The following is a 58,675-nucleotide window of genomic DNA, read 5'->3' on the forward strand; positions in this document are numbered from 1 at the left end:
TACCACATCCCTGTGCCTCTTTCCCATCCCCAAGGCTGAGGCTGCAGACACCCCCAACACAAGGAGCAAAGCCCATCAGGTAGTGAGCAGGCATCTGGCCTCTAGCTGCAGATGTGGCACAGCCTGGGGACAGTCCTGTGTGCAGGGGAGTGATGTACCAGGTGGGACATGAGGACATATGGGATGGGAAGGGGATGCCGCGGGAAGATGATGCTGCACTGCTGATGGCTCTGAGCTGGTAGCACCAAAACCCCCATCACTGTGGGATGTGGGAAGTGGAGGGCAGCAGTGCAGCCCTGCCCTGTAACATCAGCCATCACTTTGGAGAACATTTTTGGTGGGCAGGCACAAAAACACCCTCATAGGCATGGGCTCAGTGCTTCACAGCTGGAAGGGTTTGGGGGTTCTGGGGGCTGCTGAATGGAGGGAAGTGACAGAGCCCATCCCCATGGCATCATGGCACCTTTGTGTTTGTGGCTGATGCACCCTCATGGCCTGGTTCATGCTGTTGCTATCACTTTCAGGAACCCTTTGGCTGTGTGGCAGGCATCAAAACCCCATCACCATGGGCTTGGTGCCAAGGGGGGCACAGGCCTGGGAATGGCAGCAGACAAGGGCACAGCACACCTGTGGGCAGGGTGCCATGGGGTGCCCTGTGCTGCAATAGCTCCAGAGGCACAATTACACCATGAGTAACGGGGCTCTTCAGGTGCCACAAAGCCTTGGAGGGCCATGGGGACCTTGACTCCAGGCTGTTCCTGCCCTTATATGGTGAACATAGGCTGGGACAGGAGGGGACAAAGGTCCCCTGGGTGGTGGCACCCAGCACTTTGCCTTGGTGCGCTCACCTGTGCCAGCTCTGCGGGGAAGGTGAGGGGCTGGGGTGGAGGCCTCAGGGTGGGCCTGGGGGGCAGCACATCCCATAGCTAGTGCTGTTCCTGGCACTGCAGTGGCCTAGGGATGGGGCTTGGGCACCCACCTCTGCTCCAGCCTGGGGCTGCACTGGGGAGATGCGGGCGGTGAGGGGTGGGATGTGGGGGCTGTCAGGGACAGTGCGGCGGGACCAGGTTGGGGTTTGCAGGGCTGGGGGAGCAGGGGCCGCTCTCCTGGGCACCGTTGGCTCTCCCTGCCAGAGCACAGGCATGGGAGACATGGCTGCAGGCAACCTTGGCGGCACCGGGGCTGAGCCCTGGCGTTCTCAGCACCTCTGTGGGGCTGGGACATGCCCTTCCTGGTGGGCATGGATCTGGCACTGGTTTGGGAGCTGGGGAACTGGAGCAGGCAGTGTGTGCTTGCACATACGTGTGTGTGTAAGTGGCCATGCGATGCTGTGCCATCGTGTGTGGAGCCATGCTGGGACAGGGCTGAGCAGGGCCAGTCCCTGCTGGCCCTGGGGAAGAGCGGAACATCACCTGCAGTGGTGTCACTCAGTGGGGGAGCCCTGCACAGCCCTGCCCAGGCACAGGGCACCAGGGTGCTCAGGGGACCCCGCTCCTGCCTGCTTCAGCCCCTGTCATGCAGCACAACAGCCCCCATCCACTTCAGTGCCAAGTGGACAAGAGACCTGCTTGTCACCAGGGCGCTGGAGGGGTCCCTTACTCCATGCAGCTCTGGATGGTGGTTTATGGCCCAGCTGCTGCAGAAGGGGCAGGGCAGCAGGTGGCATGGCAGGCTGGCTCCCTCCCAGCTCTTAATGACACTGCCTGTCATTAACGAGGGTGTTGCCAATGCCCCAGCAGGTCCCCTTGCCTGCAGCACCATGGTGGAGCTCAGCAGCAAAGTCAGCAGGACGCTCAACAAGACCACACCAGGCATCCAGATATGGCGAATTGAGGTAGGGATGGGGACACAGCCTGGGCACCCATTGCTGGGTGTTTGGGGGGGGGGGGGGGTGAGGAAGGAAAGATCCCCCTTTTGTGTGCTCAGTGCCTCAGTCTGGGGTCTCAGTGCCAGGTTAAACCCACCCAGGTCTGGGGCTGGGTGCAGCAGGGTGTGCAGGGCTGGGGTGGGGGGTCCGCAACTGGGTTGACATCTCCTTTCCTTCTGCAGAACATGGAGATGGTGCCAGTGCCCACCAAAAGCTATGGCAGCTTCTACGAGGGGGATTGCTATGTCCTGCTGTCGGTAGGGCAGCCTGGGGGCCTGCGGGGGACTGGGGGGGATGCTGGGGTGCAGGGAGGGGTGTTCCTGGCCAGGGGGGCCTGGAGATATGGGGGCTTTTCTAGCGGGGACTGGTGTCCTGCAGACACGCAAGAGTGGGAGCAGCTTCAGCTACGACATCCACTACTGGCTGGGCAAGGAGTCGAGCCAGGATGAGCAGGGTGCGGCCGCCATCTACACCATCCAGATGGACGATCACCTGGGCACAGTGGCCGTGCAGCACCGGGAGGTCCAGGGCCACGAGAGCGAGACCTTCCGAGCCTACTTCAAACAGGGACTTATGTACGTTGGTCACCTGTTCCCACAGTGGGTGATGGTGGGAAGGGGTCCTCTGCATGCCCCCCGTGGGGACATCCCCAGTGGGGATGGGAACATCCCTGTCCCAGTGGGGTGGGGGGGCAGGAGAAGGATCTGGAACTGATCTTGCTTCATTCATCACACTTGTGGGTGTGGGGGGGTCCCCGAACACCTCCCTGTGCACAGAGGTGGGAGGGGAACCCCACTGGATGAAGAAGGGGGGCCCAGGGCTGACGCCGTGTCCATCCCCTCCAGCTATAAGAAGGGTGGTGTGGCCTCGGGAATGAAGCATGTGGAGACAAACACCTACAACATCCAGCGCCTGCTGCATGTGAAGGGCAAGAAGAACGTGGTGGCAGGAGAGGTGAGTTACAGTATGGAGGGGTCCTCAGCCATGAGGAGACACTGTTTGTGGTCAGGATCAGTCCAGGGCCTGCCCAGACACACCAGGGGACAGAATGGGTATGTGTCCACACCACCTTGCCTCAGGAGCATCCTCACCCCCAAAAAGCCACTCTTGAGTTAGGAATGGGAACTACAGGCTGGGGGCATCAGCACTGAGCATGTGGGGGCTTTGGAGCCAGGGTGACCCTGCTCCTTAATATCCCCCCCCCCAAATCCCTTCCCACGGCAGGTGGAAATGAGCTGGGAAAGCTTCAACCGGGGGGATGTGTTCCTGCTGGACCTGGGACAGCTCATCATCCAGTGGAACGGTCCCGAGAGCAACCGGAATGAGCGGCTGAAGGTGCGGATGGGGGTCCCAGGGCTCTTCCTCGGAGCACGGAGGAGGAAGCCACCCCCTCTCCCCAGTCTGGGCTGATGCTTCCTCCCTTGGGAGCAGGCAATGACCCTGGCCAAGGACATCCGTGACCGGGAGCGCGGGGGCCGTGCCAAGGTGGGAATAGTGGATGGGGAAGACGAAGGCTCCTCGCCGGGGCTCATGCAGGTGCTCACGCACGTTCTGGGTGAGAAGAGGGACATCAAGGCGGCCATTCCTGATGACAAAGTGGACCAGAAGCTCAAGTCGTCCCTCAAGCTCTACCAGTGAGTTGCTGAGTGTTGGTCACCCATGAGGGCATCTCGCAGGGTACCAGAGGGACCCAGCACCCATCTCTGCTGTGCCACACAACTCCTGTGCCCATGAACACCCAGCAAGAGGGGTCAGATCCTTTGGATGTTGTTGGAGCAAGGGGAACCCCTGGTGCCAACAGGGATGGTATCTGATTGGGAGATGCTCATGCATGCGTGAACTTTGGATGTGATGGCAATGTCCCTTGGGTGGCCTCATCACATCTGACAACCCATTGTCCCTCCTCATGGCAATGAGTAAGCTACAGGCAGGGCAAGCTGCAAGCCAGGTTGCCACCATGGCAGGGCAGGAAGGTTCCTGGGTACCACCTCTGCCATGATCGGGGTGGGGAGGGGATGGGGATGGGGACACTGCCACCTGACCCTGCCACCATCAAGTGGGGATGGGGAGGGGGTTTTCCAGCCCTGTTTCTAACCCCTCCTCCTCTCTTTTCCCCTGCCAGTGTCTCCAATGCCAGTGGGAACCTGGTGATACAGGAGGTGGCGGTTCGACCCCTGACCCAAGACATGCTGCTGCATGAGGTGTGTCACCAGTTCCATGCTTAGGGGTGCCCAACAGCTTCAACCCTTCAAAAGCCAGTTTGGTGGGATTTGCCCAAAACTCTGAATTTCTGCTGTTGTGTCCCCTCCAAGGACTGCTACATCCTTGATCAAGGAGGTCTCAAGATCTTTGTGTGGAAGGGAAAGAATGCCAACAAGGAGGAGAAGCAGCAGGCGATGAGCAGGGCGCTGGTGGGTGCTGTGTCAGGGTTTGGTTATAGGATAGCCTGGGTGCTCCCCAGGGTGCTGGGCACCTCATGTTCACACAGCGTCTGAATCTCCCCAGGGCTTCATCAAAGCCAAGAACTACCCAGACAGCACCAGTGTGGAGACGGAAAACGATGGATCTGAGTCCGCCATCTTCAGGCAGCTCTTCCAGAAGTGGACTGTCCCCAACCAGACCAGTGGGTTGGGGAAGACTTTCACAGCAGGCAAAGTAGGTGAGTGCTCCCTTTTGAAACTGTAAGACTTCGTGGATTGGGATGGGGAGGGGAGGCTGTGGGGACCCCATGGCTGGTGGGGTATAGCTCATCCCTCTCCCCTTCCCCACAGCCAAGGTGGAGCAGGTGAAGTTTGATGCCACCACGCTGCACGCCAAGCCCCAGATGGCTGCCCAGCAGAAGATGGTGGATGATGGAACTGGGGAGGTGGAGGTAGGGTGGCTGGGGCAGGATGTGGGACCCTCTCAGAGCACTCCCTGATGGCTACACTGGGGGATGCTGTGGGGCCCACAGGCTGCAGGGCAGGGCAATGCATCCTTGTCTCTTTCCCACCAGGTCTGGCGTGTGGAGAACCAGGAGCTGGTGCCCGTGGAGAAGAGGTGGTTGGGCCATTTCTATGGTGGGGACTGCTACCTGATTCTCTACACTTATTTCGTGGGGCCCAAGGTAAACCGCATCATCTACATCTGGCAGGTAAGAGCTGCAGGTCACTGATTCATGGGTGAGGGACAGGGGCACCTCCCCAGACTGGGGATGCTCTGCCCTACACATGGTTTCATGGGATCAGCGCAAAAGCTCCCTGTTTCCAAGAGGAAAAAGGGTGCTGCGGTGGGCGCTGAGCCCCGCTCTGCCCTGTGCAGGGCCGCCACGCCAGCACAGATGAGCTGGCCGCCTCTGCCTACCAAGCCGTCATCCTGGACCAGAAGTACAACAACGAGCCCGTGCAGGTCCGCGTCACCATGGGCAAGGAGCCGGCCCACCTGATGGCCATCTTCAAGGGCAAGATGGTGGTGTACGCGGTGAGCAGGGGTGCCGGGGCAGGGAGCAGGGAGCCACTGGCGCTGGTGGTGACCTCCCCTTCCTGCCCCGTCCCCCCAGGGTGGCACCTCACGGTCGGGCAGCACGGAGCCCACACCTTCCACCCGCCTCTTCCATGTGCACGGCACCAACGAGTACAACACCAAGGCCTTTGAGGTGCCCGTCCGTGCCTCCTCCCTCAACTCCAATGATGTCTTTGTGCTCAAGACCCCCGGCTGCTGCTACCTCTGGTATGGGAAGGTGGGTACAGCTGGGCACTGCGGGGGTGCTGGCACCCCCATGGGACCTGTCTCTACCTCTTCTCCCTGTGCTGGGGCTGGTGATGGAGCAGCTGTGCTTGCTTGGCAGGGCTGCAGCGGAGACGAGCGTGAGATGGGCAAGACAGTGGCTGACATCATCTCCAAGACAGAGAAGCTGGTGACCGCAGAGGGACAGGAGCCACCTGAGTTCTGGCTGGCCCTGGGGGGCAAGTCCCAGTATGCCAACAGCAAGAGGTACGAGCTGTATGCCCGGGGGACCCTTGTCCCTACTCACCCTTGGGGATGAGATGGGCCACCAGTTCCCAAGTGGGGTGAGCCCCTTTCCTACCACCACTACCACACTGCCCCCCACCAGGCTGCAGGAAGAGAACCCCTCCATGCCCCCCCGCCTCTTTGAGTGCTCCAACAAGACAGGCACCTTCTTGGCAACGGAGATTGTAGACTTCACCCAGGATGACCTGGAGGAGAATGATGTTTATGTCCTGGACACCTGGGATCAGGTGAGCTTGGGGGTATGGGGTGGGGAACACCTTTGACCCCAGTGCCCCCAGGGTGGGTGTAGGACCTGCAGCAGCTGGAGGTGGTTGGATGGGAGGCTGGAACCCACCATGTCCCTGGCCAGCCCTTGCTGGTAATGGAAATTGCTTTCTATCCCCTAGCTCCAGGGTTAGCTGAGACACACTCCTGGTGCCCTTCCCTGCAGACAGACCCCATGTACCCCCAGCCATGGGTTGGGCATGGCCCCAGAGGGCCCCATCTCACGTCAGTGGCAGACACGGTGCCCTCATTCCAGGTTTTCTTCTGGATTGGGAAAGGTGCCAACGAGTCAGAGAAGGAGGCAGCGGCGGTGATGGTGCAGGAGTACCTGCGGAGCCACCCCAGTGGGCGCGACCTTGACACCCCCATCATTGTGGTGAAGCAGGGCTACGAGCCCCCCACCTTCACCGGCTGGTTCCTGGCCTGGGACCCTCTCTGCTGGGCTGTGAGTCATGGAGGGGGGCTGGAAAGACCGGGGGGGTGGGGGGGGAAGGACTTTGCAGATGTGCCCAGATGTGGATCTGGCTGCAGCTGGCACTGGCAGGGTGCATGCAGCAGCTTGCCTGATCCTTGCCCAGGGACTGAGCACTTTTGTCACCTTCCAGGATAAGAAATCCTACGAGGAGCTGAAAGCCGAGCTGGGGGATGAGAGCAGCCTCGGGCAGCTCACCTCAGTAAGTGGCACAGGGAGAAGGGTGGGAAGGGGCACGGAACGCTCCCATGTCCCCGTGCCGGGTGGCACAAAGAGCTGCAAGGGCACATCCTTGGGTGAGAGGACACTAAACCAAGCCGGTGCCTCTGGCCTGGGGCCACCCTGACGCGTCCCTTTCCCCCCGACCCAGGAGCTCACATCCAGGCAAGAGGTCTTCACTGCCACCACCCCCCTGCTCCCCGAAAAGCTGCAGATCTTCCCCCTGGATGTGCTAGTGAGCACCGCGGCTGAGGACCTGCCACGGGGTGTGGATCCCAGCAGGAAGGAGGTGAGATGAGGCTGGGGCTGCTGGTGGGGAGGGGAATGGGGGGGGGAGGCCCAGCCTCAGCTCAGCCTCCTCTCTCCTCCCCCAGTGCCACCTCTCTGACCAGGACTTCCAGGCTGTTTTCGGCATGAGCCGCTCCGCCTTCGGCAGCCTGCCCTTGTGGAAACAACAGGCGCTCAAGAAGGACAAAGGACTCTTCTAGGGCAGAGCCTGGGCACAGGGACAACCCCGGCTTGTTTGTATTAAATAAAATGGATTTGGCAAGCAGAGCTGTGTGTACCCCTGGGCTCAGCCCAGTGGCAGGGCTTACTGGGCAAAGCGGTGGCACTCAGGGGCACACAGGTCTTAACCAAGAACCGAGGCAGCACAGGGACTCCTGCTCCCTGGGTCCTTCCTTTGCCTCCCTGCTCTTGGATGAGGCCCACAAACTGCCCACAACCCAGCTCCCCATGCCGGGAGTCAGGGCTGCCCCATGCCACCCTACTGCACCTCGGGGCTAAAGGTCTGGTACAGAGCGGGAGCCGCTCCCTGCACTGTCACGTGAACCTCAGTAAATAAGTGCTGGACCAAAGGTAAGGGCAGCAAGTGAGAGGCTGATGGGATGCAGTGTGTGGGGACAGACACCAGGGAGCACCCGTGTGTCCTTGCCCTGGGAGGGAAGAAGGGCATCTCCCTCCTTCTTAGGCTCCACAGGAAGCCATAGAGGAACGGGTAGGTCTTACCCCAGGGACACATCTCTGGTCCACGGGAAGGTACCGAGCACACACATGGTGTTCTGGGACATGTGAGCAAAGTCCCAATGCCAAACAGGGAGCAGAGGTACCCACTGCCTGTGGTGTCCAAGAGGTAGCATGGAAAAAAGATCTCAAACCAAGAGAGGGTTAATAAAGACGTGTTTATTTCACAAAAAAATCTATCTACACATCATTTAAAAAGGGGAGGGGGGGCAACCCAAGAGCAAAAACTGTAAAGAATAGAGAGGAACAGATCTGCTAAAACACAGAGAAAAATGCTGCTCCACATCAACAGTGTAAAGAATCAGAAAGTCGGGGTGCAGGCAGGAACCGGCAGCAGCCACCCCAGGGCAGGCAAGGCTGGAGTCAGCTGCCAGGGGTCCCACACCCCCTTTTTCTCTCTTTGGCAGGTGCTTACACAGGGATAATAGCTCCATAAAAAAAACAAATCAGATGAGTTATACCCAGCCCTGCCCACCCTCCCTGGGGCACAGCGATCCCCACATGCTGAGTGACTGCAGCAGGAAGTGCTGGGCTGGCCCTCAGCCCTTCCTGGGGATGCAGGACAGGAAGGATGATGCACAGGTGATGGTTATCTGTGCTACAGCGAGCAGGAGGCGATGCTATGGCCTCAGCATTGGAGAGGCCCACCCGCCTCCTGCTCCATGCACTGGTGTCAGGCTGCTGTTCCGACTGGGAAGCCAGTCCTTGCTTTGCAAAAGCTCTTTGTGCAGCACCGCTGGCCAGAGCTCCCCTGGGACCCCCCTCCATGAGCTCCAGTTCATTGACAAGAATGGAGCAGGGGAGTAAATCAGTAACAAATCACCAGAGGCAAACAACGAAGGGGAAAGAGAAATGGCGAGATGGGAGTTCCTTGCGTTCATATGCTGAATCACACTTGGACTGAACTAGGCTGATTCAGGAGCCGGTAAATGTTTAACCACAACCCTGTACATGTGGGGAAGAGGCAGCAAGTGTTAAGAGACAGCAACTGAACTTCTCCACCTACTTAAACCCCAGAATGGGTGTCCCACATAGGAGGGATGTTGACCTTATTGAACCTGCTGCTGCAAGAGCACAAGGGGTGGGAACATCTCAGCTGCTGGGCAGAGCATCCCTTGACGATCACACACCTGCCTGCCTCCCCACTGCTCTTGCACACAAAGCTAGCTTCTGCAAAGGAGGGTCTCCGTGGACCCTCCTGCCAGGGTGAAGGTGCAACTGAGCCACTGCAGGCCAAACAAAAAAGCTAAATTAAGTTACTAGGTGTCTGCAAATTCTTAATGGCTAGAATAATAAGTAAGAACTTTGCACGAAACAAGGAACACAGGTTTCAAGCATCAACTTTCGCACCCTGACCCAACCAAAACCTGGTTTTAAACAAAAGTTACTGCACTGAAAATTCAGGCAACATTTGCTTTTATTACAAATTAATGGGAGTGCAGCGCCTTGCAAAAATAACCTTGTCACCCAAAAAAAGCAGAGCTGGCTTCTGCCACTATAGGAATACTTGTTATTTACAGCACTAGCATAGGATGCACTTGGGGAAAACAGGTTTGCCCTCTGGCTGGAGCAGTCCGTCACATTCGCAGGGGCGATCAGTTCAAAGGACAACTCCCACATCTCTGCCTCTTCCCACAGCCAACCCTAATTAGTATCCACAATAGAAAAGTATAATGCTTTATAATAAATTAACATACACACCCACCTGGGCTGCATCTTGCAAGATAAACACTCTGTCATGTTTACAACCAAATGTTGGCTCCTAGCTTAGACACCAGAAAGATGTCACCTTGACCAGGTCCCTGGGCTCATCCAACATGGGGATCGCAAGGTCAGTCACAGTCTTCTCAACACACTGGGGTCCCCAGAAGCCCTTGGTTTAGGGAGGACTACTGATGGCTGTAGGTCCCTGCTGCGCACAGGCGTGAGAAGAGGCCACGAAGGTAGCACTCACCTGCCAGGAAGTGTGGAAGTGCCTATGAAAGATGCCTGATGTCTCCTAAATTGATGGTTTTGTCTGCTTTGCTTCAGCTGATTTATTCCTGAGAAACTCCTAAAGATAGTTTAAAAAACCCAGAAATTATCTCACCAGCAAAAAAAAAAAAAAAAGTTTGGTTTTGTTTCCTTTTTTTTAAAAAAAAAAAACCAACAGAAATCTTACACCTCTAAAACTCATGCTGCAAAAATATCAGAACTAGAGGCCAAACCAAGAGCAACTACTCTGCTTAACAGCAATGTCTCTGAAATGAGTAAATGACAGCAAAAGGAAACATCTGCCCCTGTTAAATCAGTGCCAAGGTGCTGAAAAACTGAAGTCACTTGGCTTTCCCCCTTCCCTGCTGAAACAAGCTGTCAAAGGAGCTTCATGTCTTGAAATCCAATAAAACACAACACTTCTTCCTAACCATGTTCTGTTAACGCTGAACATGGGCTTTCTGAAAGCTTTCCACCTCCTTTAGTTTCAGTTTGAGTGCTCTGTGCTCCTCAGAAAGGAGAACAGAGGCATAGCTGCAGTAAAACCCCCCTCTTACCTTCTCTTCTTGGGATACAAGAATACCAAGGCAAGACCATGGTTCAATCAAGAGCAATTCAAGTGCCAAGTGCTACCCTGCAGACCCCTTCCCCATCACTCCTGTTTCACAATGCCCCAGGCCTGGGCAGAAAAGGTAAGGCTAGAACATAGAACAGTCTTTCACTCTGAGAAGATGCAAAGTGGCCATTGCTCACCTCCTGCTACTGTTCTCAGTCTGCTCCACATATTCACCTACCCCCAGAGTTACACTGGAGCAGCCCCAAATAATGTCATTTCAGTGCTAAATACTGCACACCCAAAGAAGAGGCTTCTCTCCAACACAAAACAACCACCTCATGAAGAAAATCAAATAGCAGAACTTGTAAAACAAAAGAAATCACATCTATAATCTCACATCTAAAGGAGGATGACAGTGAATGGTGTAAAAAAAACCAAACCCAACAGAGCTGCTAGCAGGTATGCAAGACATTCCACAGCACCAACAGTTTGTTTCCTGGAAGCACAGGTAAACAGTGGAGCACTTCCAAACCCACGGATGTCAAAACCCATCAGCTTGAGTGATTCCAAAGAAGAGTGGTGAGAGCGTACCCAGTGATCTGGGTTTCCAGTGAATATTACTAACACAACACACGCCAGGTTACCAAATCTATTGCTTAAATTGCTCTCGGATTGAAAAAAACCCAATAAAAACAAAACCAGAAAAGCCAAGTGATATGTAAATCTTCACCACTCACTTCTCACGAGTGAATGGGCTTTTAAAGTCGAGTCTCTTTTTGCACTATTTGTTTTAAACCAGTTTATGAGCAGCTGTAGTCTTGTGGCTTGATGCAACTCTTTAAGGCTCCATGCTGACAAAATTATCTGAGGAACAATAAAAACTTCACCACAGGAGGATCGCTCTGGGATGTCGAGGTTTAAACGTGTCGTTCAGGCCCAGGACTTGCACAGATGGTTCAGCAAACCCAGCGTCCCATATTTCTACCTTTTGTCTCTTGTTTTGTCCCTGAGCTGTTTGTTAACTCCTGTGTGGCTGGCACAAGTTCAGAACCTTCCCTTGTTCCTCAGGAGGAACAAGGTGTTTACTCTTCACAGAGGCTGACGAACTGATCTTCCTACTTCCATGCTAAGTGGCTGTGCATTTTTCTCTGTTTCTAGTAACTCATCAAAGATATCCCTAGAACAGAGGGGAAAGACCAGTAGTGAAACTTAAGTACAACAACAGACTGCTACACAAGACAGCCCTGAGGAAATCAGCCACTGGATTTAATCCACAGCCTCAAGCTCATGGATCCTGGCAGAGAAAGGTGCTTTATTTGGCACCTCAAAGCCAGGCTCCTTGAATCCCACAGCACTTCTTTTTAACTTTTTAATTTATTACAGTGAATAAGGTCAGTGGTAAGCCTCAGAGAACAGTAACAATAGTCAAAATAACTCCTGGCTGGTAAAAGGTTCAGAAGCAACACAGGACACAGCCTGCAGATGAAGTAATATCCTTTATTAAAGCAAGCAGTAAAGACAGATGAAGGGGACAAACTCAGGCACAGAACCCCTTCTTCAGTTTCATGTGCCTGAAAAGATACCACTTCTACCTACAAACCTCATCTTACCTGTGTCCTGAGATGACACTGGCTGCAACCACACAACCACCAGGAACAGAGACAGGGCTTTTACAAATATCACAATGCTTAAGGCAAAAACACAAGCTACATTATGATTCCTGATGTAGCGGATGTATAGCTGAGACACTGAATCCCCTTCTTAAAATAAGATTTAATGCATCTTGTTAAAACCCTATGTATTAGTGACATAAAATTCCATGTCTCTGTACTCAGAGCACTTGAACTTTGTCATTCTTGCATATAATTCTGACTACGATTTCTTACTGACAAATACATGGAGGCACTTTTTATCCCAGCAGGATGAGGAGGAAGAAGAGAAGCCCACTCCCTCTTCTTCCAGCACCAGAATTCCCCAAGACACCTACTTGTGCATGTAGAAGAAGATGTAGCCACTTCGGTCTCTGTCACACTGAACGGTGGCCTCTAGCGTTCTAGACACTTCCAGGTCATTGTAGGTGAACCAGGACTGCTTCTTGATATCATAGACATCACTGATATAATGACCTTTAAAACAGAGAATGCACTTTTCTTTTCATGCTGCAGTTCAACCAGTAAGCTGGTTAGCTGGATACTCTGGTCCTGCAATCTACATCAGATTTAAATGCTAAAGACCCTCAAGATCCTGGTCCCTCCATCCTTCCTGGGCAATAAGCTGGTAACAAACACGAGCAATTCCACAAACCCTGTAAGCAGTACACCATACACATGCTGCAGTGAGGGATCACGACATGCTCAACCTGCTCCCCACCAGCAAACCATGAGAGAAGACTTGCTTTGCTGCCAGAATTCTTCTTTGCAAGTAATCCTGGTATGGTAATGCTGTATTATAGAATTTTTAAGCTAGGTAGCAGATGAAGAATAAAATACAGTATCTTTTACCTGAAGATGATGTGCTTCCGATGTGGCTGACAATGCTTATGAGACGATAGGAGTGAGGAAGCTCTCCTGTCTAAAAAAATCAAGTTCAATTAAAGCTTTTGGGCATTCACTCTTGTCCTACACAGCTTATGGGCAAGATGATTTTTATCTGCGATACCAGCTTTGGCTATTGCATCCAAAGCTACAACTCAAAGATTACGGAAACAGATACCCTGGTTCAGACCAAACAAGGAGTCTCTCCAGAAGTGGGAAGAAGACTCCCATCTTATTTGATCTTTCAACAAGCCAATGAACATGCAAGGGAGGCACTGTGACCCCAGAACAGATGCTGACAAGAGGTCTACACTACAAAGTTCCCTAAACAACCGCTTCCTGAGCGACTTCCACTGATGTCAGAATTCATTCATCAAATAAACACAGAAAGGCAAAAAGGGAACACTTCCAATATATAAAAGAAATACCCTTGATAATGGCACACAGATTTATCAGCTAATACAAGAACATCTTTAAGGTCCCTTCCAACCCAAACCATTCTATGATTCTGTGTAGCCCAGATTCTCTCATCCTGCACCTGTAACGTCAGCAGACAACACCCCTTCTGCATGCAGGAAACATGCTTGCTCTGTTCACTGCCAATAAAACTAAATGACAGTAATTGTCTTTTGGCAATATTTAATGCTCTCTGATCAGGAAACATTACTGATACGATTCACTGACAATACTCTTAAAATATTAACTCTTGGTTTAAGGGTAAGGAGATCAATAAAGAGCTGCAAGAAAATAAAAACTGCTCAAAGAAACTTCAATTACTTGACCTTTTCCATGCTACACAGTACTCCTTCTACCGAGGCAAGCAGGCAAGTTTCACAACATTGCTGCGTGGAGTCTGAGCATGCCAGCGGCCAGCAGCACAGCCTGGGTTACACTTAGGTTTCACCTAATGGGAGTAAGATCTTGCACAGCTTCTCAGTTCTGGTGGTGCAGGATCTAGAAGCCCATGGCGTTGCAACTAACCTACCATGCTGGCTGAAGTCCTCTCTGTAAGTAAGAATTTCAGACCCATTGCTTTACATGCACTGAGACATTTCTGGTATAAAATTACTGTTTCCTTTTCATCATTATCCACATCTTAGAGAAACTCGGAGGGTCTCTGCAGCTGTTTTGTTTTGGTTTCTTAGAATTAAAAGAACATCACAGGAGGGACCCTTTCTAGACTCTACACCTGCACTGTAAAACTACCTCCAACACTAAACTGATAGGAAAGAAAGGGTGTATGTCTCAGTTAGCTTTTGAAATCATAGATCACACCTCAGCATTTCTTTTCAGCTCTTCTGCTTCAGCTTCTGAATACTCCATGTCAAGAACATCTTCATTCCCGGAGTCTTCATCAGAACCAACGCTGTCCAGGAGAGAGCTGTTGAACTCTAGATAGCATGGAACAATGATATTGCATGAGAAGATACAGCACACACAGGAATTTGCAACAGGTTGGGGTATATCTAATCACATAAACAAAATGCTAATGCTCCAAACTTCCTTTCCAAGGGAAGTAGGGGATACTGGAATTTCCAAATAAAAACCTTTCTTTCCCATCCCCAATTTGTCAGAGCAATAGTTAAGAAAAGTATCTTGGACTACAGAATTAATTTTAGCATCCTCTCCCTCATACTTTTACAAAAGGGCACTATGGCAATGACAGCTGGGTGATAAAACAGCACCTAACCACACAGCTCACTCCAGAGCACCAGTGGTCTGCAGCCAGAACTGGTATCAAAAGCAGTACAGTCTGGTCAGTGCACTCTAAGTTTCTGCAACAAGCAGCTATGAATTACAGTTTTAACTATAAGTTGCAATAACAAAGTGCATTTTCCAATTAAAACTGGCATCAAAATGCTACTGCTGGCAGCAGGCATCTCTTCATTGTTTTTCAATGGTAAGAAGGCTGCTCACTGCAGGAACTTCCAGTTTGCTTGGCTGAGCAAAATGCAGGCAGCTTTCTGTAAAGAGCCGGAAGGCACCAGTGCTCCTGTACATGCTGTTCCAAACTTCCTGGGATTCTGCAGCTACCCCAATAATTTAAGATTTGGTACAGTACTCATTAGAAGTAGCTACACTTTCAGCAGCTAAATGAAAGCTGAAGAGTCCTTGGTGGATGAGAAGTTGAGATTGACAGGATATTGCTCAGGGTTTGGGATTTTTTCCCCTTTAAGGAGACTGTCATGCTGGTTATGATGGAGATGTTTTGCCAAAGAGATTCTCACACTGCTTTCCCTGTTAAGTCATCAGATGCTGGATCAGTATAATCTTCTCAGGAAGTTTACAGATGAATCCCTCTAGCTGAGAATATTTTACTGCTGGTTTCCACACTTCTTGGGGCTGTTGGCTCTGTAAGACAGGCTGCAGCCAAGAAACGCAGCCACTTAGGTAGGTCTCTACATGCAGCACTTGCCACAGCTATTGCTAAACGCCACTTCATCAGTGGTCCCTGGATAAGTAGTGGTTCTTTGATTGGACCACCACTGGGAGCCTTCCTAAGACAAATACTAGGAGATACAACTCTGAGATTGTAAAAGCAAAAACTTAAACTACTGCTGCTGTTGCCTTACAAATGAGACAGTAGCAAGTAGAGAAGCATAAGGCAACTCTCCTGTTTAAGTTAAGCAACTGCAAATCAGGAGGAGGAAGGATTTCTAGCCTTGAATTGTTCCTTGACACGAATCAAGGCAGACCTGAGAGGGACTGGGCACTCAGTCTGCCAGAGCTCATCATGGGACAGCACTCAGGACTGGGGGATGCTAAGGCAGCATTCAGCTTACTTTGCTTCTCCTCAGAAGAAGACACAGGTTGATCCAGTAATAACCAAATGTCTTTAAAGGTGCCTGAACAACTACAAGAACCTTAACACAAGACTTCATTACCCCTTCCTCTCCCTCTTTGGAAGGGAATTTTTTCTGTTGCTTTGCTCTGCCAGATTGTATGAAATCACTTGCATGCCAGCCTCACACAAATGTTAAACAGTGCCTGAGGCTCACCACACTGCCTGGATTTGGAGAAGGCAGATAGTGTATTTTGGGTTTCTATTTTCATCCCAACAGCTATACCTTGCAGTGAGGTCTGTCCCCCTCCCAGCCTGCTTCAGATACAGCACTCACTCATTTTCCTGGGCAAGGGCAGTACATTTGCTAATTAGCACTGCAATATCAATGCAAGTAAGAAATAATCCTTATGCTCCGACTAGAGCCATTAGCATGCTGGTTTTTGCTGGGAATGAAAAATTTCAAGATCCATTTTGCTCTCTCTAGATCAATATTAAACATAGAATACATTTATTGTATTACATTAGATATATTTAATATATTACCTATATGTAATCTATATAGATTATATATATTATAGATCTAATTAAAAACTCAAGAAACTGAAATCAGTCATTTTTCATATTAAGTTTTTCCTGGCATTTGCTTTCACAACCAAGAGCAAGAAAAGCTAACCTGAGCAAAGCCAAACACAACAAAGCACACACCGAAAGAACATGAAATCCCAGCTGTCTTACAGACACTGAGGAGCTGCACTCATACACACACATCTATTTTCCCTCAAAAGCAACATCATGGAAGAAGTTAAATAAGCTTCACCTTGTAGACTTAATTCCGTGGCTCGTTTCAGGTCATCATCCTCTTTTTGTTCTCGTGCCTCCTAATGGGAAGAGAACAAAACTCAGCTCATTGAGACACTTCACTATTTAAAATTCTTGTGGTGCTCTTTTTCCATTGAAACTGTGCTGTTCTGGTTTCTACAACAAACCTGACACTGTAAATTAAAGGTTCTGTGTGAAGGAATGTTTGCAACCAGCAAGAGTCCAATGTTCTCGTGCAACAGAACCTGGGACAAACCTTCATTAAGGCTTGTCAAAGCTCCTGAGGTTTGGTATGCAGCAGAGCGAGTCTCCAGTAACACCAAACGCTTTCCCTGGATCATTAATTTGAAAAGCATCTGAATGAATTTGCAACCCTTTGCTAAGAAAAGCTGTCACCTACACACAAAGCTCCTCACACTTCCACAAAATTTAGACCACTTCTGGCCAAAGCCGGCTGAGGACAGAATCGTTAAATCTTGACAGATTTCATTATTTTGAAGCCATTCGAAAGCAGAGCCAGTGGTTGTGTGCAACAGGTGTAATTTACAAAGGCAGGATGCAAAAATCCCCACCACTAAACAACCAGGTATTAAAAATATCACCATGAACAAGTAGCAGAGAAACCTCAAGTCAACAAACCCTTCTAATCTTCAGATAGCATCACATCCCTGTTCCTCCCACCTCTCTTGGAAAGCTCAGAGCTGCAACAAGCCAGTCAATAATATTTAATGAGCTGGCTCCTTAATTCAGGGTTTGAATGCTTTCAGTGCACCTGAACACAGAACCCTAACTATGTATTTCAAATGAAGATAACCACAGCGACCACATTTCCATGCCTGAATCATTAGAATAGCAGATTTTCACTTCAGAACTGTAGCAGAACAACACTCAAAGGGCAGTTTTACGTTATTAGCATGAGGCCTTTTATCTTACTATTTCTAAAGCATTTGGGAATCTTTGTTAAACTACTCAGCATTGCTGAATCAAAGCTACATCTGGCATGGAACACACCTCATAATGAGTAATGGGAGAGAAAAATCCAAGAGCCATGGAAACATTAGATCTCATAAGGAAAACCATGACAGCTTTAGTATTAATAGAGAGCAAATAAGGGCACCTATTTAAAGAAAGACCTGGCTGAGCACTTGTTTCACTCTCAGCAGCTTGGTTTAAACTTGTGGAAATCAGTTACAGGTCTTGAAATTCAAGTGGAATACATATGGTTAGTACACAACTCGAGATCCCAATTCTTTTCAAGTCTAACTTAAAGGACTTTTTTTAGATGAAATTACTTGAGATCCTTTTTCCAGTTTACTAACAGAGAAAAATCATATAAATGCTCAGTTCCTATATTCTTCCCTGTTTGCTAGTACTAGAAATGAGGCACTGGGACAGACAGATCTTTAACTTGACCCAGGACAGTTGTTCTCAGCATTTGGTTTGAAACCTGCCTCTTTCACTGAGTCTTGACATGACAGGTTGCAAGAAGCAACTGCCAGGGAAGCTAAAGGTGGGCTTGGTTCTCATTGACAGGCAGGAAGAGCTTAGTTCAGTTTATCATCATTTTTATATAATGTTACAAGCATCAGGGTATAAACGTGCATGGGAAGCTTTGAGAAATCTGCAGGTCTGTGATGGGATAAGTGGTTTCCAAAGCACACACAAAACATGCCCAGATGTATCCAGTGCCATCACTCTACTGACACTGGAGCTAGAAGAAAACCAAACCTTTTTTCATTTGATTTTCTCCAATGAAGCAGCCAAACCCCTCTGAGGTTACTGCCCAAACACCAGCTTTCCCTTCAGCCATCATGTTTCCAGTGATGGGCAAGATAAGTCAAGGAAGCAAACTTTATTTCTTACTTGCTCTTGAAGGCTTTGAGCCAGCGCCTGCTGAAGCTCTTGTTCTTCCCTCTCTCTCTCCATATCGTACTGCTGCAGCCAGTCAACCTCCCCCTGGGAGCCTTCTGGAGTTTTGTTTTCCTTATTCTCATCAAAATCTTTAGTTATCTCAGTGAAATTGGCAGGACCTGGGGAATGAAAAAGTACATTTATGCTTTCCTGGGTCTTCTGTTTGTTACCAATTAAATCGTCTTTAAATCACCACAATCCTTGCAGCACAGTGACATCTACTGACAGCGAGAGTTCACCAGCCGTGAACAAAAGCCCACAAGTCAAACAGAAAAAGCTCCAAAGCACAGTCTTGCACTTATTCCAACAGATGTAAAATGAATAATTTCCTTAATCCTTGAACCTGTTTCTCTTCTCAGCCTTCTATGTTCAGAAACAGCAACTTTAACTAAAGCAAGATGTCACAAGCCACTAGGTTTCTGCAGGCATGAAGCTGACACTTGAATTTCTCTAGAAAGAACCGTGGACTATAAAAATTTGCATTGCATATTATACCTCAGAGTGCTACAGACGAAGCCACAATTAAAGCCAAACCATATGTAAGATGGAGGGAAGCACAGATCTCAAGCACTATTTAAATTTTTAATTTTTTGCTTCAGGTAAGAGCCTTAATCTTGTGAACACTGTCCACAGCATTAAAAGTGCAAGAACATTGTAACTTTTCAGTTCACCTTGGACGTGAATGCTGTGGCAGAAGTATCTTAGAAAATTTCTGGCATGAACATTCATTTGATCACTGCATACATCTCCTGCAGCTGCAAGACACCTCCCATCTGCTTGCAGCTGAGAGAGTGAGGACCTGCTCCCATAGCTATCACGCAGCAACATGTGAAGCTTTCATAGTTTTGCCCTATGCAGACTTCAACATCTGCTCATTAGTTATTAGCTAGGATTGTACAAGGCAGTCTCAGTATCTGTGAGCTCTTAAACACAAAACCACCAGAGCCAGAACTATAATCAGCAAGTCTAATCTTCTTATGATGAAAAACAAAACTGATTTATTACATGACCTTTGAATACTTCCAGCATAAGAAGAAACACTCAACTCACAAAACTCTTATTTGAGGATCATGCAGCAAAAAACCCCATCCTCTGCCATATCTAAATTAGGTTTTTTTAAAAGCCCCACAAATTATTCAGTGTTTACAAAAAAATACTATTACTGGCAGTAACAAGAAATGGACCAGGTTAAATCCGGCATGTTTAGAATCATCTTGCGTGATACAGCAAGGATCTCTTCCAATTAAGTCTCCTTTAAATAGAACAGGAATGTGAACCCAGGGCATGTTACATCCAGCTGCCATAACCGGTAACTCAGCATACACACATAGCTCATCTGAATGCCAAGCAGAATGCTTTGAGCAGTGCTTTGGTCAAACACAGTCAAATACAAAAAGCTCAATGTAATGTTCAGTGTTTACTTCATTCTTAATCAGAAAACACAGAAACTTTTATTAAAGACATACTTGTCATAAAGTGACACAGTATTGTGTCACGCACTGTCACAATAGCCTTCAAACAATTATATTACAGTTTCCAAAGAAAACCTGGAGATAGATACATTTATGTGGCCATGTTCACAACCCTTTTCACACAGCCATAAGCAACATTAATGTACATTAAGGAGGGCACAAATGAGGCTGACCACAGACTTAGTTTTCTTTACACACTGCCTTCCAATATGAAAGCTGTCCATTGAAACAAGTGTGATTTTTGAGAATAGAGTAGTGCTTGTTGTTGTTAATAATTAACCTCCTGGCTCTTAGATGAGAAGGAGAGCATACTGTTGGCCTGTTTTTCCAAGCTAGTGGAATTTAAGATCTGTCTGAAAGCATGTAGCACACAGCAAACGATAAACACTTAAATTTCCTTCAGCCAACTAAAGGAAGACAGTTTCCCTGCACTGAGATCAAACAGGCTTCTTGTACTTAACTGTGTTTCTGGGTCAAAGGCCATAATTGACATGCCAAGCCTCTTATGCTCAAGGGCCTCCTCTCACATTAAAAAGTATTAGAAAAAATTACAGAGATAAACATAATTTATCTCTGTATAAATGTCATTTATTAACTAGTGACAAAACAACTGCATTTATGAAAGCATTCTAGCCTTATGCATGCCAGACAACAATCTTGCACACCAGCAATGTAAACTGTGCTGCCCTGGTTGCAACTGCTACAGAAATGAAAATGCTTCCCGATTATGGAAGATTAAGTTCCAGACACTGCCAAATCTTAGTAGATGGAATTGTCTGGTACAGAAACCAATGGAAATTTGTTAATCAGGAAGAAGAAGAAAAAAACCCAAAGGGAATTAACTCTGAAGATGAGTGTGCCTTTATCAGAGAGGTGACAGACATACAAAAAAAATACATTTTCACAGTTCAATGAATTCCAACAGTAACAAAACTAAGGAAGCCAGGCAGCTTCATCAGTGTACTTACAGCCAGATTCTGCCACCATGCGTTACTAACCTGATGCTATCAGTAATCCACTTTAGCTCACTACAGTCCAACCAAGGTAGTTTGCCTTACCTGAGTCTAATGTTGCTTTTGGTTTCTCCATCTCCATAGATTCCAGGCTTTCTGGCAACTCCTGAATTTCATCGTCTCCAAAACCAGTATCTGGGCTGCTTGTAGGCTTATCTTCATCATGGCTCAGAGAGAGAGAAGCTTCCCTTTTGCTAATCTCTAAGACAGCTGCTAGCAGCTCATCTTCACTCATGCCATCAAAACCAGCATTACCCAGCTCAGGCTTATCACCCTCCATTTTACTTCTTTTTGAACCCTAGAGATGAATGGAGTTATGATTAAGTGCTTGAATAAACAGGTATATAGCATCAGCTTTAGTTTTATTTTATTAACCTCAGGGAGTGGGAGCTTGGCTCTGCCAACATTGAACAGAGTTATATGAGACTCAATGGAGAGACAACCTTTGTAACTACGCTCACCTCAAGTAATATTTAAACATAAACTATAACCAAGTTTTTACAGGCCCTATGGATTAGCATACAAATGATAACCCTTCCCTTCTTTTCCTTCAACACATGTGTTCTACCTTTAGGTTCTGATGAATCCTCAAGCCTCTGGCAAATCAGCGATGAGGCACAAGTAGGGAAATTGCAAGTTTGTTAAGGAAGGCTGAAGCAGCAACATAGGAGTAATGGAACTTGAACATAGGGATGGAACAATAGGAACTGAAATAAGGCTGGTATGAAGAGCAATTAAAATCAGGTTTAATGCTGCACACTTCCCATATGAAATCATGGGGGTGGAGGGGAGAGAGAGGGGCAGGACTCTGCAAGTCAAATAAGAAAGCAGTTAACCAGGGAAGGGGGGGAGGAAGAAATTATTCTTTCCTTAGGAGAACAGAATGACTAAATTGCAAGAAGGAAAAAACACTTTTGTCTTTATCTGAATCTTTCCTTTTTTCAGTTATTTTCCTAAATTTGATGCTCATTAACTCCTACATCATACTGATTTGCAACTAATATAGTAATTTCAGTCATTTTCTACTAACTGTTAATCAGAAAGTTAACTTCCATGTACACATATTTTCATAATTACACTACTTAGCATATGCTTAATTTTTTCCCCTTCTATTATGTTAAAAATGGGCAAAAATAGTTTCTGTGAGGATGTATTTGTCCAGGTCTTGTTCCAAACTGCATATGGATGGATCTCAAAACTTTGATAAAATGAACAAAAATACATTTTTATTGTTGCTTTTTACTTCAATATGGCAAATTCTGATGAACAAGACTAGTTTCATACAACAAACATTTTGTATTAAAACCGGCTTAACAAGCAAGATCAGCAAAGGAACTGGCAAACTAAATTACTTGTTCTAGACATCCTGCCCTCCAAGAATCAGAAGTGACAAATTTAAACTTCTCTCCTCACATCTATTCAGGTACTGAATAATGAAAGGAGAGTACCTGCTTTTTAAGCTCTCTGATTTCTCTCTCTACACCTGTAGGGTACTGATGTCAAAACTGGTTTAGCTTTTCAGCAAACACTAGTTCCGGGCACCTTGCCAACCACCACCACTATTTCAGTAGGTGGACTTTACAGACTTGGCAGCATCTGTGCATTATATGAATACAACTTTTCAATTAGAAATTATTTGCATAGAATTTAAGTAGCTCAGGCTCCAAGACAGGCTGCTTTAAATATTTTTTAAAAGTACTTCAAATACTACTTTATCTGCAGAGGCAGAAATCACAGTTCTGCCCACTTCAGCTGGATGACTACTCTTTGCCCCTACAATCCAATATTGCATACACCCACTGTTCCAGCTGTTATCCCACATAGCAGCACTGTTTTGCAAGCACTGCCCTGCAGGGGATATACAGCCCTACAAAGGGACTGCCAAGCCTCTAATGCAACCCCATCCACAGCTGCTATGAGAAGCATACCAATGGAAATGGTGCAGCAGCAGTAATGCCACTTCCAAGGACCAGGACAAGGACCAGGTCCTACCAGGACAACACTGAGAAGCACAGAGGATCTGGTTAATGGTAATAGGTGGCTCGTCAGGCCTGTGGTTGAGGAGTGGCCAATGTACACGGCCACAATCAATGAAGTCACTTATGTGGAATCATCACCCCCACTGCCTTTTTTCCCATAGCAGGCTGTAAAGCCTATAATTAATTTGCTATTCAAATTAATATGTTTTATTCCCACAATTTCTGCACTCACAGGGCTTATGTGATAGAGACTACCTACACTTCCTCACAAACAAAACTTGAGGAAGAATCAGTTGGGGTAGTTTGGAATGCCTGTTCTGTACATAAAAGGGACTTCAAAGACAAGCTAGTTTCCTTCCCCACCCACAGCCAGGTACAGATGTGCCATGCAGGAGGGCAGTTGCCTCCACTGCTGCTGAGACCTTCAACAACACAGGTTTTCTGCTTTCTCCAACAGCAACCCATTCCATCCCTAAACATTCTGAGCATCATGAAGTCTGCCTTACTATCTAATCTAAAAATTACTGTCTACAATTTAGGCTATTATTTCTTGTTCTTCTTCTATTTATCACAAGCATGGAAAAAAGCCCGAGTATTTATACTCATTTCTTTCCCTTCCTTGGAAGGACAAGTCTTGTTCAGGTTTCTCTTTAAACTGAAGACCCAAGTTCACTTGCCTGCTCTTTCTCCCAAAATCTTTCTCTCCTTTGGCCCTTCTCTGATTCATCTATAACTCTTTTCAGCCTGGAGCCCAAACCTGGATACAGAACACCAGCTACAGCTCCATGCTGAGGAAACACGGAGGGTTACTTCACAAAACCTGCAGGCTATGCCTCTGTCTATATGCTTCTGTTTTCAACCAGCCTGACCTTGTGACTGACCATCACCTTTCATGCACTTTTTGAAGGCTCACTGCTTTCCCAGCTGTTCCCATCTGGTATTTACAGCCAATTAGCCCTGCAAAGATTAGCACCTTTAGCCTGTTCCTCCTGAACCACCCCTCTATTTTTATGCAGTTTCTCAGATTTGTCAAGATCATTTTGAACAGTAGTTCTGAGCTTCAACACACTGGCAGCCCTTCCCAGCTCTGGGTGTTTTGAAAATGTAATACTCATTATTTATTTTATCATTTATTAAATACTGAGTAGATCAGGATCCTCCCCTGCTTTGATCTACCCATCAGAAAGCTCTGATATTCTCCTCTTGTTACCTACTGCTATTCAGCCAGCCTTACACTTGTCCTTTAATGCCACAATCACAACCACAAGTCTCTGCTTCATTAAAATAACCCCATTAACATTGTCAAAAACTTTAGAGAAGCAGTTATGCAGGACACTTGCCTTAAGTACTAGGCCTGCAACACTTAATAGAAGAAGGTAATACTGCAAGATAATCCTCTAAGCTTCTTGCTTTCCCTTCTGGGTCATCATTCCTTTCCCACACAACTCATCTACCTGCTAATGCACTGCCCTGATAGAGGCAAAAAATATCTTTGCAACATTAATACTAGTCACAATGAAGAGCTTAAAGGCAATTTGAAGTTAAATGTGCCATCACACCAATGAACTTGGTCTCTACACACTTCTCCCTGTCTGCCCCCAAAGGCTGATAGCTTCAGTTTCTAAAAGCATTTGAAAAGCCATACTTGAAATGGGACATAGACTGGATGCCTGAGAGGTTCTCTCTACTGAGTATTTTGCTCAGTCCGACTTGTACTGGACCTAATTTAATCAAGGGCTTTACTGCATTTACATCCCATAATATTTCAGCCTGGGACATTATTAATGAAAGTTACCCAAAGGATTGACAAAACTGCTAAGCAGCTGGTATATCAACCTGAAAACTCAAGTGCAGTTGCAATGCAATTACCTCTGTTCCCAGTGGGAACCCAAAGCAACAGTACGGAAAGGTCAATTAGCAAAGCACTCCCAGCATCTCACAGTGCTAATCAGGTGAAAAAAACCCTTATCTTGTATCAATTTTACTCACAGTCCTTGCTAAGAAAAGCAGAGCCCAGACAGCACATGCAGGTCTATATATATGAAAGTGCGCTTTTTCCCCTTACCTTTTCAGGCTCTTCTTGTAGTTGTTGCTGATCCCTGCTCTGTATGTTACACAACCTTTGGCTATGGGCAACGGAGCGTTTCAATGGCTCATCATCGCTGTCGGAGTCTACAGAGAGTGCTGAGGAGCTTTTTGACTTGAAAGTGTATTTTCTGTAAGTTAAAAACATGGCTATAAAACTTTAAAGCACTGTAGCATTGTACAAATCTGTTTTGAAGTAACTGTTGAAGTGTTACAACCAACTTTCACACTGTGGGGCAGTACAATTTTGGGAACAAACCGCACCAACTGACAATGACAATTTGTTAACACAGTGGGCAGGGTTTTCAGAAAAGTCTATTTTACTAGAGTAACTGAGATACCAGCTTCAAGCGTGCAACAGCAACTTGCAATGTGAAAAGTTATCAAGTGTGTAGCTTTTGCTTCTAAGGCCAAAGATTCTGCACTTTATAACCTCATAATCCCTCACAGTACTCATCTGAGTCAAGTCCACAGTAACATGTAGAAATCTGCACAAACCATTTGACTTCTGAAGTTTACTAAGCTGCACACAGCTACTTCCCACATCATTGTTAGGATATAAAAAGTGCAAATCTGCACAAGTTTTTCAGTTTTCCCGAACAGAAGACAAGGTTGTTGGGGGAAGTCACCATTTCTGCTCAATTAGGAAATCTGGTCTTTAAGTATTCCAACTATGCAAAACTATGCAGTGTGATATCACATTTTGCACTGTATCAAATTTTGGCCTTTCAAAATGGCTTATAAAAGCAACATTCTCTCATCTTTGCACATAAACTTAAGGAACTAACCACCTGTTCCCAAAACACACATTGGGGCTTCATAGAGCCAGAACAGAGAAAGGAGCTGGACTGCAGAAGTAGAAACCACTTTGCTTCTTACATATGTAACTTGTAACTAAAATGCAGCCTAATTTAAGAGATCTGGCACCTGTACCAACTAAATCCAGTTCTCATTCTGATGCTCAGCCTTCTGACAAATGTTATTTACAAGTCCCCAAAGGTGACCACTTCAAGTAGGCACAAACTGCACCACAAATATTCATTTCAGCTAGCATGTAACACCAATAAAAAACAGATGGGAAAGAAGACAGTATCTGAAACATTTTACTAAAATAGAAAAAAGTAGAAAGAAAACAAATAGGAAAAGGGGAAAGACTAAAGAAGAATTAGAAAATGTTAAAATGCTTAAAAATTTTATCCCATGAAACATCATGTTCAAAAGGCATTTCAAACCTATAACTCACCTACAGGATGCGGAAGTGCTTACAGTACAGGAATTCACCATCTGGGAGGCTTTCAATGGACGGGAACTATTAAAAAAAAAAACAAAGTATTTATTGCAACAGTCACAGTCTTAAAAAAAATAAGTATTTACTTGTCTGCTATGCATGCAAATCCATGACCAAAGAAACAAGCAGAGCACCATTATGTACTTGCTAATTGCTTAGATTTAGAGTAATAACTCCATCATGCTATAAATATACAAAAGTTGTTCAAAAACATATATAATCCTTTAAACTTGATCCAATTCTTAGTGATGCACCCTTAAGGACAAGCTCACAAATTAAAGGCTTTGGGCGCCCATGTCAAGACAACTCATTCCTTTCTGTTTTTTTCCCACCAACACTTGAGTTCCTGCTCCCAAACCACAGTCTGCTAATGCTTTCTGGATCAGCCGGTTTTCAGGCATGTCCCACATCTCTGTTTCTCCTCCCTTACCTAGATTCTTCTGGACAAACTTCCTGCTCCTTTTAATCCTTTCACGGGCTCCTCAAGGCCCATCACTATCACTACACACCTATCCACCAGATGGCTGCCAATGCAGGAATCTTTTCTAATCTTCCCCCTCAAGACAGGGCTGCTGCTCTCCACCCTTTCGCTCTCCAGTCAATCAGAATGGTTTCAATGACTACAAAAAGCCAGTGGAAAGCTACTTCAAACACATTTTCAAGTTTTTCTGCTCTGGCTTCCTTAAGCTGTTTGTTAGGTTTAAGATTTCTATTGTTAAAGCAAACTTGTGAAACATCCATGTAAGTCTCAAACACCAGGGAAAGTTCAGCACAAGAACACACGCCACACTGCTGAACACATTGCTACAGCCACTGTGGTTATGTCACTAGGCAAGGACAAGAGACCCAAAGGCTTCTTGTTCCTTATTCTGACACATACTTCCTATGTGACAACTGGCACATTTAATCTCTCTGTCATACGACAAGCAGCTGCACAGAAATAACTGTCACAGGGAAAAAGCGAGAGTATTTTCGGCATGTGAAGTGCTCAGATACTACAGTGGCATAGGAAAGACAAAAGAAGAATAGCACAGGAAGTGCAAGTGGAAATCAGCAGAAAAAGGTAGGATGTTACAGGTTCTAAGCAGAGTTAACTGTGTTGTGAAGGGAAAGATAATGTAGATTATCTTGGACCAAGAGGCATACATTTTGGAAATTATTAACAGAAGCTCTCTTCAAAAGGAAAGTTATTTTCAAGGACAGTAAAGAACATTATCATACCAAATATTCCCTAGATAATGCCTCACCAGCTCTTCCTACTGCTTCTGTTATGCTCCCTTTCCATGCATGATGGCACCATTCCAAACTAGCAGCATACATCTGAAGCTGCATAATTTTACAAGTTTCCTTGTCCAGCCATTTACTGGAGATCTCACAACTGCCTGTGTTGGGGCAGGTGTGGTTAACAGGCCACACATCAACCACTTACATTGCAGAATGAACGCTCCATCCCAGTGTCAGCGGCAGTCTAGTGTTTTCAGTACAGTGTGAAAGCAGGGTCAAGTATCTTGGAATAACCACCTGCTGCCCGACTTTATGATTGAGGGACAATGCTACATTGAAGCTGTATCGTTTCAGATGAAGAATCAGGACTCTGGTAGAGATATAGAACAAATGTTAATCTCCAGAGAGAAGACAGAGAAATCCCATTCAAAAGCCAAGTCGCCCTGTTTACAAAACACATTCATCTGAGTCTAAAACAGATCGTTACTTTGGGGTTTGCAGGGAAGCACTACCCATCTCTTACGTGGCAAGAAATGGGTGATTACCCTCCTGTGGATCACTAAACTTTGTGCAAGGTGCAGAGTGCAGACTCTACCAATTCAAGAGGCTTTCTGCTTTGGTCTGCATCACCTTACTTACTCTTCAGGCAAGCACAAGCAAGCAGCTTTTGCCAAACTCCTTATTTCTGCTATGCAGTGAGAGGTAAGAAACAATAAAAATATTTCAATTATAGGCCAGAATGCTGGCAATATTACTCCCAGATATTTACTGCAATGGAGAGATGACATAGCTACCCAAAATTGATGAGGAACTATTCCTCATCAGTAGTGCAAGATGTGTACTCAGCTTATTTGTCAAGACACTTTCCCTTTAAGAAATTTTTAATCACAACAGCATAAGGAGTCTGAAAAGGCCTCCTTACATTGAATCCTTTTCCTCATGCCTCACTTGGTGTAAGTTATATAATATACTGCCTATACAGTTCATTCAGCTGTATTATCACTTCTGTTGTGCTAATATGCAAAAAAACTTTGACAAGGGTTTTGCAGTGCTTTCATAAATAGACTATTTAAGCAAAACTCATGCTAACTACTGAGTTACTGGGTTCAGTATGTGTATGCCTGGGACACAGGCCAGATAAAAAAAAGTTATCCAAAAGACTTCTCAATGCTTTACTTCCCATGAGAACATGATCCCTACCTCCATGTGCTTCCACCCTAAATAATGAGCTGAATCCAACTACAAGGTCAGAGACTACTTAGTGTGCCATTAGCCCTCTAAGTGTTTGCTTCTTCCTTAAAGTGCTATCCTTGCTGAGAGAGAAAACAGGTATCAGTGTGGTAAGAATTAAGTCAAAGCAAAACTCTCTATATACCTTCTGGTGCTAAATGTCTCCGACATGCCCCCCAGATCAGCTGAGCACAAAATATTTAACTTCCAGGATATATTTATTGTTTCCACTTCCCTCACACCCCAGAAACCCCAAGAAAAGAGGAAGGGGAAAACTTAGCCCTCCTTGTGTAGTGGGAAGAAATGGGAGGAAGAAACAGGTTCTAAAGAGGGTGCCTGGGAGCTTCTTCAGAGGGAAACTGAAGAACAGCATGAAGACTACTGTCTGTATGTGCATCTTTCTCATATGCTGACCACTGTACATGCTGTCCTACACATTTTCCCAGCTTTATTCTTCAGGGCACTTTTGTTAACATGTGCTTCCAGGAAAGAGGGCAACAGATATCAACGGATACCTGGGAAGCCTGTTGAACTTGTGTGTGACAACAGCAGACTTTCCATTGCACTTCTCACAGGAATACTCAATCTCCTCTGCCTGTTTAAGAGAACAGAAAAATGACTAGTGAGACAAAAGACACATCAAACGAATCTCAGCAGAAAGCACATCACTTTTGGCTGTCATGGAAGCTCTTCAAAACAGCAGTCACACTCAAAATTAAAATCACCTTCAACATGACCTAACAAGAGGGCATCTGATAAGAGGATAGGGAGCAGAGCTTAGATGCTGACAAAATCCACTAACATAAGTGGAATTTTTTCTTTAAGTCTATTGCAAGCTAGTGAATTAGCCACAGCGGAGACAGTCTTGTAAAGTTTACAGTTTTCTCTCCCATATACAAGTGTATTTTTTTTTTGTCATAATAACCTTTGGTGAAAGGTAATTTGCCATGAAGTTTTCTCTCCCTTGTTCAAAACCTCAGCTTTGTTCCTGAAAGAATATCCTCATCTAAACTTGTCATGGATGGGCTGCACACTTTTGAACAGGCAGCAAAACGGGAAGCATCACTGTGCTGAAATTACATGCCTTAGCCATCAAACATTTCTACAGCCATTTTCTTTAAGTGAGGCCAAATGACCACTATAATTAACTTTTTTTTTTTAAATCATAAGACCTCCACCAGCTTTTAGGCAAATAAGCACATCTACTATTCTGCTAAAAACACTATCTGTAAATGGAGAAAAACCACAGGTCTGCCTCAAGATATGCCAAAACACATCACTAATTCACAGATGCAAGGCTCATTTTTAGCTTTCAGAAACCTCACAGTGAAGCTCTCCTTACAAGATGAGCATCCATGTACTACAGCTATGTTTTTAATAATTGTATCTGCATGACCTTTTTCTTCCATGCTAATTTAAGCCAGTACATAAGCTGTTGAAGTACCCTCCCCCAGGAGAACAAGCAGCAATTCCTCTCAGCAAGTATTTCAACTTGACAGCCTCCCTTCTCTCCTTTATATTTGGTTTATGCCTCAACTCTTCCATCACAAAATGGGGAAGTTTACCTATTTTACATCAGTATTGTAAGGACCACTTAATGTCTGCCCAGCATTTTACAATACAACCTACTGTGTACTGTTAGTGTACAAACCTCAAAAAAGTGCAAAGTTAATTATTTTACATGCCTGAAATCACTGTCACAGAAACTAATAATCAGCTACACAATAAAAATTTCCATGTGGTACATAACCTACACGTACTTCACACTGAGTAAAACAACCCCTCCAAAACTATGTACCCGAAAAAAGAGGTCAAGGGAATCCTGGATCGACCGGGAAGGAAGCAATTTCTTTCTTCGAGGAAGATCAATGGAGAGGTCATTAAACTGTTCACGTTTAGTGACTGTTTCACCACACCTAGAAAAGAAACATGTTTATGTAAATATATTATGAAAAATATATTTGAAATTAATGCCAAGTTAAATTTTTAAGCTAAAGTAACTTCCCAGTAAATATATGCCTCTTGATCAATCTATTTTTACTTAAAATTGAACTGCTTGCATATGACAAAGTTGAATTTTTGGATTTCACTTTGATGCTTTAGAAGTTGAAAGAAACATTTGTTTAAGGGTGAGAACTAGAAAAACACAGACTGCTTTGGAGAAGCAAGTGATCAGGTATACAGGAAATCAAAGTGGCTGCTATGCAGCTGAATATATCTTCTTCATTCAGCATTCTTAGGAGAAGTGAGCCTAGCCCAGAAGGGGAAGCCTAGAAATACTTTCAAACTGTTTTTAGAAAGAATAGTAGAGTCCATCCTTAAGAACAAAAAACCACAAACCAAACAATAAAACAATAGCCAACTCCGCCACCCCCTCCTCCCCCTCCAAAAAACAACAAACCAAAAACCAAACCACAACAAACCCACAGAAAAAACCCTCAATTTTCTCATGGTATTTTTTAGAAGAAAAAAAATAACCAACCAAAAACCAACCCTATAATAATAGGCCTTAACTAATTATAAATATTAGCTGCACACAATTTACTTATAATTATTTTAGGAAACTAATGCAGTACACACAAAGTAATATCCCCAAACATCTGTGTTCATGAAAACTCCGTGGCATGCAAACATCCTAAACAGCAATCTGCTGCACAGGTCATACACAACAGATGCCCAGACACAGAACCATAGAATCAGCTAGGTCAGAAGAGAGCTGATTCTACTGGCTCCCATAGTGGTCTACATCTTTTTCTGCAATAACCTACTGAGACAGAAGAAAATGCCACTGCCTGGAAGCCCATGGAAAGAACAAATTAAGATCATGGCTTCCCATCATTTAAGAGATAACATTACTTGGCTAAAACCCCCTTTTCTCTTTATTCTCATATCACCAGTACACAAAAAAAAAAAGCACAGAGGCTTTCCACTGGATATGTAATGAAGAACTAGATGGTATGAGACTGTTTAAAGACGGTCTGTAGCAGTAGTCAGCATGGTGTGAGGTTTACAGCATTCTTAGACCATAGAACATTTTCTAAATATCTATCATTGGAAATGAAATAGTTCTTAGTTCTAGTTCCAACTTGCTGATGAAGTCATGCAAGACAGGAACACTTAAGCGTCATTTAAGGCAAGTATGACAAAAGCTCTGAAGCATACTTACATTTTGCAAATGATAGAATGTTGAACCTCAAACTCTAAGTTACTGATAACTGGACATGTATAAACTTTGGTGGCTGAGAGGTCATCAGAAGCTCGCCCTGGTGAGTTCTCCTCATTAGAGACTGGCTCGCTCTTCCAAGTTTTGTTTAACTTTTCCATGTCTTCCTTCAGCTGATCCAGGCACTGGCTCAAGAACTCATGTGCATCCTAGAAACAGGGTAAACTCAAAGTGATTCTGCACAACTCCATTCAGTATCTTTCTCTCAACACATGCACAGACTGGGGAAATTATATTTTAGCTCATTGCATTCAGCGATACCAAGGCAGTTCTGCTGTAAAACACAGCAGGCAGTTGTCATTCAGTCAAAAGCTCAAGTCACTGTCAAATAGAGCTGAAGCCTGACAGGTGTTCAATGCAGTCCAAATGCTGAACAAATCACACATAACTGTTTCTAGTCAATATGGTACTTACGTTTTGCATGTACCCAGAAAATCTCTCTGCAGTAGCTGAAATGGCACTTTTCACCTTCTTGAGCAGCTCCTTCTTAACCTCAGGGCTGCAGACATCCTTTTTAGCAAGCAGATGGGCAAAACGTCTGCAGAAGTCAATGCAATGAAACACTGATTGGCTTTTCAGGACTTCAGAAACAAAATAAAACTCACAATATCTCATTTTAAGTGTCTCTAAAAGCTTTTGTCCTGTGGTAAGTGGCTAAGTGGTTCTGTATGAAAATTTATCATATACAATTAACCTTTTCCATTTCAAGTCTTTTGAAATCTCATTTGAGACTGTCACTTGAATAGGACTAGAACAAAACAAATTCACAACCTTTTAAGGTAGAGAAGAGCTTTATGAAGTTCTATAAAGTTATTTCTCCTACAGTTCTTACAACAAGGGGAAAAAAAAACCCAACCAAAACACAGTGCTTTCTGAAAACATTTGTACTGATAGGAGACAAGAAACCCCATGGCGCCAAAATAACCAACACAAAATCATTAAATTCAACTTGCACGGTCAGACTAGTTTCTATTTTTTTCACTTTGCCACCAGAAATACAGAAGATATAAACCACTGCCTGTAACTCAGCACTGCAATTTTCAAGAGCCTACTTCCTATTTCTAAATTAAAACTCCAAAACACAGACAGCTCTAGGATTTCTTTTATTACCTACATGTGAAGATTACTCTCTACAAAGGCGCTTCAGTATTACAAAATTAATTTCTCAGTAATGAAAGAAAATATCCTTCCCAGAAAAGTGAATTTTACCTGATAAGGGCATTGAGAGGAATTTTTTTCCATGGGATACCCTGCTTGAGCAAATCATTAGCAAAAGACTGAATTGAAAACAAGGACTGTAGAATGGCATTCATATAGCAGGTGTTCCCCAAGTTTGAGAAGCTGAAAAAGAAAAAAGACTGAACATGGTACCTATGTCAATGTACAAACATGCTGATGTTAAATACAACGCTGCCAATATATATGACATCCACTCCAGCGTTTCTCATTGGAGCTGTCCTCCTGCCCTTCAGACTAAACTGAAAACTCATGGGAGGTGGCATTTAGCAGGAAAGAACCCATGAGTTTCCGCAATCAAAATTTAAAAAACAGTGTATATATACACAAGACAGAGCAATTAATCATGGAAGTGTACGAGAGGAACATGAATTAACTAAAACTATTGTATCTCTTAAATTCTCAGGAAGCGAATTTAAGAACACCTTTTCTCCAAGCTATGAAATGTATTCCCTGTCTCAGTAACCATTAATTTCTTTTTTTTTCCCTTCTATTAAATAATTCTAACCAGAATGCAGATGTCCTGATGATCAAAGTGTGCACATTAGATATAAAAAATTAAGAGTTACCCTTGTAACTGTTGTTGAGGATGGGTGGAAAGGGGCACTCGTGGTTTGTTCCATCCTGTGTAATCTTGATTAGATCTCATTTTTTTAACGGAAAGAGGGGCAGGCTGAGAAAGAAATCCTAGGCTTCTTTTGGCTGAAGGGGTCTGGCCAGATACACTAGACCTAAAAACATAAAAAGGATAAGAAGTATAAGATTTCCAATACTCTTCCTTAAATAGCTATAGTCCATGACACTGGAATTGTATCACTATAGAAGGCAAGGATTGTAAGGCCACAGAAGATAACTGGCATGAATCATAATGCAAAAGAGGTGTGAGAAAGAGGGAACTTTTCCTGAGCACCTTAATACTTCCTTTGGTTAAATTTCCTTACATCCATAGGTGTGCATGCAGCATAATCAAGTCTTTTATCACAGAACTGCAGAATGGTTTGGGTTGGAAAAGACCTTAAGATCATCTAGCTCCAAACTCCCTGCTATGGGCAGGGACACCTTCCACTAGACCAGGTTGCTCAAAGCTTCATCCAATCCGGCCTTCAAGATAACCTTTGTCTTTAAGATAACAATTCTCTGCACTGTACGATGAGATGAAAAACGATCATGCAGCATGAGATCACCTCTCCTAAGATATACTTAAAATTCACATCTGGGCCAGAGTCTTATTTTTCAGCCTCTTGCAACCTAGTCACTCAGCCCTTCGTGTGTAAAGGATGGACAATGCTGGTTTTCTTCCTTGATCTTGTATTTCATCTATCTAGGTAAGAGACCAACAGTTTGATTGCAGTGTCTAATACAGAAGAATTACAACCTCAGCAGGATTCAGTACCATATAAAATACTGAATATTGTATAGTTTCATGGCATTTAGCTACTTGGGAAAACAAAGCAAAGATTCAGTTTGAAGTTCCAGAGTTTATATAGAATTTGAACTAACTAGAGCTTAGATATGTCAGGACCAGTCATTCACAATAACTACAACAGACTTGGGTGATTTTAGCAGTAACTGGAGTTTGAAGATGAGTGAAAAACAAAAGTGTGTGTATACACACACACACACACGTTTTATGCATATAAGCTATATACCATGTGATAAACACCCAGGAAACTAAAGATCCTAATTCCTGTGAAAGAACTGTCATTGAGAGTTCATGCCAGTGAATCAGTCCTACCTGTCCAGGGTGGAACTTCCACTGGAGTACTCTTTTGATGAAGACCGACTACTATAAAAGGATGATGACTGCAGCGGTAAAATACCTTGAAAGACAGAGAGGCAAGTCATTCTGTTCCAGGCAACTCAGCTATTTATGAAACCAATTTAAAATTATTTAGTGAAAAGGGTGTAAAATCCTCAAATGCTGTTTTACAGAATTGGTTGGGAAAGTACTAAACATACACACTTATCAATATTAATCACATGTAATTAAAGACATGCTAGGGTTTTACTTGAATTTAGTACCATAATCTCCATCAAATCCAAATTGCAATATGAAACATTAAAGAGTCATTGAATGGTCTAAAGTATCTGAAAGATAATATCAACCTCTTGTTCCGATACGTAAGATACATGTAACAGAAAGCTCACTAATGATTTCCAATACCATGCTCTCAAAATTCAAGGTAAATATGCAGAAGTGGAAACAGTTTCTCTTCCCACTCCAAATTCCACAGTAAATTAGTATATGCTTGAAGCAACGTATGATTGTTTCATTATCCCGATATCACTGCGTCAGATCCTGAGACCCTAACGTCTCAGACGGTGCCACATTAAAAGTTTTCAAGAGTCAAAAAACCACCTATTATGGTGAATCACAGTGTAATTTAGTTTAAGAATAAGAATCTGCTTCTATTTCAGCTTGAAGCGGTTTGAAGCAGGCAGCTTTCAAAAATGCAGATACATGAAGTAAGTTCACAACACTGCTGCCTGACATTGCAGGTATATACTCATAAATTCTACTTTTGACCCTAATGAGCAACTCAAATTTTCAGAGATTCATTCACCTTACTGGCTCCTCTAGCAACATATTTGTGCCATCACAGCTGCTAGAAGAAAAATGCATTCAGCAACATTTCTCGTAACAGTATCTTGAATGAATTCCACTTTATGGGGAAAAAGGCTCAGTATCTACTAGCAGAAATGAAGAATGCAGCCACTTACTAGCTTCTATACATACTGTCAGTATTTCTGTATTGTCTACAAAACCTTGTCACACACCAGTATTCAACAGAATTTTGGTACAAACAGAATGAAAGTCCTGGCCCTAAATACTTCCCCCTTTAAGTTCTCTAAGAGGAAGAGACAGGGAAGTAACAGCAATCGGTACACATTTTGAGCACAAAACCCCCCAGCCTACAATTCATGTGAGCATTAACAGCAAAGGAGAGCTTTAAAAATAAACAAAAAAAGCAACCAAAAAGGAAATCCTGGGGCATTTACAGGAATCCCCTCTCAAGGGGAAGGGCAGCTTGGAGCAAAGTTTGAAGCTGCTTGTTGAATTTTTAAACAAGCTGGCACATGGGCTGGCAACAGCACCCAAGTATAAAGGTCAGGGTCACACTGGAGCAAGATAGGCTTCAAAAATGAAGGTAAGTTGTTTGCATCTCATATATAGCTCTATAGAAAGTAAAAAAGTTAATGGCATAGGGAAAGCAGATTAGGATAACCACCCCTGCAGTAGCTCTCTAATACCAAAGTGTTAAAAATCGAACTGGTCAAAGCCAGGTATCATTTGGCTTTACTTTTATTTTTTTACCTGATGTCCTATTTTCCTCTGCCTGCTTCAGATTTAACTGTTTCTCTCTGCTACTGTTCAAGTACTTCCATGCTGGATCACTCAAGGCTTTATTATTCCTATGGAAAAACAAGAGTGAAAGTCAGTGCAGTTATAAAAGACACAGGATATTCCTGGTTGATATTTACAATTTGTTTAAAGCATTTCTCTCCTATCACCTTTAATGGTTGAATTTTACTTGCAGTTCAGTTTATCCAATTTGTTTAAACAAGCCTTCTTAGTTATACTTAAATGTGATTTCAGCCAGAGGGAGCTTATTCTCCAAATGGCAATTTCTTCTTTATGAATTTTGTTTTAAAAAGGGTTCAATTTTTTTTTAACTTCTTTGGAAAAAGAAGCTCAATAAAGACGGTAACTATTGCCATACACATATAGCACATATGATAACCCTGACTAGATTGAGAGAAGAAAGATAACAGAATTTGCACGTGCCAGTTCCCGCAAGTCAACTGCAGGAACAGGTTCTATTTCCCTCATTAATCCTGAATGCAAATCCCATTTCAAGCACCCAGTGTATTCACAAGTTCACTAGTGGTTGGCTTGTGCCACGTTGCTGAGACTGGAAATACCCAAGCATTCCCTTCAGAAAAAAATCACCTTTGCAAAATGAATGAAGAATTTAAAATCAGGAACTAGAAACCACGGTTACTTACGTTGAAGAATCATTCTCTTTGGGATAATCTTCACTCATTTCTGAACCAGGAGGTTGTGTTCTTTTCCTCTTTTCACTGATAACAGAAAATTTTTGAAGTGATCATTCTTTCAGAAAGGCTAGTCAGTGACCCTCTTCCAACTGAACAGAACCCAGTGCTTTCCATGCATTTTGCACCTATCTTCCACAAACTCCACTTTTATAACAGCATACAGAGAACAATTTGGTCTGTCCAACTCTTAAGCTGATCATAAAGTTCTAGTGCCAGTACCAGGCAGATGCTAGAAAAGCACGTATTAACATCCTGTTATAAGTAACAGCAAAACCAGAGGAAGAAACATATTCCTTCTTACTTCTAGGTGTACCAAGTTCCACCTGCAGCTCTACAGAGAGCTAAAGTATCATATATCATAGTAAGAGAATAACACTCCTACCGATTCTCCAACAAGCCCGTTCTGTGGGGGACTGCGGAAGCAGGAGGTGCTGAGATGTTCACCCTGTTGCTAGTTGTTCCAGTTCCAGAAGGATTCTTAACAGACGCTCTCGGTGGGGTCCCCAGCACCTTGCGCAATGCGTTTTCCTCCTTACTTTCCACAGCCACTCTTTTGGGAGGAGTCTACAAAACCCAAGTGGAGGGGGCAGGGATAGAACCGAAACAGTGAAAAACATAGAAACACAGAATCAATTTGTTTGGAAAAGACCTTTATGACCATCAAGTCCAACCTCTACCCCAGAACTGCCAAGTCCACCACTAAACCATGTCACTAAGGTCCTTATCTACACCGTTTTTGAACACTCCCAGGGATGGCAATTCTACCATTTCCCCAGGAAGCCCCTTTCAGCTAACATTTACATCACTGCTTTACTCGCTACAGTGTAGCATCCAAACCCAGAAAAATGTTACTCGTAATAGATTAGGAGAGTTTAACACCTAACATTAGACATAGGTAAAACTTTGATTATATGGACAGAAGGCATAAACATGAAACTCTACTGCAGTCACCAATTTCCCTTATCATTTTCCAACACTAAGTTAAACTTCAGTTTTTAAATATCTCCTTTACGTGCTTTGACATTAAAAATCTCAAGGCATGATTTCTGTCTATCCCCAGATCAAACCTAGGGAGTGGGTATTAAAAAAAAGCCATATTAAAACCCACACAATTAGAACAGTGCCCTAACAGCCTTGGGCAACCAAGTGCCACATGTAACACGATGGAAAGAGCCAAGCTGACTTAGGGATGTTGATCAATTTTAGACTTGAAATCTAAACACGACTAATCTTACCACTGTACACACAGAGCCTTGGAGTTTTTGCTGTGAGACTGCCTTTAAGCAACATGCAAAATTTGTTTTGGGACAACATAAAAAATATCCTCCCTCAGGGTAGTAATACAGGTATATTCACAGACAACAAAGTACATTAAAGCTGGAAGATACATCATGAAATCTGCCTTATGCAGGGAGAAAAGGAAGAATAACAACATTTTGAAGGAAAAACACTTAAGGGGGAAAATCTGCAAACTTTACACAAAAAAACCCATAGTAGAATGTTACAAATTCAGTGACTATTCTGATACAAAAGCAGGTCAGCAGCTTTTATACATATATATGTGCATATGTATATACATATATATATGTGCATATTTGGCTGAAGTCTGCTAAACTCAGTAAGACCTATGCTGACTATAACATGTTCAGCTGCTATGTAAGGTGTTCAGTATGAACAGAGATATTCACAACTATGTGAGAAATCTTAATCACCTATTTTCCCCTTTACTTTTGCTGCTTCACTGCCTGATAGCTCAGCATGAAGAACACATTCTGTCTTCCACAGCCAGACACTGACCTTATTTATACTGAATATATGACTCCTCATGAGCAAGACACAGTGCTGCCAACCACCTTGTATACGTCTATTCCAAGCTCTCTAGATTACAAAGACTCTGGATGCAAAATAAGTATTTACAGTGCTATTAGAGCATACATTAAGAAAATGAGAGAAGGAAATGAACAAAACAAAATTAAAGGAGAGGAAAAATTTGAACAATTAAACAAACCTGGTTCTCTATGTAAGAGAATTGCCTATTAACTTCCTTCTGTGTGGTCCTGCTGCCCAGCACACCTCCAAAGCTGCCAGATCCCTGAGAGGGTTTTCCAACTGACAGGAAAAGTACACAACATTTTATTTGTCTGTCATTTAACCAATTGACATTCCTATTTGTAAGATCCTATTTAGCTGGAGCCAATTTTGGAAAGGACACGCTAGATTTCCTGCCAACAGACTACAATATTCTGAGGGCACAGATACAAGCACATGTTTATGAGTATCCCTTATACTGGTCATTTACTCAGTTGGCAGTAAAGATCCTATCCTTAAAAAGAACAAAACAAGTGGTAAAATAAAAAGGAAAGAGATTCTGCATCTGTGATAAACAAGAGTGCTTGAAATACCAACTACAACATAAGCAATACCTGCATGTTAATCTCTCCTTATTGTTCAGCATGATAAGAGGCACATGATGAGAAAGGTATGTGACAAAAATTAGGGTTCGGGTCCAGAAAGAAGCACTTACACAAATGCAAAGAAAAGTCAGTATCATAAGGACAAAATGGCTAAAGATATATGAAAAGGAAACACAGCACTGACCCCTTTCCAAACTGTTACTAACTTGATTAACAACAATTGCACTTACCAGTATGAAATCTGTCTTGATGGACTGCATCCAAATACATCCGCATTTCATTTGCATCTTTAAATGGTACCTTATCAATTGTCAAGAAGCTGGTATCCTTTAGTGTTAGCATTAGGCAGCACAGCTTTCTACCGTTTGGGCGCAGTGTCACAGTTTTAATGTTATGGCTTAGCTGAAAATAAGAAGTTGACTATAAACATAAATCCATTTCTAAAAGTCCCAAACACTTAAAAATTCAAACAAACCACTTCAAATAGAGAGGCATTTGCACAGAAATACTTCTCATTGCTCCGTTTCAAGCAAACATGAAGCCTCACAGAACTGATGCAACTGGTGGTCTTGGAAGCTGATAGCATCCCTACAGCTCAACAGTCCCTATAATAATAAACTTCCTGAAACTTGCTTTGCTATTGCGTCTGACATTTTTGAATGCAAAGAATAAGAGTTTCACACAGTCACATCTAGGTGTCTGAAGCTTCCACATAAAATTGGAAATATAATTTAGGATGGGGAAAGTTTTAAATGTTAGCTACAAACTTCTACTCAGTTTATAATTAGCTCTCGGGGAAAGCAGACTTGACAAAGCATAAAAAAATTGCTGAAGGAGTAAGTTAATAAGAAGTGTGCTTGGTCTACATGCAACATTATAACAATTAAGCGGTGTCAAAACTTCCAGGGTTATGGTCAAGCACAAAATAATTTTAATAAGAATCTGTGCTCCCTAATAATGCCACTGCTACTTTATTATGCCACTACTTAATTGTTACTACATGATAGGTCACCTGTAAGAACTAGCTGTTCAGTAAAGGCTCCACTATCTGAGGAGGTTGATGATAACTCCTAAAGCAGAGGAAGGAAAAGAATCCCTCACAGCTGCAGACTGCATGGAAGTTTGACAATACACACCTAAACACACTCTCATTCTCAATTACCTCCTCCCTTTTTGCTTAATTCTTCATTTTAGCCTTGCCTAAGATCAGGTGCTAGCTATACAATGACCTCCACACCAGGATATTGCTGTACCCAGTGCTTCATACAAGATCAGAAACCATGGCCAAGGTCATTAGGCACAACACAAGACAGAGTAAAACACTGCCCATCAGATTGGAGCCACCTCTTAATTTGGCCTGACCTGCATACTGCCACATCACTGAGCTAAACTACAATGAGGAATTAATAGACATGAGCAGTAATTATACCCTAACACTAAAGTTTCACTATACATTGCTCTAGAACCTGCCTTGTTGCCTTCAAACTATACAAAAATTTAAAAATAAAAAAATATTCCAAACTTTTACTTAAATTTGTTCAGGTATATAGAAGACTGAGATAGGAAATGGCACTCCATGTCCTCCAGTGAGATTTCTTTTCTTCAGTGCAGATCTCTAACTTCCTGGATAGTCAATCTAGACACAACAGCACGTTATCAGAGAATGGAAAAGCAGCTCAATTGGAAACTCAGGGTTGTTTTACTGGGAAAATTAAACTTACAAAATACTTAATGCTCAATCCTTGTTTTGTTGTTGGGGTTTTGTTTGCTTGATTTTGGGAGGTTTGGGTATTTGGGGTTTTGTTTTGTTTTCCTTTCTCTTTTCATTTTTTTTTAACTATAAGCTAAGAAATGTTTTCAAAGACTGAAGAATTGAAAACAGGACTCCAAATTTTTCTCCCCCTCTTAAAACATTAAGCTTGGTGCAAAGGGATTAAGTTACTTTACCATCTCAGTGCAAAACAACCTTTTTCAACTCAAAATGCTGTAATGACAGGGTTCCATTCATACTCTCCACCCACCTGTTATGACCCTGTCAGCCTCACGAAGTCTTGGAAAGAGGGAGTAAATATTTCTCTTAATACATATCTAGCATCTAGGACAACTTAGTCAGAGCTTTAAAACACCACTAAAACATATCATTTGACATAAGAAATCTGATGACACACCAGTCACTGCAGAAAGAAATTTAACCCTGGATCCATTCAAATGTTGTATTACAGAAAAGTGAAAACAGGTGGAGAAATCACCTACATTTTTCCCAGAGCAACTTGTCAAAGAAAGGGAATGCTGCTTTTAATGTAAAACTATCAGGGACTTGTCATGCCTGAGGCAGCACAAGCAAGAGCACTGTGAGACTGGGTCTGGTTCTCCCACACCGGACTCAAGCACAAGCCTGAAGCACAAAGGGCAGGCATCTCTCCCTGCCTGCTGCTCACCTCACCAACACTCTTGTGCCACTGTCTGTGTTGCTTCAGAATGAACAGGACCAGAAAATAGATCCTCCTGAAAAATAACCACCATCCAAACAAAAATATTTGTCCTAAAGGTGCGGAATTTCCTCCTCCTCTGCTGCAGTCCTATCTGCATAGCGCATATCACCCCCTACATCAGATCCCATATTTGGTTCTTTCCCTGAATGAATTCACATGAAAACCCTCCACTGAGCTCACAGAGAAATCTGATGAGTGGCAGAGCCAGCAGACACAAGAGGCTGGAAGCAAAGCCTGCCCCTTAAGGCCATGGTTAGTTGTTCTGTAGGCTCATCCTCCCCATGGAATCACCCTTCGAGTCACTGTCACACCACATGAATGTTCATCCAGACAGAAAGCAGTGCAAGAGAACAAGAACCCCCCCCAAAGGTAAGAGACCTATGAGACTCTTCTCAGAAGCAACATGGTCCAACACTGGATTAAATCAAACATGCAGTCACAGCATCGTGTCTCAGAAGGCAGATGGCTGAAGTCCACAGTAAGAGAAGGAACTATCCACTGCTAATGATTTTCTCACCCCTTGATCTGAAGGCAACTCATGTTCTTTGCTACAATATTTCAGCACACAAAGGCACCAAAACCTGATCTTTCAAAAATAAAGTGAACTTTTCTTTTACCAAGTCCACACACAGAAACAAAAAGCTCAAGGAACGGTTTGGGGAACACCACTCAGGAAGAACTGAAGCACGAAAAAGCAGAAGCCAACACTTGGATTAGTTTAGGTTGTTACAAAGTTGCTAAATAAGATTGGATTTTTTTTTCCTTTCTAACTACTTTTATATCCCCTAAATATTTTTATATCAGATAGAAATTTCTTCCAGAAAAATACTCCTTTACATTCTTTTGATTTGGGACACTCCACATAAAGGAAGACTGAGCTAAAACCAAGGACAGAATGAAAGGCAAAATAAGGCAGTTTAGGCTGAATATTGCATAAAAATCTTTAACAGTGATGCTCATCAGTCCCCCAGTGAGGGAACCCCACTGCCTGGAATATTTAAAACCTAAAACTGTACCAACTGGTGTGGAGCCCTCTTGTTTCAACAATTGGAAGGCTACAAGTGTGCTAGCACCGTTACACTTCAGGTGGGAAACCTGCTAATACAAAGTGTCCAGGATCTGCACCTCTACATTCTTCAAATGAATTGGTAACAGAGGGGTTACCTGAGCCACAAGGCTACATATGTACTTTGCTAACTTTTCTCTGCTTTTTGGTTCTTCCCATTCAGTGATATCTGGATGCCGACCTTGACAGATCCTTTAACAATACACGTGAATAATTTACAGGAGAGTTATACAAAGGAATTAGTGTTCAGGAAATTAAGAATAAGAACAGTGACAGAAGGAAGCTTTCCGGACACTGAATAGCCTTGAAGAGGACAGCTGTTCACAAAGAAGCACAATCCATGCACTGCTCAAACAAAAGCCTTAATATCTAGTGTACCTGAAACGTCTTTGGACTCCCTCCAACATTGTAGTGAACCACCAGACTCACTTTGTTGTCCTTCTCCACAATTTCAAAGCTCCCTTCTTTCCATTTTGTAATCCCAGTCTGCATGCTGCGCATCCGGACAGGTCCGTGCACCTTTAGCAGAGCCATGCTTTCTCAGGGAAAAGAGCTAAGAGGAGTGAGCTACTCCACCTTAAAGACCTATTCAGAAGGAGAAGTTTATAACTAAGCAGGCCAGATAACCTCTGCAGGAAGATGTAAGTGTAGCTTAAGTTTCTGTTGAAGTTCGGGAGAACTACTTTGCTGGTGTTTATAAACACAGTGAAAGGGAGTTAAAAGCAAAGGAAACTTGGATTAATCAATTCTGTCCCCACCAGCGCAGCAACGCGCCGATTTACCACTGCTAGAAAGCAAGCAGACTCAATCCAGACACAGAAACCCTTACGAACCCTTGAAGTAACTTCAACAGAACTTAGGGAAAGGAAAAAAGTGACCGAGAGAGTTTGTACAGAGACGGAAACGAAAGTTTCGCGGAAGCCCGAGAGAGAAAGCGCGCTCGTTTCTGTCGGGACGTGAGGGTGGGCCCGACCGGGGGTCCTCGGAGCCCTCCTGGGCTGCCGGCCCCCCACCGGCACTCCATGCAGAGTTCCGAGGAGCACCCCCGCTCCCGATCAGCACGGCGGGGGTGTTCTAAAGTCAAACAGGAATATCTGAATGAAGCGGCCCCTGCGCCCCACCGCCGAGGCTCCGTCCCCCCCACGCTCCCTGGGTCCGAGCCCCGCCGCGCCGCCCCATGTGGGCCCGGGCCGCGCCGCTGTGAGGGAGGGGAAGGCACACTGCTGCCGCGGGGGGGGGGGGGGGGGGGCAGAGCCCCGGTACCTGCGTCCCGGCGCCGCTGGGTCCGGGCCTGGGGGGGAGGGGGAAGGGGGGGAACGGCGGCGGATGGCGGGAACTGGCCAGCAGCGCCAAAATGCCGCACGACGCACGCTCGCGCGCGCCCGCTCACGTCACCGCGGAGGCGACGCCCTTCCCGGCACACCCCGCGACAGCCCACCTGCCTGCCCTCTACGCATGCGCCCCAGAGGTCCGCTTGGGTTTCCCCCGCCGGCAGGGAGCCGCGCCGCTCTGCTGGTGCTCTGGCGCATGCGTGCAGCGTTCTCTGTTCGCCCCATCCCAGCATCCGTTGCGGTGGGGTGAGGGGTCGTGGTAGGCCTAGGCCTATGGCGGCGGTCTCCTGAGCCGGGCCTGGAGGCACAGTAGCAGCGCACCCACCATGCACAGCTTGGCTACGGCTGCGGTGAGGCGGGGCTGGGGCGGTGGAGTGGAGGGGGTTGGGGCGCGGGCGGCCGGGGCGGCGGGCCCCTGCCGGAGCGGGAGGCGCTGAGTGCGCGCGTTTGTGCTGCAGCCGCTGTCCCGGGGCTCCTCGGCGCCTCCCTGGGCCGGCTGTGCCTTGCTGTGCCTTGCTGTGCCTTGCTGTGCCTTGCTGTGCCTTGCTGTGCCTTGCTGTGCTGCTCGTGGGGATGAGGGAGCTCGGTCAGGGGGCAGGAGGGCATCTCTGGCGGGTGTTCCGTCTGTGCTCCTCCCGCCGGGTCTGTGGCACGTCGGGGTTGAAGCCCCTATCTCCTTGTGCTTGGACGCTGTCCGCCCCGCCAGAGCCCCTGCTCTGTCCTCGGGGAGCTGTTTTACTTTGTGAGTGAAAAGAGGAAATAGCGAGAGGCTCTGCAGGGAAGCAGAAAGGGGGAGGGAAGGCAGAGGCTGCTCATTCCTACTCCCTCTTTTACCCAATACCTTGCAGTGCTGATAGTCACTTTGGCCTGGTTGGGCTCAGAAATGGAAGCTGAGTTTAAACGATGTGGTTATTGCATTTTATTCCCCGTTTGAGGAGGCTGGTGGTTTTGTTTTCACTTCTCCAAATGCATGTTCGTTGTGTGTGTAAGAATTGCAAGGGTTGGTTGAGTTTCTGGTGCATATTGGGTTTGAGAGGTGTCTTGCAAGGCCAGCAGTTAGAGCTCTTTTCAGGTTAATTTAGTTGAAGGTTTGCATGGACTAACAAACAAACAGGATTGAGTAAAGTACTTGCAAGCAGGACTTGAGAGGACTTTTTGAGTTTTCCCACTTCGGGTGCTTGTGACTTGAAAGCTGGCGAATACTTCTGATTTAAAGTGTCAATTTCTAGAGCATAGTGAGGTATGTGAGATCATAGTGAGCTCTATCAATCAGCATTTACATTTTTCTAGTCATATAGCTCCTAAGAACTTGTCAAAATGCGTGACTCACTCTTGTATCTCCCATTAATCCTCTGTGTCCTAGTCATCTCTCTATAAAAGGATATTTCTTTGTTAAGACCATTTTAACAACTTCAGGAATAGAAATCAAATTTAATTTGGACTCCTCTGAATGTATATTTAATTTATACATAGCTCATGCCACGTGGTAGTTCTGTATTGAAATGTTTCCTACCGCAGTTGCTTGGTATACTTAGACTAAAAGTGACAGGGAAGGGTCTTTGGCTCTGGAGATGTGCTTAGGAGCTGTGGTGAATAGGAGGGTCATGAATTGCCTCAGGAATTCCTTTTAAGTGATCTCTATCATGCTAAAGCTATGTAAGCCAGAGCACTGGTGAAGCTGGTGGCAGAGCTGACACTTCGATTCCAGCGCATAAGACTGTGTAATATGCTAGAGGCTTGAAAACAGGCTCAAAGCAATAAATGCAGCTGTAACTAGTAGTAAAGAGTTTGAAAGCCCAACTCAAATCAGCTAAATCACAGCTATTGGAGTTCAAAGTTCATTTTGGTGGTTTTGAGTTGGTAACCTATCAAAATACTTTAAAAATCACATGTATCCAGTTAATCAACATTCTTCTTTGTTTGACCTGCACTTTTACCAGTGTGCCTCACAGCAACTGCTCAATTAGGAAAAGAGAGCCAGTTGCCTAAATCCAGTTCATTATGTAATTGTTGGAGGTGCAGTTGGGCTTGGCTGTTGAAGGTCATGCTCTTTCTTCTGAGGAGGGCCTTTCCTGGTGCAGAGGTGGCCAGTTTGTGCTGTGATGAGACACTCTTGGGAACTTTTGCTTTGCCTGAATGCAAAACAGAATCTGCTTGGCAGGGTTCTGTCTTGGAGCTTGCAGGATTTGTATGTAAACCTCGAGGCTCTCCCAAATTTTAGGTTTCAGAAGGAGAAAGAGGAACAGCAATAAAGGAGCAAATCAGGGGAAAAAAAAGTCTTTCAATTTAAACTGAGATGAACAACTGTAGAGCCTGTGAAAGACAGTTGGTTCTGGCTAAGACAGATGCTGGACATCATAAACTTAATTGTGTGGAAAATGTACTTAGTGCTCTTTAGGGAGCACAAGCACATGATTGTGCTTTTAAAGGGTCAATGTATTTAAGCTTACAGGAACTGAAACTTCAGTGAGTCTAGAAAAATAGATGGAAGCTTTAGATAACAGGATTATAACAACATTATTGCTTCACTGCTTGTCACTACCATCCCAAATAAAAACAAATGAGCTCTGTTCATCCTCCCTCTCTTTCTGAGCTACAGTGTCAGCATTGCCATTGAATTGCACTCCCAGCTGTAACTGCAATGCATTTGTCAGGATTACTAATTTAGTACGAGGTCCTGGAAAAAATACAAATAAAAATGAGTAGACAAGAGGAAAAAGAGAACAAGGAAAGATGAAGAGCTATAAAGGTATATGAGTCCTTGAGTATAGGAAGTGGTAATAGTGCATTGGCTTATGTATAAACATTTAAGTTAATGGGGTGGAAGTTGGTAGGGGAGAGAGAAATCCCACAGCTGGGAAAGCCTCTCTTTGGATATGACTATGGATGCAATATGTGGATTAATGGAGGAGGAAAACCTTTGCAGTAGAAAGAAAAAGTTCTGGAGGTGTCTGCCAAAAGTTCACCCCTCCTGCAGCTCTGCGCCTGCCTCTGCCATATGGCTTCAGGTTTGGTTCCAGCCACTTCCAATTCCTGAACTCCTTTGTATTCAGTGCCTGGGTGATGAGCTGCTTAATAGCAGCGCTGCTGTCAGTGCTGTCAGGCACTGTTCACATGTGTTGTGGGCAGCACAATAAGAGTTTCAGCCTGGGTTTGATATAAAACCAAACGCAGTCCATTTGCTGTTCCCAGATGTGGCTGCTGTACACAGCTGTGGAGATGCTGAATTGGCTGTGTGCTAGCAAGCTTGGGAGCAGCAGTGTACAGACAGGGCTGTGCTTTACTTGAGTAGTAAATACCACAGCAGAATGTTTGAATAGATTTTGAGCTGGCTTTTGGAAGTGTTTGCACAGGAGGTTTTCTAATGCTGATGTTTATCTTCCTCTAATTTTTGTACCTCAATCACCAAGCTGTTTACTTAGGAAGCCTGCTGAGCATTTGTTTGCACCTTGAGTGCTTGTTGTGCCAGCAGAGCAATGAGGCAAATTTCACTGAAAGCCTTGTGCCTTTCCACAGAAACCAAGCTACAATCCCACAGTCCCTGTTTCTTTTCCTTTCTTTCTCAGCCCTCCCTCGTTTTTTTGGCTTGAAAGCTTGTTGGCCTTGGTGCTGTTCTTTCCCTGGTGCTCCAAGAAAGGCAGACGAGAAATCCTTTATTTCACTCAAGTAGTAGAAAATGTGCCTTGACTATGAACACAGGTCTGCCCTTCTCTGGGTATATCTGGAACAGGAATTTTGCATAAAATCAGCCTTGGAAAAATCCCTCTTACCTCCATGCATGTAGACAAGATACATGGGATGAATATGAGACATCTCTGGCAGAAGGTGTCTCTGGCTGTGAGCAGTGTCGTGCTGATGCTGGAGAAGTGATGGTTTTTATAGTGTTTGTATGAATGTTTTTCTCACATATGTTGGTTGAATCCCGTTGGCAATTTCTAATGCCATGGATGTTTTTGAGAGAAAAAAGTAGCATTTGCCTTACTTTGAATTTGTGTAAGTGTGCAGTTGAAACGCAAAATGAGTGTGTGTCAAGTGCAGGTGAAGCAAACGATAGCTGGCTGAAGTGTGTGTGATCTCCCCAAGAGCTCCGCTGGCACAGACAGGCAGCAGCATGACTCTCTTACATTGCTGAATGAAGTTACAAGGTACAACCTGACAAGTGGTTTAAAAGAGACTGTCATAATGAGCCAGGCCAGAAAGTAAAACCTTTGTTTCCAAGAGGAGAAATAATAAGACTAGTTGAAGGAATGGATCCATATCCAGAGCATCTTAATGCAGCTTTAGTTACTCCCTCCTGCAGTCAGGAGAATTTTGAGCCTTTTTTTGTTTATCTGCCAGGTTGTGATAAGAGTTCAGCTGAGACTTGGGTAAAATATTTGGACTGATGTTTTCTTGTCTCCTTCCCAGCCTGTGCCAACAGCGCTGGCTCAGGTTGACCGTGAGAAGATCTACCAGTGGATCAATGAGCTTTCCAGCCCTGAGACACGAGAGAATGCACTGCTGGAGCTGAGCAAAAAGCGTGAGTCTGTGCCTGACCTTGCCCCAATGCTGTGGCACTCCTTTGGTACCATCGCAGCTCTCCTTCAGGTGGGTAAGACTGATGGTGTCTTTATTCCCTGGCGCAGCACTGGCACACTGCAGAGCTTGCGCGTCCATAGGGGAGGCACCTGTGAGGCCCCTTATTGCCATTGCTGGGAGAATGATGCATGTTGGATCATGTGGTAAGGGAGCAGATGTGAGCCCATTTGCCATTAATCATCACCAGTGAGACTGTGTGTGCAGAGACTGCATGATTTCTAGTTAAACAGCTTACATAGTAGGAAGGGGAACAGGCAAGTTCTTGGGTGTATGAGCTTCCTGTGGACCATGTTCTGCTCATTTTCATACCATGTCATAGGAGAGCCACAACAGTCTTACTAAAATCTCTGATTTGGTTTGTTCTGCATGAGCCTGAGCACTTCCTGGGCAGAAGGTTGCCCCTGCAGGGAGCTTGCTGGAAGGGCAGCAGGGGAATGCTGCTCGCTGCCCCAGAGATCCTTGCAAGGGTCTCTTGAAACTGAATGGCTCAGTTTATCTTTGGGCAAACTGCTCTGCAGCTGATGACTGGCTGTCTCTTAGTGCCAATCTAGTAATTTCTTTCAAAGAAGGAAAGAAAATGAGTGCAGCATTGGCAATGTCAAACTGCTCTCGGAGTGCCCCTGAAACAAGTGAGGAAAATTAGAAGGGAGCTATAGTTGGAAGCAGGCAGATTTCTGAACTGGATTTCTCACAATCAGCTGCTTCTCCTGCTTTGAGTTAGAAGAGTATCAACAGTTACAATATGAATGGAGTGGGTGTGTTCTGCCTCTAGGCACAGGAGCAATATTCCTCTTCGATCTGGAAGTTCAAAACAAAGCAGTTCCTACACTAGTAAAGAGCCAGGAAATCAAATTAACCATATTTTGCTGAAATTAAGGTTTGATGGCGTTCCTGTGACTTGTCAAATACATTCTGACCCAGCTCTGCCCTTGCCTGGGGAGCATGGTAGCTGCCGTGTAACTTCAAAGTGATGTGTGGTAAAAGCAGACTATTATCTCCTGTTGCCTTAGCTCCTTGCTGGGCAAGTGCTTTGGTGCAGCTTTCTGATGCTTTTCTGCCGTAACTTTTCTTCATCTATTAATTTTTAGGAAATTGTAAATATTTATCCATCAATCAACCCTCCAACTCTGACAGCTCATCAGTCCAACAGAGTCTGCAATGCTTTAGCTCTGCTGCAGTGTGTTGCATCACATCCTGAAACAAGGTAAATATTTCCAAGTGCATGAGTTCTCTGAGGTGTTGATGCTGACAGCTCAGCCTGTCTGTCTGACTCCAAAAGCACGTCAGCTCCTTTCTTCTTTTTTACCAGGAGAAGGAGAACAGGGGACAGAGCTAAAAGATATAGACAGTTGCCTTCCACTTTCACTTGTTTGCACGAATTATCAAGATGACAGCTTTATGCTGATTCTAAGTGCATTGCATTCCCTGGATAATCCTTAGATCCTGAAATTTCCAAAATGCTGGGTTGTAGCAGATCCTGGGAGCTCAGAGATAAGGGTGCCTTTGTGCTGAGTGCTGTTTTCAAGATCCTTGTTTTAATAAGTTTACAGTTATTTAGAACAGCAGCTTACAGTTACTTAGACCATCTGTCCAGAGTGTTGAATGAGCAGGACTGTCCTTCCCAGAGACCATGTGTAGTAAGGGAGTAATAGCAGAGCCATGTCTGGAGTCCTCAGCCAGTGCCTGACTTAAGGTTTTCTCAATCTGTGTCCAGCCCATGTTAGCAGGGAAAAAAAATTATACTGGTTCAGAGATCCATGACCTCATGCTTCTGTTCCTGCTGAGAAGGAAGCACTGCATAGCTGAAGCTGTTTCTCAGCTGCTGCAAAGTAGTCTTGAATAACAATCTTCCATGAGATGATATCCAAATAAATTTAGACTGCACGCCTTTACATTTAAAGTTTGAAAAATGAAAATAGAGGAAGAATGTTGGATGATTGTGCAAGAGAGGCTGCCTCTGGTAGCAGAGCAAGCTTCAGGTTTTGCCCGTAGTCAGAAGGCAGTATGAGGACTCTTGGGGAAAGATGTCTGTGCACATTTAAACTGTGTTAGTGCCTAGGTATCAGCTAGTCCGGATCACTGCTATGCAAAGGCTTTGTGCATGCATTGGGGCTGACTGTCTCTGCTCATGGGAGCCAGTAAGGTGAAATGCAACAGTAAATGTACAAAGCAGAGGGTCTGGGTGGCAGGAAGAAGTAATAAAAATGACAGGATGTGCTCTGTTCCTGGTCAGCTGGAAGCAGTGTTGCATGTAATTGACAGTTCAGATGTTAGGTTTTGTGCTGCACCCAGTGCAGAATTTACTTCATACCTTCCCATCAGAGAACAACCTGTTACAGCAGCAGCACTGATGTTTGTCAGGAATAATCTGAGGCTCTGCATGGCAGTGCTGGATTGTTAGCTCACTTTGTTTTCCTTGTGTCTCATGTTGGGTGCTCTCCCTTTCCAACAGGTCAGCTTTTCTGGCAGCTCATATCCCTCTCTTCCTGTACCCCTTTCTACATACAGTGAGTAAGACACGTCCATTTGAGTACCTGCGGCTCACGAGCCTTGGTGTGATTGGTAAGCAGCCAGACTAGTGCTGGAGCACTAGTTTCTTACCAGGTTGGATGCAGTTCAGGCTGTGGGTATGGACATCTGCACATGTCTGTCTCTTTTGGGATCCTCCGAGTCATGTAGTATTAACAGAAAGACCTGCTCCTTTCTCATCAGTTGTGGAGACACAGAAAGGTTCCTCCTTCTGTGTAGGAACTGGGCTTCTCCCTAGTAGGAAAACAGTGGTCTGGATGCATTGCCAGAAATACGTTCCTCGTGAATACAAGCACATGCAGGCTTCTTGTGCCTTCACCCTCAGCCCAGCCAGCTACGCAGCCACTGGAATGGGTGGGCACAGAGTGAGCTTTCTTTGGTTATTTGTCATTTATTGATTTGGGTGTATTTGGCCTGTCTTCCCCTTAGTGTGTTGTTTGTTGTTGGGTTTTTTCTGCCCAAAACATTTATCTCTCAGTGCGTAAAGTAAGAGGGTCTTAAAATCCATTTCTTCTTCCCAGAGATGGCTGTGGGTGGCGTGATCCTCTTGTGTTTGTGTCACCACTGGGGGACAGCCAAGGATGCTTTCTGAAAAACAAACAAGCTCTAAACTCAGCTTGATTACTTTTATGCTGCCAGTGATTTCTTCTCCAGCCACATGCTGCAACACATTTAGGCTGACAGTTGCTCAGCTTGCTATTCAGATTTACTGATTCCTGGGGAGGACGCAGCACAGGCTGCCTTTGAAAGGTGAGATTTTTTTGGAAACAATTTCTAGTTTATTGATTTGGGGGTTTGTTTTTCTCTCCAGGGGCCTTGGTGAAAACTGATGAACAAGAAGTGATAAACTTTTTATTGACAACAGAAATTATCCCCCTGTGCTTGCGCATTATGGAATCTGGCAGTGAACTCTCCAAAACGGTACCTACTCTTTTTGTGTTAATTAAGATTTGTTGTTTATCTCTGACTGACCAGGCAGCCAGTAACCTGCAGAGTTGGCTTGTGTCCTCTTGCAAATGTTGAGGCAACTCTGGGTGCAGTTTTTACCTCCTCAAAAAACCAAACCAAAATGACCAAACTAAACTGGAGTTCCTGAGCTCAGTAGTTTGGCTGGGAAACATTTGGCAGCTTTCAACACCCGTTCCCTCCGTTGCAGCCCTGAGGAGTAGCTGTTAGGCTGCTTTTCCTCCTGAGTTCAGATCTGTGGTTAGGCTGCTCCGATGACCAAAGTACGCTGGCCAAAGGTTTTAGCCTATGTGTGCTTCTCTGATGAAGCCTGCAGACATAGCTGCCTGAGGTTCTTCCAGGAAGGCATGTGTCTCATGATGAATCAGTAATGCTTAAGATGAGAACTGAAATCAGCTTGCAGGGCCAAGGGGCAGATCCTTCTGCTTCTTGCTCTGTGATCAGAGTAGTGTGGCTGTAATCCCAAAGCTATCCTCAGCAGCCTGGTAGTAGTTGCTGATTTACGCAACCCACATCCAGTTGACTTATAAATGCTGCTTTGTATCCATCTCTTTAGCCAGAGATGCCAAACATCATGTAGTGTCCTGTATTTTCGTTGGCTTTAAACTTTCACTGAGTAAAGCATTTGCTGCCTGCTCAGTGGCCTTTCAGCTCTGAGCCTGCCTTGAAAAGAACACAACACAAAGGGTGTCCTTTTCAGGACAGGTAAGTTGTCTGTATGCTTTCTGTTCTGCTTTCTTCCCATTCTAGGTTGCTACGTTTATTCTTCAGAAAATCCTCCTGGATGACACAGGGCTGGCATATATCTGTCAGACTTATGAGCGGTTTTCCCATGTTGCCATGATACTGGTAAGATTATTTGTTTTAAAATATTTGGTTTGCATTTAAAAAAAAAAAAGAAGATGCTCTAGCAGCCAGCTTCTTCCCCAGCTACTTCACTGCTCTCTGGCTGGAGCAGAAGATGAGGGAGGCAAAGGGATCTTGGGCTTACTGCTTTTGACACTATAGCTCTCCGCTTCTGCATTTCCTTTGTGTATCTCTGGTTTGTGTGCCAAGAGAACACATTAGCTGTAATATACCAAGTCCCCAAGATAAACTGAGTAAACATCTCGAGAAGAAAAGGAGTTTTTGGGGTTGTTGGTTGGATGTGAATTATTTATGTAAGAATGACCACACAGCTCAGACCATAAATCCATTTCTCATCTCTGTCTCCCACAGCAGAGCAGCAGGTTGAGTGAAGGAGTAAAAGCAGGGCCAACATATATGATACTTGCCCTTGTAACAGTCCTGCAGCTGCAGCTATTTTTACCTTTGAATTTCTGGGGCCGGTTGTGGGTTTTCTATGCAGTAACCCACAGTGTTTGTCCTATCCTCCCCTTGAACCGATGGAAACTTTTTGCTTCCACTGTGTCCTTTCCCAAGCTGTTTCATGGGTTTTCTGTTTGCTTTCTGGAAGGCCAACCTCCTTTTTTTTTTTTTCTCTTTTAACTTGAGCCTTACTAGCTTCTGCTTATGATTCTAATTCTTGTCTTGGAAAGCTGAGAGAACAGCCTATTTTTGCCAGTTCCCTGTCCTCTGTGAAGGAGAAGCTTGGGTACTCATAATTGTTCATCCAGGAGTAATAGCCCCAGCTTGAGCTTTATTATCTTTGAGCTTGCCAAGGGGAATGCATGTCTGCCCTGGAATGGCTATTGTCCTGATTTTGTGTTTGATTTGTTGGTTGTTTGCTTTTTAAATATCAGTCTCAGGAGAAGAAAATGCAGCATTAAGTTAAGCACTTTGCAGTGCTGGTTCTGTGCCTAAATGTTAATGCTTTCATTTGAAGTATTTGTTTGTCTGTTTCCCAGTTGTAAAGAAAGTGTTTCCTCCTAATTCAAACAGCAAAACATGAATGATTGGGAGTGGATGTCCATAATGTCCAATGGGATATGATTTTTGCGTTCGAGAAAAGGATTGCTGTGATGAAAGTATTGTCTGACTTGGGGGCAAAATGGAGGATGAAATTAGAAATGCTGGGGTAGGGAAGGCCAAGGAAGAATCCATGGCTAGGAATGGCAGAAAGAGAGAAGGATGTGAGCACATAAAGCTGTGTTAGCATGGAAGAAGTCCTCACTGTGGGATAATCCCACCATTGGGTGAAGCACTGGCACCATTAATATTCCACAGTGCTCTGGAGGAAGATTAAAATGTTCATAGACATTTCTCTTCTCTATTTAAAAAATCAGGATAGTGTACTCCTGTCTCATGAGGGTGATGAGTTACATCCTTGTCTGCTGATAATAGAGTAAGATGTTACACAAGTATTAGATGCTTTTAGAAGACGAAGTTAGCATTTTCCATCCAGGAGCTGCGTGAAGAACTCTTGGACTTGTTGTTCTTTATTTAGAAGAAATATTGGTATCCTGGGGAATTGCTGAGAGCAGGAAGCTTGCAAAAGGGCAGATGAGGGGGACCTGCTAATTGCCCACTGCCTAAATACCCCAATACAGGTGAATGTGGCTAATGAGGGAGATTGTTAGTGCCAGCCAAAGTGGTTTTACAGGAAAAAAAAACCTCACTGGGCAGATCTGATTGATTCCTGGACATGTGGAAGCAGATTGTTCCAAGTCCTTCAGAGCAGGCATGTGAAGGCATGAGCAGTGTTCTCTAGGCTGGGTGTGTTCAAAGGTGCAACCATGTGCAAAGACCTAGGTAGTGTGAGACATGAGGGCTGGGCTGGGGACATCTACCCTGGTCTTGCTTCCTACTAATGGGTTAATGAGGGATGTAGCAGAGTACAACTGTTGGGTGGGTAAGATCAGATGTGGATCTTACTATACATGGTGTAGATGAGCCTAGTCCTTGGGCATGGCTTCCCAGGCTGCTGGTAATGTTTTAAAAGGGTGTTGAAATGAAGGTAGCACAGATGAGAACAGGGAGTGTTGCAGACCTTGGGAACACATCTCATGGGGTGACTCAGCCTGAGCTTATCAAAGCATCTGGATTACTTTTACCTTCCTCCACAAGGGGGAAGCCCCAGGTTCCCTTTAATGTAGCAGATCGTTGGACCACTAAGCAGTCCTGGGGAGGTGAAAAGCAAAGAGCGATGAGACAAGCTTTCCCTGAGATGCTGGGAGAAACTGTTCCAAGCCATGGCTAGCTGCTTCACTCAAAGGCATCTTGGCAAGCAAAGCACTGGGCTCCATATGGGGTATTAAGCTGAGAGGCAATAGGCTGTAATGCTGGGAAAACCAGAGTGAGTGATTTAATGGTCTTCCCCATTCTCTGCTGATTGTGAAGCTGTTCGTAAAAAGACTTTTAACTGGTGGCACTGGCCTCTGTCAAACAGGGTAAAATGGTCCTGCAGCTGTCCAAGGAGCCATCGGCACGACTACTGAAACATGTTGTCCGCTGCTACCTTCGCCTTTCTGATAACCCCAGGTAAACATTTTAGGAGTTTGGGTAGGGTCTTCTCCCACTCCCTGGGAAGTGCAGTTCTTCTCCATGGTGCCCACTCAGGGAGAGTCATGGTTCCCATCGGTCCTTATGTCAGCCTTCAGCTTGGTGTGAAAAAGGGGTGGGTTTTTTGGTTTATTTGGGTTTTGGGTTCTGTATTGCTAGTCTCGGGAGCTTTTATGGTACATGGAAGAAACTGTTTGGGGCTTCTGCAGGTTCAAGCTATGCAGGTTACGAACTGCCTGAGCTCAAATGTAGCTTGAATGAGATATGAGGGAGGGACTGGGCTGGAAGGTGCACTGTGCTCTCCCTCTTCTGCACTGTGGGGGCTGTTAGCAGTAGTAGCCAGTCGTTCAAATTCAGTTGAGTGAATACAGGTTACCTTCTTGCCCAGAGCCACTGGGTATGTATTTGTTGGCTTGGCCTCTCTTAGCATCACATTGCTCTTGACTGATGGATATCAGGACACAGGGGTTGGCTCAGTGGGGTCAGTGTGTGGGGTGGGAGCTGTGCTGGCTGGCTGAGCACCACGTCCTGTGGTGGTGGTGCTGCTTGGTGCTTTCCTCAGCTGGCCCTGCCAGGGAGACCCTCAGGCAAAGGAGCATGGTGTCCCCAGTGGGGTTTGTTCCCCTCTTGCCCCTGTGAGTTTATTTGTTGGGCCCCGTTTCTTGTCTCTTGATGTAGGGCACGTGAAGCACTCAGGCAGTGCCTTCCTGACCAACTGAAGGACACCACCTTCGCCCAGGTCCTGAAGGATGACACCACCACCAAACGCTGGCTGGCTCAGCTTGTCAAGAACCTGCAGGAGGGTCAAGTCACTGACCCACGAGGGATCCCGCTTCCTCCGCAATGACTGCTGGGGGAGGTGGGGGACCGAAGAAGAAACAGCTCAGGTTTAGAAAGAACCAGGCACAGGTGACCTCTTCTGCAACAAAGCAGGCGTGCCAGCTGGCTGCTGGCCTGTCGGACCATCCCACCCAGCCAAAGGGCTGCTCTGTAGTGGCGCAGCACACTTCCGGGGATCGCAACACCAGCAAATGCTGATGCTACAGCTTCAGAAACCAAGAAACAAATCAATTGAAACTCATCTGTAAGGATCCCTGCCTCCCCGGGAGGCTTGGCTGGCATCTCTCCCCCCACTGCCAGGCAGGGGGTAGCGCAGATGTCTACTTTCAGCTAGCTCAGCCTACACCCAAGTGGTGTGTGTGACGTAGGGGTGCGCGCCACGTCCCTCCAGGTCTTGTCACTTCTTGTTTACACATCTGTTTAGATGAGTGAGCTGAATAAAAGCTGATACAGTTGTTCCGTTCCCTCTTAAGACTGCTACTTGGCTGCAGGTAGCCCAGGAACAGCTTTCTTCCCTGCCAGCACATCCTTGCTCCTGGCTCTGCACTCAGCTGGTACAGTGAGCTTCTCCTTTCCTTTGGTGTGGAGGCAGTGGCTGGAGTCAGGGCACCACAGTTGCTCATCCCAGGAGGAGGGGTGGATTACTCGCGCATCATAAACTTGCTGCCCAGGGCTCTAGGGAAGAAGACAGCATGACTGTGGTGCTTGTGCTGTAAATAGTACGCTCCTGCAGCTAACCAGCAGCCAAGGGCTGATGTCTGCAGGCCTCCTACCTAGCTCTTGCCCAGCTGGGCTGCTGTCTGGCTTGTGAAATGGAGCCCAGCGTAGGGAACCTGACTTGTGGCTGGTAAGCTGGTGAACCCCTGCCACAGGGAGCAACATCCTGCAGGCTGCAGGTATGCAGCTTCTATGCCAGGTGCCTGTCAGTCATGCTCCCCTCCCTTTCCCCCCTCCTGCAGTTCCTCTGCCAGCCGGGTGCATCCATTTCAGCTTTCAAACCTGCCCTGGCATCTGCCTTGTCCCCACCACAATAGAACTGGACCAGCAGCTGTGTATCTGCCTTCCCTGCGCTGAGGGCTTGGTTCGGCTGCGGTTGGGCTCTCAGAAGCAGCTAAAGAGCTCCTGGGCTCTGCTGCAGCAGAGCCTGTTTTGGCTGCAGGCGAGCCTGGGCAGTTACTTGATTTCTCCCCCCTCTGCCAGTAGCCCATTTTGCTGATCATCTGTGGTGTTATGCCAACACTGTCTTAAATCCCATCTCCTTTCCCTCCTCCCTTCACAGCCTTGCATAACAAGGGCAGAGCACGGCCTCTTCCTTACCCCTGGGGTCTCGTTTTATAATCCTTGACTTCTTTTTCCCTTCCCTCCACCCTGACCTTGACAGGGTGTGAAAATGCTTCTGTTCCGTGGTTTTGGGGTTTCATTTTGTTTTGTTTCGTTTCTTTTCTAAATTCGGATTAATAAATAATAAAACCCCAGCTAGCACAAATTGCTCCTGGTCTGGTCTCTTGGGGAGGGCAAGCAGTGAAGGGGGAGATTTATTGCAGGCGGGGAAAGGAGGGGGCTGTGCCAGCTTGGGGATGTGATATGGGGAGAGTGCATGCCTTCCTGGCAGGAGCTGGCTGCATTCCTGTGGCACTCCATCTCTGCTGGAGCAGGTAATGAGAAGAGGTTCTGGGGAGGACTTGCTGCTCCCTCTTGATTTGCAGTATGGGTGCAAGTGCTGCCACACTCTCCTGGGGTCCAGGTCCGTTAAGGCATCGGCCACCTGAGGTTT

General features: G+C 45.2%; 3 protein-coding genes across 5 annotated transcripts; 2 read left to right on the top strand and 1 right to left on the bottom strand.

Annotated features, from left to right (window-relative positions):
* Positions 1–1,743: 1,743 nt before the first annotated feature.
* Positions 1,744–7,339, top strand: VIL1 (villin 1). Its single transcript, XM_034061972.1, has 19 exons — positions 1,744–1,834; positions 2,050–2,124; positions 2,246–2,442; positions 2,713–2,821; positions 3,092–3,202; positions 3,299–3,501; positions 3,990–4,068; positions 4,180–4,278; positions 4,373–4,526; positions 4,639–4,739; positions 4,863–5,000; positions 5,168–5,326; positions 5,406–5,585; positions 5,694–5,839; positions 5,961–6,105; positions 6,399–6,587; positions 6,748–6,816; positions 6,985–7,122; positions 7,208–7,339. The coding sequence occupies exons 1-19, from the start codon at positions 1,760–1,762 to the stop codon at positions 7,319–7,321; spliced, it is 2,481 nt and encodes an 826-aa protein (XP_033917863.1). The 5' UTR covers positions 1,744–1,759; the 3' UTR covers positions 7,322–7,339.
* Positions 7,340–8,019: 680 nt separating this feature from the next.
* Positions 8,020–44,525, bottom strand: USP37 (ubiquitin specific peptidase 37). 2 transcript variants are annotated; one of them, XM_034061966.1, is made up of 24 exons: positions 44,480–44,525; positions 43,646–43,801; positions 39,889–40,060; positions 39,253–39,353; positions 37,627–37,808; positions 37,194–37,268; positions 36,502–36,599; positions 34,921–35,005; positions 33,755–33,916; positions 33,159–33,290; positions 32,364–32,487; positions 31,893–32,098; positions 30,525–30,642; positions 29,242–29,321; positions 27,702–27,866; positions 26,228–26,293; positions 24,965–25,115; positions 20,966–21,218; positions 18,388–18,554; positions 16,523–16,583; positions 14,196–14,311; positions 12,888–12,957; positions 12,374–12,512; positions 8,020–11,563 (listed from the first exon to the last, which is right to left on the bottom strand). In XM_034061966.1, exons 2-24 carry the CDS (start codon positions 43,748–43,750, stop codon positions 11,476–11,478), a joined length of 2,916 nt encoding a protein of 971 aa, XP_033917857.1. In that variant the 5' UTR covers positions 43,751–43,801; positions 44,480–44,525; the 3' UTR covers positions 8,020–11,475. The 2 variants fall into 2 exon arrangements, with proteins under 2 accessions (XP_033917857.1, XP_033917856.1); XM_034061965.1 differs by having other exon boundaries at positions 43,595–43,801.
* Positions 44,526–44,726: 201 nt separating this feature from the next.
* Positions 44,727–58,387, top strand: CNOT9 (CCR4-NOT transcription complex subunit 9). 2 transcript variants are annotated; one of them, XM_031053248.2, is made up of 8 exons: positions 44,727–44,897; positions 48,955–49,134; positions 50,214–50,329; positions 51,578–51,687; positions 52,466–52,575; positions 53,371–53,469; positions 55,949–56,040; positions 56,734–58,387. In XM_031053248.2, the coding sequence occupies exons 1-8, from the start codon at positions 44,874–44,876 to the stop codon at positions 56,906–56,908; spliced, it is 906 nt and encodes a 301-aa protein (XP_030909108.1). In that variant the 5' UTR covers positions 44,727–44,873; the 3' UTR covers positions 56,909–58,387. The 2 variants fall into 2 exon arrangements, with proteins under 2 accessions (XP_030909108.1, XP_005153895.1); XM_005153838.3 differs by having other exon boundaries at positions 44,731–44,897; positions 56,740–57,112.
* Positions 58,388–58,675: the final 288 nt, after the last annotated feature.

The sequence above is a fragment of the Melopsittacus undulatus genome, chromosome 4 (genome assembly GCF_012275295.1).
Source record: "Melopsittacus undulatus isolate bMelUnd1 chromosome 4, bMelUnd1.mat.Z, whole genome shotgun sequence".
Classification (NCBI taxonomy): Eukaryota; Metazoa; Chordata; class Aves; order Psittaciformes; family Psittaculidae; genus Melopsittacus; species Melopsittacus undulatus.

Coding starts and splice junctions, on each gene's coding strand:
- CNOT9 (XM_031053248.2), top strand. CDS start 44,874: ATGCACAGCTTGGCTACGGCTGCG. Junction 44,898..48,954: donor ACAGCTTGGCTACGGCTGCG/GTGAGGCGGGGC, acceptor TCTCCTTCCCAG/CCTGTGCCAACAGCGCTGGC. Junction 56,041..56,733: donor CGCCTTTCTGATAACCCCAG/GTAAACATTTTA, acceptor TCTTGTCTCTTG/ATGTAGGGCACGTGAAGCAC.
- VIL1 (XM_034061972.1), top strand. CDS start 1,760: ATGGTGGAGCTCAGCAGCAAAGTCAGCAGGACGCTCAACAAGACCACA. Junction 4,069..4,179: donor AAGACATGCTGCTGCATGAG/GTGTGTCACCAG, acceptor GTCCCCTCCAAG/GACTGCTACATCCTTGATCA. Junction 6,817..6,984: donor GCCTCGGGCAGCTCACCTCA/GTAAGTGGCACA, acceptor CCCCCGACCCAG/GAGCTCACATCCAGGCAAGA.
- USP37 (XM_034061965.1), bottom strand. CDS start 43,750: ATGGCTCTGCTAAAGGTGCACGGACCTGTCCGGATGCGCAGCATGCAG. Junction 33,917..34,920: donor GGAAGTTCCACCCTGGACAG/GTAGGACTGATT, acceptor TTATGTTTTTAG/GTCTAGTGTATCTGGCCAGA. Junction 16,584..18,387: donor CTCAAAGCCTTCAAGAGCAA/GTAAGAAATAAA, acceptor TCTTCCCATTAG/GAGGCACGAGAACAAAAAGA.